Below are 72,089 nucleotides of genomic sequence, written 5' to 3' on the forward strand. Positions count from 1 at the left end.
CATTTCTGGGAGATGGGCTGCTTCCACTATAGAATCTCTTTTACAGTTAAGGCAACTCAAGACAAATGACCTGCCTAATAGATGAGGTCAAAACTAGAGCCCAAGGCAGTGGTTCTCAACCATAGTTACTCATTAAAATCAGCTGGAGAGTTAAGAACAAAACAAAAACAATGCCGTGGCTGCATCCTTAACAATTCTGATTTAATTGATCTGGGGAGAAGCCCCATCATTCGTATTTTTAGAAAGCTTCTCAGGGGATTCTAACCTGTAGCCTGGTTTGAGAATCTCTGACACATTACCAACTCCCAGACTAAAGCTTAACCAACCAAAATGCTTCACTTCATCCCATGTTCCAGCCAGTTCAGCTGGGACATGCCCGGAGGCAGGCAGTTAGGTTGCCCTACCATGCCCCATTGAGAGCTGAGAAAGTCTGCCCACCTGTAAAATAGGGAGAATGAGATCTCAAAGGACCACTGGTTACATATTGGGATGTACAATGCTTATCTTAACACAGAGTAAGTAAGTGCTCAGCAAATGGTAGTCATGGTGAAAACAGTTGTCATTGTTGTAGGGGCAGAAGTTTTCTGTACCTCATTCAGATCTCACAGCCCAAGGGCAGAACTTCATCAGCCATGGGCGCTTGGATCAACTGCCATTACTGTGATCAAACACCAAGTCATTCAAGTCAGTCCTGGATACACACAAACATGCACACACACTAGCATCTTCACACCTGTGTATGCATCCAGGAAGTAGCCCCTTCAGCAACATTCTGTGTGAAAAGCCATGATGACAAATGAATGAGGTATATCCTAGGGTTATCAGTGAAAATCATCATAGTTTGCACTGTCAGCCTGAGTGTGCAGAGGTCCACAGCAGGACTGCCCCACACAGGGAGAAGACACAGAGAGGAATCTCTTACTACTTGCTTGCCTAATCATTTCCACTTAACACACAGTGAAAGCAGAACTTCGTGACACGCTTGCCCTGTCTGGGCAAAGGTTCTGCTTTTTTAGGAAGATCTTGGAAAAAGAAAAAAAAAAACAAATAACAAAAAGTCCCCCAAAACTTGGCCATGAGTGGGGAAGAGCTTCTCAATCTTTCATTTATTCCACTAGCATCTGTAGTCAGTTTCTTCATCCTCGTGCCATGTATCCACGTGCCTGGCACTGTGCTGGGGACTGAGACCTGCGTACAAGTTATGTACTTGTGAGACTTATGTGACTTGTGAGAATTAAATGAGATAAATCAAATAACATATTCATACCTGATGCATGATATGTGTTCAGTGCATATTAGTATTATGTAATATATTATGATTATTCAAGAGTTCCTGAGTACTTTAGAGATGTCACTGCCCTGGAGCAAAAACAGAGGTCAATAACCTCGGGGATAAAATAGAGGTATACAGGCAACCCAGTACTAGCAGTTAAGACCCTTTTTCTGGGACACGTGAAAAAGTTCCCCATTCTGTCCGTCAGCACCCTTTTCCAGGAACCTCATGGTAATGTTGATATTCAGCCAGTATGCACCAGTATAGCCATAATGGTTATCAAGCTAACAAAATGCTTCTAAGTAGGTTGGTAAATTGCCATGCTCTGACCACGCCACATTACTACCCCAAAAATGCCATACCTAAAGGGTTAACCTGTGACGCACAGGGGGTCTCCAGGACAATGCTTTGATACCACTCCAGCTTTCTGATTGGTCAGTGCCTGTGCTAAGGGGGTTGCTAAGTATTCTGAACCTTACTCCTGCCTCTTGGTAAGGGGCAGCTCTAGAGTTCCTCTAGAGGTCTTGGGGCTGTAATTAATTTTCAAGGTAGAGACGGGAGACTGTATACGTACAGCCAGGTCGTGGGGTTACTTAGATTGTCTATTTGTTATAGCTTAGGGGAACTGATGGCTATTTTAGGGAGCTAAAATCATTACCTCCACAAACCACTTCTTGGCAATGCTTCCACTTTAAATAGGAAAATTTAAGATGCCTATATTTCCCAGAAGACCCCCTCGTGAAGAAAAAAATACCCCAGTATCTGGAAATACAAACAAATGCATTAAGGTAACACTTGCCATTCAGAGTTACATTGTGTGTGAACTTTTTTCCTCATTGGGAAACTTACCAGGAATGCATTCATTGACGAAATATGACACAGCCCCTATAGTTTGCACGTCAGAAAGTAGTTCTGATGATTGCCCCAAAAGGTAGGATGTTGAACCAGGAAGAACCCTGGACAGCTAGCATTGCCTATGGGGGTGCCCAAGGAATGACTATCTGGTGATGAGCGGGCTCTTCCCCTGCTCTGTCCTGCATCATCCACTCCAACTGTGTCTCCAGGCTTCCTGCTAGATTTGACCAATGGGAGGAACTGGGAGGTGATGGGAGGATGGAAGTAAAGGAGCAGCCAGGGTATTTCTCCTCCTTCCTCCCTGCCTCAGGCAGCAGGCCAGGCATGAGTCCATAACTTCTGTGGGACCAGCTCCCACAGGAGATACCAGTGGGCTTCCAGAATCCAGAGAGCGGCCCCTAAACTCCCACCATCCTGCTTCTCCTTTTCCCTTCCAGCCAGGAGTCCTGTGGCTTTCTGCTGTTGGTAATGTTGGGTTGCTTCCCTGGCCCCTGTTGGCTTTTCTGCATCCCCATGAGCTGTGCCTCCAGTTCCCTGCATTAAATCCCCTCTGTTTTAAACACTCAGCATGGTTTCCATTTTCCCAGTCAGACACTGACTATCCATTAGCTAACTCTGTGCTGTTTAGATGCTCCCCCCTCCCTAGGCCTCAATTTTTTGGTCTGTAAATGAGACTGGAGGAAGTACCTACCAGGCTCTATTTCAGTATCATGGTATCAGGGGTGTGGGGACCTGCCTATGCAGAGACATGGAAGTCAACCTCTGAGGAGAAAAATGACCTTCCCACTTCAGGATGCTCCTGTAGGCAAGGGCCTCCTTTTGTTTATCCCAAAGTCGTTTTCATTTTGAACTGCAGCCTCAAATCCTTTTTTGGCGGTGGGGGGGGAATAGGCAGGGTATAGGTAATAAAGAATAGTTTTTAATAATGCTATTTTAAAAGCAATAGATTCCTTGTTTCTTTCTTACCCATTTCATAATTTGGCATTTCCTTATCTTTTCCTTAGCTATGTGCTATAGGTTCAAATGGTTTTCTCTAAATAGTCTGGCATTTGGTGATGAAGAATACTTGCAGTTGTATTACCTAGTTATTTTTGCTATTTATTTATTTGTTTTTAGATTTTTGGCCATATAAACCACCATCTTTCGGGGTTGAAAGATTCTCATTGTCTAGTTTTTCTGCAAGCCCCACCTGTGCCCTGGATCATTTTAGCCAGCTTTCTCTGGATTCTCGGAAATCCCTAGACGTCTTCCACGGCTACTGCAGGTGAATACTCAAGTGATGTGCATGGTCATGCGGCTTAAGTAAAGAGCTGTTTTGTTGGTTTCCTATTTTTCTTCTCCAATCACTATTTTGTACACAGCCCCTTATCTCCCCACCTGATCTCATTTTCCAGGCAGAGGTTCCACAGGGCTATAATCTGGCATGGAAGAGTCCCTGCGGTCCTCGCTGGGCCCCTCTTGTACAATCCTGGTGGCAAGGCCCATGGGCTTCCTCAGCTGCCTCCTGAGCTTATGGGGAGACAAGATCTAAGCAACTAGAGAGCTAGAAGCACGTGTTGTTCATAGCTGGATCCCTATCAGGAGCGATTCAGCAGGCAGTGATGGATCGGCTTCCTAGAACTGGACTCTGAGAGAAAGAACAGAGATGGCAGTAAATGTGGCCTCATAGAAGCCCCACAGCAGTGGAACAGGGGCAGATTTTAGAGTTAGATGTTGTTCCAACTACTGGTTCCACTGTATGCTCACTGTGCAAGCTCCTGTCATAATACTGATCGACAATATTGATTAGGCTCCAACTATGTGATATGTACTATGCAAAGTTTTCCTGGATGCATTTTCATATTTAATTCATAAAGCCACATGGATTTACCAATGAGGAAACAGGCTGAGAGCAGTTAAGCAACTTGACCAATACTATATAACTAGAAAGTGGTCTGCTTTTACAGTCTATGCTACTTTGAGAGTTAACTAAATTTTCCAGTCGTCAGTGACCTTGTCTTTCATATCACAATATTTGTGCCTATCTTATAGTATTATTTCTCCCTTCCCCCCTCTCTCCTTTCCATTTAACATTTGCTGAGCGTCCATTTTATCTATGCACCCAGTTACATCTGGGTAACAATAGGATTCATTAGTCAATGTTATATATATATATAATGTTATAATGACTATATATATAGTCAATGTTATATATATATACACACACACACATATATATTTTCAAATAATTCAATAAGTATGCAAAATATACTTATGGAATGGAAGGTATTTTAGCAATCTGTCTTAGGTGGTACATGAGCCTGGATTCAAATGAGTCCTCAAAATGCACATAAAGAATTCATAACTGGCCAGGCATAGTGGCTCACGCCTATAATCCCAGCACTTTGGGTGGCCAAGCAGGAAAATCACTTGAGGTCAGGAGTTTGAGACCAGCCTGGTCAACATAGCAAAACTTTGTCTCTACAAAATAAATACAAATATTAGCCAGGTTGGTGACACATGCCTGTAGTCCCAACTACTAGAGAGGTTAAGGCAGGAAAATCACTTGAACCCAGGAGTTCGAGGCTGCAGTGAGCCATGATCACACCACTGCACTCCAGGCTGGTCAACACAGTAAGACAAGGCTCTCTAAAAAGAAACATAAAAATAAAATAAAATAAATAAAAAATAATTTATAACACTGTAAAACCATTGAGGCATATTGCCCCCATTTGCCCATGTGGAGCATGGAAGCAGCCAGCCACAGAAAAGGGTCCCAGCATGAGCCGAGAGCAACTCTCAGGGCACAAGAGGAACCACATCTCTTCTGTCTTTTTCTACCCAAAGCTCTGATGGAGAACTATCTCAGAGCAGGCCCCAAGGCAGTGGGCTGGCACCTGGAAGTTATTTGGAGGCTGGGGGAGCCAGGCAAGATAGCAAGACAGCAGCAGTCCCATTCCATTTGAGAATTTAATACTCAAGGTTCCAACAACTCAGGAGCATGCTGAAGGACGTTTGAGCAAGCGTGGGTTGGGAAGATGCAGAGTGCAGGTAGCCGTATTTGCAAAGCCGCATATTAGACTCACTTTCTCTTGAAGACAGGACTATCTCAGCATGAATGAGGTCTTCTCAGCTCCTGGTTGCCTATGAAGAGAAGCCCTGTAGAGATGTCAAGCCAAACTTAGCTTCTTTACGGGGAAAAAGCCATTGACGGTAAAAATGGGGGTACCTGAATGAGAGAACTTGAAACAGCAGTTTACATGGTGTGAATGGATGCCTGGGTACTGGAAATGAGTCCGATAGTGACAGGGATGAAAGCAAGGGACCAGTACAAACATTCCTGAACTCGGCGCCCTCGGTTTCGCTGCCTTTCCAGTGCTCTTCCCACTGCTCTGAGGGAGAATGAGGGAATACCCGGGGGCTTTCAGGATGGCTGTGTCCCTGCTGGAGATTGTACATCTGGATCTACGGTCACCTTCCTCCAGAGCCCCAGGTCAGAGGAAAGCTTATTAAATATTAAAAGTTCTTCTCCCCTGATCTCTGGAGGTACAGGGCCTCAAAGAAAAAGAACAATCACAGCTTTAGAAACACAACCAATTATATACTAATCTGTGGTCATTTTACATTCAATTTACAGTGTACGCTATTACCGTTGGCTTCCTTGCGCATTGTGTTGACATTATCTGTGACTTTGTTTGCTTTGCACACAGCTCACAGCAGACAGGAATTGGAGGGAGAAGGCTTTTTAAAAAAATAAAATAAAACTTTAATGGGCCTCCAGAGCCAGTGGAAGCCAGGGAAAGACAGCATTTCAGGCATGCCATAATAATGTTTAGACTACTATTTTCTACCAGTCTGCAAAGTAAAGCTATCTTTCCCCAAGAGAGAATGGGGAGCCACGGAGAGTGGAGAGGAGACAAACTGAGAGATAACAGAACAGAGAGAAAATGCAGAGAAGCGTTATTTAGGGAAACAGCCCTAGAAGAGCAAATGTGCTTGTGTTCAAACGAATGCCACCAAATGCCCCCTTCCCTAGGGAGACTTCCTGGATTCTCTGGGGTCACTGATCCCTTCTTTAAAGACCTATACCCCCCTCTATATGTCTGCAGTGTCTATTGCATTAAAATTTATCAGTTTCAACATCTGTTTTTGCCTTTATATTCTGAATTTCCTAAGAATAGAAAAATGTATCTTCCCTATGTTAGTATTCCCAGTGCCTACCACTATTCCTGATACAAAGTAGGGCTTGTGCATTGATTGATGAGTGTGCTATTATTGTATGTAGAACCCTCTGTGAGTGAATAACCCCGAGCCAGTTCTGTAACCTGTTCATGTGCAGCGAGATGGGACAGCTGTCCTAGGGAAGTGAACAATCTCACCCAGTTCGACTTTTATTTTCTCTGAAGTTCTTATCTTTGTGATTTTAACTCCTATATTAACATATGTTAAAACTGTCCTACATCAGATTTACATTTTAAGGATCAGCGAAAAGGTATTAGCAAGTGTGCTCAAAGCATGGGGATTGTTTGCATCCTAATACTGAGTGAAGCACAGAAGCAGACCACCACGTTGCATCTGGAGGAGCATCATGTGTGCACACTCACACCTGCTAAAAACTCCCAAAATGAAAATGGTTGATGAGTTAGGATGGTGAGATTGCAATTGTAGTTTCTTTTCGCAGAAAAATTGCCTTTTTATGCTGTGTTTATACAAAGATAAATGAATAAATATACAAACAAATATGAAATAGATACATTGGGAGGGAGGGGAAAAAAAAACCGTGCTTCCATGTCCAAATTTGTTACCAAAAGAGCAAGTGGTGCTTTTTTATAGTTGCACAGAAAAGAACGGATTCTTTAGAACAGCACAGCACCAGGATATGAGAATACTGAAGAGGAAAAGTATGAAATTTGTGCTATCCCTCCCTTTGGAGTTGTAAACTGGAGTTTGTTCTTGCCCTTTTAGCAAGTCGACTGTACCCTGGCCAACTCAGTATCAGGGAAAGGGCAAGAATTTTTTAAAATCCATTTCTGGTTGATGACATGCCCCTTAGTCACAGTCACCCCATCCCCCTCTCTCTCTTTCTCTCTCTCTCCCCCTCCCCCAACCCAGAAACAGCAAAATATGCTGTGTCCCACATGGCCCCTGGGAACCTAGGCAGGGCAACAGTTTCATATAGGTTAGCCTGGTTCAGGGTGTGAATCTCGTTGAAGATCAAATGAACTCCATGAAACTCCTGTGGTTGCTAAGAGACATGATATCTTTAAATGTCAATTACCATTCCCCTCAAAATAGCTCAAAAATCATCCAGTGTTTGAGCTTTAAAAGTCCCATGATATGCCAGATTTAAAAGACATGGACTAAAATCCTGTCTTCATGATATGCTGGTTTTAAAAAGACATGAATTAAAATCCTGACTTGATCATTTTCCAGATGGGTGACCTTCGCTAAATTACCTCTCTCTGAGCCTCATTCTTCCTTCTCTGTTAAAAGGGAGTGGTGATAGGGAGCAATTTTTAAACTGCAAAACACTCTAACTGTATGAGTTTGAACTACTTAATTCACATCTGATATGAGAACATATGTGAGAGAGATTGAAAAAAGACATCAAAATATGAATTATTATCATAGGGTTCCCACCTCCTTTGCATGTATATTAAATTTACTATGTGTGAGGCAGATACTGAAATCTATGGGAGGTGAACAAGAGGTGATCTGACATCTTAGGATAATACTTAGGTTTTAAAAAGAAATTTGGGTATTATTTCTCAGTAATTCTTCACTTTACAAAATAATTAACCATGGTTTATTATTATTGTGTATCATTACACTTAATATTATTAAAGGCCCAGCTATCCTAGTTTGTTTTAAATGGGATTTAATTCACAAAACGTTGTTTTGAGTCTAATTTGTAAAGGCACAGTTATTGTAGCAAACCAGGTAGTTAAGTTTTCCAGTGTACACTGGTGAACAAGACTTTGAAGTCCAGATGAGAGAAAATTGCAATGAATCTCTCTATGGCCTGTACATGGGTGGCTCTACAGTGTAAACGCTGACACTGACAGTGGGGCCCAATCGTGTGCATGTAACTCTATGCACTGGGCAAATGGATGAATCATTTCATTTGATCCTTTCCTCACTGAGCTTTCCCTGGATTGGTCCTCTAGGCTGTGTCTCTCACATATGCATTAAGGACCCTCTGAGGGCCTCCCGGCCTCTGCTCCTGGGGCCTCTGTCTTGGTTCCAGTGGGGTGCAGTAATGACACACTCTTTTGAATTCATACTTGAGTGAATCCTTGCAGTATTCCTCCTGCTCTTCCTGTCTGTGCTGTCCTTACTTCAAATAACTAAACAGCAGCTGCTTGGACTTTGGGATTAGACAACCACAGCTCAGATCCTGTCAGTGACTAATTATTCATCCAGGGATGCTGGACAAGGTTACTTCAACTCTCTGAGGCTTGATTGTCCTTATCATTAAGGGGGTATAATAGTATCTATTACATAATTTTTTATATTAAAAAGTTAGACCATTTAACATGGTGCCTAAGAGGTAGCAAGCTCTTGGTAAGTTATAAGCACTATTGCTTCTGCTGCTGCTGCTATTATTATTACTATGTACGGGATCAGCTTAAAAGAACCGTGGATTAAGTAAATACCAGTCTGGTCCTGGTGCATGACTGTACTATAGGGCTTCGTGGCTAGAGGTTTTACATATGTCCACATACACATATGTACAATGCTTTCAAGGGCACACGGAAATCATCTATACTTACATAGCAAACCTAAAGCTGGCCGGGCGCAGTGGCTTATGCCTGTAATACCAGCACTTTGGGAGGCCGAGGTGGGTGGATCACCTGCAGTCAGGAGTTCAAGACCAGCCTGACCAATACGGTGAAAACCCTTCTCTACTAAAATTACAAAAATTAGCCAGGCATGGTGGCGCACACCTGCAATCCCAGCTACTCAGGAGGCTGAGTCAGGAGAACCACTTGAACCCGGGAGGCAGAGGTTGCAGTGAGCCGAGATCGCGCCACTGCACTACTCCTGGGCAACAGAGCGAGACTCTGTTAAAAAAACAAAAAACATTCTAACTGGTGTGAGATGGTATCTCATTGTGGTTTTGATTTGCATTTCTCTGATGGCCAGTGATGGTGAGCATTTTTTCATGTGTTTTTTGGCTGCATAAATGTCTTCTTTTGAGAAGTGTCTGCTCATGTCCTTCGCCCACTTTTTGATGGGGTTGTTTGTTTTTTCCTTGTAAATTTGTTTGAGTTTATTGTAGATTCTGGATATTAGCCCTTTGTCAGATTAGTAGGTTGCGAAAATTTTCTCCCATTTTGTAGGTTGCCTGTTCACTCTGATGGTAGTTTCTTTTGCTGTGCAGAAGCTCTTTAGTTTAATTAGATCCCATTTGTCAATTTTGGCTTTTGTTGCCATTGCTTTTGGTGTTTTAGACATGAAGTCCTTGCCCATGCCTATGTCCTGAATGGTAATGCCTAGGTTTTCTTCTAGGGTTTTTATGGTTTTAGGTCTAACGTTTAAGTCTTTAATCCATCTTGAATTAATTTTTGTATAAGGTGTAAGGAAGGAATCCAGTTTCAGCTTTCTACATATGGCTAGCCAGTTTTCCCAGCATCATTTATTAAATAGGGAATCTTTTCCCCATTACTTGTTTTTCTCAGGTTTGTCAAAGATCAGATAGTTGTAGATATGCAGCATTATTTCTGAGGGCTCTGTTCTGTTCCATTGATCTATATCTCTGTTTTGGTACCAGTACCATGCTGTTTTGGTTACTGTAGCCTTGTAGTATACTTTGAAGTCAGGTAGCTTGATGCCTCCAGCTTTGTTCTTTTGGCTTAGGATTGACTTGGCGATGTGGGCTCTTTTCTGGTTCCATATGAACTTTAGAGTAGTTTTTTCCAATTCTGTGAAGAAAGTCATTGGTAGCTTGATGGGGATGGCATTGAATCTATAAATTACCTTGGGCAGTATGGCCATTTTCATGATATTGATTCTTCCTACCCATGAGTATGGAATGTTCTTCCATTTCTTTGTATCCTCTTTTATTTCACTGAGCAGTTGTTTGTAGTTCTCCTTGAAGAGGTCCTTCATATCCCTTGTAAGTTGGATTCCTAGGTATTTTATTCTCTTTGAAGCAATTGTGAATGGGAGTTCACTCATGATTTGGCTCTCTGTTTGTCTGTTATTGGTGTATAAGAATGCTTGTGATTTTTGTACATTGATTTTGTATCCTGAGAAAATGTGGCACATATACACCATGGAATATTATGCAGCCATAAAAAATGATGAGTTTATGTCCTTTGTAGTGACATGGATGAAATTGGAAATCATCATTCTCAGTAAACTATCGCAAGGACAAAAAACCAAACACCGCATGTTCTCACTCATAGGTGGGAATTGAACAATGAGAACACATGGACACAGGAAGGGGAACATCACACTCTTGGGACTGTTGTGAGGTTGGGGGAGGGGGGAGGGATAGCATTAGGAGATATACCTAATGCTAAATGACAAGTTAATGGGTGCAGCACACCAGCATGGCACATGTATACATATGTAACTAACCTGCACATTGTTCACAGGTACCCTAAAACTTAAAGGATTAAAAAAAAAATCTACCAAAACAAGAAAAAATAAAATAAAAAAATAAAAAAACAAAAAACAAACAAAAAACCCTAAAGCTGTGCAATTAAATATTAATTTTTTTGACTTTGGAATGTCCTTTGTAATTTTTTTGTTTGCGGTAAATTTACCTTCAAACTTCACTTGGATTAATATGAAAGCAAAATGAGATGTGTATTTCCTAAATATGTATCAACAAAGCAAGAGAAAGAAAGTGGCTCCCAAGTAATTGAGAGACAAAGTGAAAAATGAAGTTGCATGTAATTTACATGTTTAGACTCAGTCCATATATGGATAATCAAAGGCAGCGAGGAGGAGAAGGAATATTGAGGAACCGCTAGTAATGCTTAAAAAAATAAAACAAACAAAAAAGAATTTGAGTGAGAGATCAGGAGTTTTCCTGTGGTTATAGAGAGAACCAAGAATGTTTGCCTGGAGAAGAGAAGACTTGGAAAGCCATGGTTTCATTCTTCTAAAGTTTGAAGAGCCCTTGTGTAGAAGAAGAAGTTGACTCTCTTTTTTTCTCAAGGGATAAACAGGACCAATAAATGAAAGCAAGAGAGAGATCAAGTTGGGCTCAACAGGAGGAAGGTATTCTTAATTACTTGAGTGGCTCCCAAAATGGAATGGACTGACTGCTGGGTCCCTAGTTCTTGAAGGGTTCCAGCAGGAGCTGGGAGCCCATGTAAATACAACGGTATTGGGGGCAGGGAGAAATTGTTTGCAGTGCCTCTCTGATTCTCTTTAAGATTTAAACATTTTTTTACCAAGCTATAGAATTTCTATCCTTATTTTCCTGAACATTAAAATAGACATAATGTCATTTACCACTCCCATCACATGGACTACTCCTTATTAAAATATTAAAGAAATGAAATTTGCACCTATGCTACATAGATAGATGGATAGATAGATAGAACCTTTGAATATTGAAGTTAAAGAAATATGGAGCAAACCTATTTGTTCTCAACTTTCTGAAATAACTTTAACATCAACTATGTAGGAGAAAAATCTCTAAAAATATCTTTCAACTCTTTACCTTTTTTTAAAATAATATGGACCATCTCAAAGACATGATAGAAGTACTCAGTGTGAGTTATATGGGTCAAATCCTTCAGAAATCCTGATTTATAATAATGCATTATTAAAACTGATACTATCAAAACTTCTATTTTGAGGATCTGCATGTCATATATGACCCTAACAGCCTCCTAAGAGATAGATATTCTTAGTATTCCCATTTTACAGAAGAGAAAATTGAGGTTGAAAGGGGTCAGGAAACTTGTTCAAGGCCACCCAGCTAAATGTAGAGCTGTCTGACTCCCCAGCCCCTGCTCTTTCCACTGTGTCATACTCTTGGCCACTTCCTGTCTTGCTTGAACAAACATAGTTCAGGCAAAACGTACAAGCAACGATGACGTGCCACTGTCACACCTCCCAATTAAAACCTATAATTTCCGAGTCTGAACTGGAAATCCTTTGGCTCTGTGCTTTTGTCTGGCCTGCTCAGGAAAATGTTTATTTTGAGATGTGCACCTCTCAGAGCGGTTGGATATTTTCGGTGGCCCATTCACACATGGGCCACATTGAACTGAAGGTATAGAGCAGTGGCTTCACCCCACAACTGCAACAGCCCCGGCCCTGCCCTGCTCCCGACTTGGGGTCTGTTTCAGCGAGGGTGTTAAGGCTATTAGTAGGTCCATGGAGACTATAAATAGAGCCCTGGGCTTCAGCCAGCTCAGTGTGTTTATGTTTTTGGGTTGCGCTGCAACTGTTGTTGGTAATTATAGACGCGTGGGTGTGCATGGGTGCTGATGAACAGTTCCTCCTCCTGGTTTCCTCTTTGCACAAGACCAACACTGGGGGTGTCTGAACTCACAATCCCATCATAAGGTCCCGTGTGTCCAGTCACGGCTGTATTTCCTGGCCAAACTGAAATGACCAGGGGGGCTGAAATATGTCAAGGTATTCCATGTCATCATTAGGGTCACCACCTGTGTCGTCAACGCTTTCTTTAAAAGAAATAAAGTGACATCATGTTTCATAGTCTTTGCAGACAAATGAGAAAAGGATTTATGGGTCTAATTGAAATGATGATTCCTAAGGGAACCTAGTGGAATGAGGAGTACATCGAGTCCAGTAAATTGCCGTGATCTGTAATGTTAGCTCTGAAAGGGCTACATTTTCCTTTAGATGTCCCAAAGGTATGTGCAATCTTTCACCAGTGAAGAGGGTGGGGTCACCTCTTCCTGCTTTTCTTTTGAGTCTCTGGTGATCCAAGTGAAGGTGGTGGTCACAGCCTGAGGCTGCTCCCTGAGCTGACCATTGGCTACCAGAACAGTCAAGTATGTCCAATTCTAACCCATCTATTGAACTTGGGCTGTGCCAAAGAGACACCAATGGAGTAGAAGTAGCTGATGGAAATCAGGAAAAAAAATGCTGTCATCTTTTTTTTTTTGAGACGGAGTCTTGCTCTGTCACCCAGGCTGGAGTGCAGTGGTGCGATCTTCGCTCACTGCAAGCTCCACCTCCTGGGTTCACGCCATTCTCCTGCCTTAGCTTTCCGAGTAGCTGGGACTACAGGCATCCGCCACCACGTCTGGCTAATTTTTTTTTGTATTTTTAGTAGAGACGGGGTTTCACCGCGTTAGCCAGGATGGTCTCGATCTCCTGACCTTGTGATCCGCCTGCCTCGGCCTCCCAAAGTGCTGGGATTATAGACGTGAGCCACTGCACCCCGCCAAATGCTGTCATCTTAAAGGTACACACTTGGGAGGACTTTCTTCTCCACTACCTAACCTTACCCTATGCCTTTGGGTGATGGTGGCAGAAAGTCAGCTGGTGGGAAAGAGAAAGTGGGAAGATTTAGGGGGTTGGTCCAATTCTATTTTACATGCCCCATCTTGTCCTACTATTGTCTTCACTTATCTAGTTCATCTGCCCTGATGACAGGCTAAGTAGGTTCAGACTGTTTAGCGGGCTGGAATAACACAGTACCTGGAGTCAAGAGAAAAATACCCAAGTGGTGGCCACCTAGGAAGTTTGACCAAAAAAAATTTGGTGCCATTCCTCTTAACCCCAAATATCACCCCCTACAAAATGGCCCATTCAAAAGGATCAAGGAGTGGCAGATAATTCTTTATGTCCACAAGGCTGAGCACATGGTAGGTGTTCCTTAAATATTTGCTAAACTGATCTATTTGGAGTCCTTGATTTTCATGTGTTAACTCTCTTACAGCCCACACTTTCAATACTACAGATACTCCTGCCCCTAAATTATTTCACGCATACTGAGTTCAAGAGTTCATTCATTAGCTGACCGAAGAACACTGGGTGCTTTCCCATAAAGAGCTGCACGAAACTGTTCAGTTTAACAGCAGTGCCATATTGGTAATGGGAGATTCATGTAATTGTCTGAATATGTAATTGCATTTAACAAAAATGACTGGGAAACAGGAAAGGAAAGTGCTAATATTAGTGAAAATAAGCAGAGAGGTCTCATCAATTTAATAAAATTAAGACAAAAATAGAAATCATCAAGTGTGCTATAAGTGGCAAGTCTTTAGCCTCAATTGGATGCTCAATGGAGGATGGTTGATTGTGTGTTCAATTATGAAGACAAAGAACAAATTAAAGAGCATCGTGAAATTCTGGAACTGTATTGTCAAATATAGTATCCAAAAGGCAAGCCGTAGTCAGCATTTCTATAACTATTTTTTAAATCTCTGGGAATCCTCCTACCCCTTAACTGAATAGGATCTGAGTCTTATTGCTTGATCTCCATACATTTGATTGTCATATGTTTTTAAGAATACATTATATATCAGAACAATATTCAAGATTCTTAAAGTCCTCTCCGTTTCCAAAAAAAAAAAAAAAAAAAATGGGGGGAGGTAACACTTTAAGAGGAAGTAACAGCCAACTGAGAACAAAAGTCAAAGATTGTATCTTGGCTATAGCTTGTTACTTAACAATTAAAAGCACAGGTATAAAATTCAGACACAGCTAGATATGAATCCTGACTTTGCCATCACCTAGCAATGTATCTTGAACAAGTTACTTAATCCTTCAAACCTCAGTTTCTTCAGCTGTAAAATGGGGATAATAGTTGTCACCTACCCCATAGGGTGGCTGCAAAATGCAAGTAAGTGAATATATTCAGTATGCTTAGTGCTGTGCCTGGTACTTACTCTGGGCTTAAAATATAGAAGCCATTTTCTACGAAGGAAGAAGGATGCTGGAAGGAGAGATGGGAGGGACTGAACGTGGCCCCTGACAAGGGGCAAAGATAGATCCTGAACTCTATTAAAAACTCAATGAGGAAACACAAGTTCTATTACTACAGCTACTCCCTATCTACCCACTAGGTCATTCTGGCTTCTGCTGGTGTGAGTGGGAGTATGCTATTTATTCACCTAATGACTCCTTCCAAGTTAGAGAAGTTGGAAACCCTGACAACTGTTCCAACCATTAATTCTCTCATTTCACCACCTCTGCACACAGGAAGGTGTGTCTCCTGTATTACTGTCACATCTGCATTTTGACTTTTCAATCGTCTGAGGCTTCCAGCTCTTTGGAATCAGTGATTACAGCTTTGTGATTATACAATTAGAAGAGGCTGGGTTGAGGATACGCTGTTCAAAACAATACTGTGGCTGCCTCACATAGCGTGGTGGACACCTGGCACCACCACCTCCTAGGACACATGCTCACCACCCTGGGTCTCTGTGCTTGTTTCCCCTGACATGGACAAGACTCTACCCCCATTTCCATTTTGACAGCTTTCTTGTCTAAGTTCTTCTTTAAAGGTTTATTAGGGTATCATGACATTGTTGATTGCTGTTTAGCATTGATTATTAGTATTAGCCCTGCTTATTGAAAAACTTTGAGAGAGTCTTATATTTCTAAGATTTCATCTAGACCTCAAATGCCCTTACGGTGTAAGCCCAGCTACAGCAGAGGTAGAATCTGAGCAGGGAGGGGAGAGTGGCTGCAAAATCTTGGAGGAAAATGAAAGGACAGAATACAATAAAAGAATACTCAAGACTGTAATGCCGAAGCCCTCAGCCCAGGGCCTGCAACACAGTGAGAAGTTCTCAGTAGTCAAAATCCACCTTTCTTGTCCTATGACACTACCCTGGCTTGTTTGGTTGTGAAATAACTTTCAGACAAAATCAGTAGTTCTAAATATTTTGGTGAAGCTCTTTCCTCCTTCTCCTGGGCAAGCCTTCTGCGTGCATTGCCTCCACTCACTCACCTCCCATTTCCACCTATGCTAATTTCACCTCCACACCCAGGGCCACACTGTGGCTTCACTGCATCAAGATCACCAAATGCTCTATCCAGTGCATGCTTTTAGTCTTCATCTCACTGGCCTCCCTGAAGCGTGTGACACTGTGGACCAGTCTTATCCTCTTGAAACCACCTACTCACCAATGGCTCTCATGTTTTTCTCCTCATCCCTGACCTATCTTTTGTGCATCAAACCCACATAAGCAACTGCATATTGGGTCTCTCCACTTCGGTGTCCCACGAGCATCTCAAATTCAACATGCACAACACAGAATTAGTTATCTTACACCCCTTTCGTTCCATGTCTTCTATAGTCACTCAAACCAGAATCCTGGGTGGCATCTTACATGTCTCGTTTTCCTTTAACTCTCAACCCTCTCCCTCTACTACCCAATCACCAAATCTTGGTAATTCTCTCCTTCTCTAATCCTTCCACTCTTCCACTCCCTTATTTGCAAACTTCACATCTTTCTTGAATTATTTTAACAGCCTCCCAACTACTTTTCTTGCCTTCTGTCTCAACCAGGCTTATTCTCTCCACAGATACTCAAGCGACCTTTTTAAAATGAAAGTCTAATAAGCCTCTGCCTTACTTAAAGTCTAGCCAGTACCTTCCCATTGCCTATGTGGTAGAATAAAAACCCCATTGTAGGGCCTGCAGGGGGCTCTGTGATCTGCCTCCTATATTTCATCTCTGCTCTTCCCCCTTCCTTCTCTCCAACTTATACTCTGGCCACCAGAGTTCTAGAAGTTCCCCCAAAGCATCATGCTTTTCAATGTATTTGCAAAGGCAAAAAAAAAAAAAAAAAATACACTTGCATTTCATTCCCACCTAGACAGCACCTACTTCTTCATGAAGGCCTAGTCCAAGCATTCTCTCTTTAGTCTTCTATAACTTTCCCCATCCCCCCAACTCCTCTCCCCTCCTTAGAGAACTGCCCACTTTCTCCGATCTGCCACAGTGTATATATCTTCGGAAGGCATCTACCACACTTATTTACATGTCTGTCTCTCTGCTAGACTGAAAACTCCTTAAGGGTGGGGATGATCTCTTAATAGTCTTTAATCTCACCCCTGTGCACAGATCCTGCCATAAAACAGTAAGAGAACATAGCACCCCACTCTCCATCAAATCAACCAGAACTGAAAGCTCAGGAAGCCGCGTTTGACGGCTTCACTTTTAGTTTCAGTTGCTCAGTCTGGGCAGCTCAGAGCAGCTTCCTGAGCCTCCACCAGTTCAGAAAGCATCCAATCTGCAGTGAAGTGTGCACTGTCATTTGTTGAGCAGGAGCTCACAGTGATCCTGCTGATAGGGAGGCCTTTGCCGCCTTTCGCCCAAACCCCATGCCCTCTGGACTATGCATCTTAAAGGTCATGGTCATGGGCGGTCCTTATCAATCAAAGCATCAGGCGGAGAAAAAAACCCCATTCTGGGATATGGTGAGACATGTCGGTTTCAAAACATTGCAGATCGTTAAATGAGTAATGTTAATGTGATCTCAGAATAGTAAATACACCCCCACAAGGAAAAGATATTAGCTGCATTATCTGGAAAGAAAACAAGAAAGGAAAGCAACATTTGGCTGCAAAAACTATGAAAGAGATGTCTGTATGGTGATTCAAGTTCTACTAGGGCAGGTAAATTGCATTTTTCTGATTGTCTGCCCACTCTCTTCCCCCCACCCCATGTGGGCACATGCACTCCCCATTAAATCTCTTCTCTGGGGTAGGGTATAGGACTTGGGGGAAGTGAAGGGAAGCGGGGAGCATACACATAGAGGAAGAAAACAAAGGCCTTCATTTTCTAAAAATATCACTCACTATGATTGAGAAAGAGTTTCTCAAGAAATGCGAATGTCCTGCACAGGAAGTAACACTTCATCACACGGCTAATAATCAGCCACGTGCTTGTCAGGGTTAGGTTTTTCCCTTCTGTGGTGAAAAGGTGGCTCCAGGCAAGCCTGGATATCTTTCCCGCCAGCCTGATAGTTATTTAAACACATTCAGCTCTTATCTTCCAAAATGTGTGAGTGTGCTACTCCCATTACATCAAATTCATGTGGAAGACTCTCAGTGGCGGGGGATGGGGGAGTCTGCAATTTTAAAGGGTTTATGTGGGGCCAGACTACCGTTCCCCCACCCCAAATTGTCTTTTCCACACTGAAGCAGCTTGCAGGGGCCTGAATATTTATCCAGTTAAACAAAATGTACTTTCCTTCCACCCTCTAGCTCAGCAGCTTTTGCCCCTTCTCTCTCTGAGGCCTGGTTCTTCCCCAGAATCCAGCATCATTAAGGCCCCTTATCCTTAAAGAAAAGAGTTAGGTCAGCGAATTCACTCCAAGATATTGGCAACTCACTATGTCCGCTAATTACATTTAAAGGAGAGAGAAGTACTTTACCCAAAGGAATGACTCTCTGATGGTGAAGTTTCTGGTCTTACCACGGGAGCCGGTGAGACTTTCCAGTGCCTCTCAAGTCTTACTACATTGGTGACCATCGATGATGTCTGACCCTCATGCCAGGGTCATAGCTCATTCCCTGATAAGGGTCTGGTTGCTTTCACCAGGATTATCAAGTTGCTTTTATGCAGTGCATTTTTTGTACAGCTTTTTTTCAGAAGCACTTGGTAGATAAATTAAATCCCAAGGGTCCTTGCCCCTTGCCCAAAGATCCTTAGCATACGCCTCTCCATCCAGAACTCCTTTGACAGAGAGGATCCAGGTTGAGGAGGGGTGAGGAGGTTGCCACCATGTGAGCTCTTAGGTGTGCCAGTCTTGAAGACTTAAATCATATGGTAATCCTACAACAGATACATGAAGCTCCTCATTCATTAATTTATTCGAGTATCACTTATTAAGCTTCCACTCTGTGCCAGCCATTGCTCCAGAGAGTCACCAAAGAACCAGACTGACAAAGTTTCTGCTCTGATGGAGCTGAAAGCTGGAAATTGGTTTAAACTATTTCTGTCTGTCTCCAGAAAGCAGAACTGGGACAAATGGGTAAGAGCCCCAGGGAAGCAGATTTCTGCTCTATACAATATATTATTACAACCAAATATGGAATGGTAATGAGCTCCCTGTCACTGGAGGGATCTGAGAAGAAGCTGCATGATGACTTCATGCATGGAGCTGGGCTGGATCTATTGTCTTTAACCATTTCTTCTAGCAGCAGGAATCTTTTCTTAAACAAAACCTTACCGGAAGTCCCAATACATAAAACAGAGTGCTGAAGTGATATGTACAGATCTGGCGTCGCCCCCAACCTACTCACAGCCCCCCATCACCCCCTGCAACATATCCCTCTGTTCACCAAACCTTGGATATCCACAAACAACTGGATGCGATGATCATGAAGCTCCCAGCCTCCCCTACTGTCATGGGCATCTGTGAGTCTAAGTAGGATGGTGGATGATTTCTCACCACCATCTTCCCCTCTCTCTCTCTCTCTCTCCATTTCCACCTTTTCCTAGGAGAGAGTCTGATGAAGCCAGAAAAAAGAGTCAAAGGCTCTGGGAGCATAGTGGGACAATGAATGCTGTCTGAGAATGTCAATATGACCAAAGACATTGTTCCACTTGGGTGGACCTGAAAATCATAATGGGGCTCCAAAAAGAGCCCATTGCCTGGGATCCTGAACCGTAAGTTAAAGTTAAAGGTCGGGTCTGGCACGGTGGCTCACGCCTGTAATCCTAGCACTTTGGGAGGCCGAGGCAGGTGGATCTTGAGGTCAGGAGTTTGAGATCAGCCTGGCCAATATGGTGAAACCCCATCTCTACTAAAAAATACAAAAATTAGCTGGGCGTGGTGGCGTGCATCTGTAGTCCCAGCTACTTGGGAGGCTGAGGCAGGAGAATCGTTTGAACCCGGGAGGTGGAGGTTGCAGTGAGAGCCGAGATCAGGCCACTGACTCCAGCCTTGGTGACAGAGCAAGACTCCATCTCAAAAAAAGAAAAAAAAAAAAGGTCAAAAAGGCCAAAAGGACCTTGGAAGGAGAGGACAAAAAACCAGAGACAGAAGACACTTAAAGGCAGCTCATTGAAACAAACAAACAAAGACTTCATTCGCATTATCCTCAGGAAAAGTTCCTGTGTATTCAGTACCTTCTAACATAAAGCTTACTTTCTAGTAATAGACCCTACTCAAACCCTTCCAGATGTAAGAGCTGATAGTAAGGGATTGCACATCATTCTCCAATCTGGAGCAGGAAGTTGGAGAAGCTGTCTGCCTTCAGACTGTGTGCCTGGAAAGTCCCATCCCCATTTTGCACAGTGTGGGTGGAAAGGGAAGCCTTCAGCAGCTCAGAGGACCCTGGCTGGCAGCCACTCACTGACTTGGGACTGGTGATGGAGTGTGGGAGAGGGGAATCTGACAACTTGAAAAAGAGCCTGAAGTCTTCCTAAGCATAGAACTACCACACAGAGCCTCAAGCCTGCCCAATCACAACCTTGCCATCATCTCAGCTAGCATTTTCCTGACAGTTTCTGAAAAAATAATCAAAACTGGACTCACATCTTCTAGCCTCATAGCTAGAAGTGAGTAAGTCAGCTGAGCTTTGCTTAAACTCATGGTTTTCCAAGGTGTGTAACATACACAAAACAATTTGGCAGAAGACATTAGTAGGTGCTACTCAATACATTTCTGAAGAGTAGCACTTAGGGAAACTCTGGTCTAAACAAAACTAAGCATGTTACTGTAGGGCTTTTCAGAGCCTTGAAAATGCTAATGTGAATTGTGACTCTCCAAGAAAGGAATACAGTCATATTTGTGAATTCTGCCTCTTGGATTCAACTAACCTTGGAAAAGAAAACCTCACAAAGTCACAAAAGCAAAACTTGAATTTGCTGTGAACCAAGTACTGCATAGAATCCTTGCAAATAAATTGGTGTGTAGGCATTGTATTAGGTATTATAAGCAATCTAGAGATGATTTAAAGTATATGAGAGAGGATGTGCATAGATTGAATGCAAATACTATGCCATTTTATATAAGGGACTTGAGCATTCTCAGGTTTCGGTATCTGCAGGGGACAGAGGGGTCCTGGAACCAGTCCTCCGTGGCTACCAAGAGATGACTGCATAGTATTCAGTATTTCCTAAGTTTATTTGAACTCTGAATGCTTTTTTTCACAGGGCAACTTAAAGTACTTCTTTTTCCTGAAACACAATTTGGAAAATACTGTCACAAAGCAAACATTAACCACATTATATAATTTTAGAGATTTATTTTTCATTAAGGTAAGCCAGTATTTCCAAAATACTGCAATGTCTTATCCACCATCTCGAGAGGTAAGACTTCATGTGGATGAACAGTCTGCATCACTGAGGCTTCGAACACCAAAACAATTAAACCATTTAACCTAAAAATCTTTCTAAAGTGTATTATACACATCTCTATTTTTAATTGTTAAAAATAAAATTAAATATTTTTGAGTATAAAAGTAAATACATGCTTGTTTTTCAAAGCTTAAAAAAATTGCAGAAGATTTTTAATATGTAAATCTTAACTTCTATTTATACACAAATATGGCTTTTTTCTTTATTTCTTCTTTTGCTTTTGTGCTTAGAAAATTATTTCCCTTTCAGAAGTCAGATGAATATTCACTAAATTTCCTCGATGTTTTATGGTTTTATTTTTAAAATCCTTTTTTAAAAAATATGGTGTAGTGCTTACTTTTTAAACTGAATAAAACGTTATCTTAATGACTCAGGATCACAATTTCGAACAGTGTTTAAAGTTTTGTAGCATTAAATAGAATGCTCCCAGGAGCCACTGAAGTGGATAGGGATACTTTTCCCCTTTCTCTGTGATGTCAGACTTCTGTGATTCGTTAACTGGGTGGCTCGTTTTTGGTTTTGATCACTGTTTTTGACGTTAGGCTCCCAGCTCTCATTTCCCATTGCAGACAATTGTCTGCCACTCACAGGGCTTCCTACTTTCAACAGCTCAAACACCAACTAGCCAAATTTGTGCTACTGTGCACAAGGTATATGTATAGTTGAGCCTGGGTGGGGAAGGCAGAAGAATAGCCCCCCCACCCCCCACCAAACATGTTCATGTCCCAATCCCCAGACTCTCTGAATGCGTTTTGTTACATTTCAAGGGGAAATTAAGGTCACAGATGGAATTGAGGTCACAGGTGTAATTAAAGTTGTTAATCAACTGCCCTAGATGTGGAGATTATTCCAGATTTCTAGGCAGGCCCAATATAATCACAAGGGTCCTTACAAGTGAAAGAGAAAAACAAGAGAGTCAATGTCAGAGCGATTTGACATGAGAAAGACTCGGGCAGCCATTGCTGTCTTTGAAGATGGAAGCCATCCATCTCTGGGAGGGGCTGCAGCCCAGGAATGGGGATAGCTGTTAGAAGCTGGAAAAGGTAAAACATTAGATTCTCCACACTAACACCTCCAGAAAGAAATGTAGCCTTGCTGATGCCTTGGAGACTCATTTTAAACTTCTATTCTCCAAAACAGTGAGATAATAAATGTGTGTTGTTTTAAACTACTGAGTTCATGGTGATTTGTTACAGCAGCAAAAGGAAACTGACACACTGGGCCTAGAAGTCTGTTCAATAGAGAAAACTGCATGGCTTTTGTGCATGGCCTTGGTGACTGCTATTTTGTCTGCTCTGAGGTTTTGTTTCCTCCACCCCCCAGTTATTTCCATGGTTGCTGGAAATCTAACTTACATCTAGAGCAGAGCCTAAGCAGGACATTATTTTACAGGAATTGGCCCCTACAAGTCAAGTTGCAAACCCTGGGTCAAAGGGTGAAGTAGAAGGAAGCTGGAAAGACATAGTATTTTAGAAGTTTTTCAGAGAAATCACAAGGCAGGAACTTCTGCTCAGTTTGGAAGAAAGAGCATTCCATCATGACCCTTGGACTGGGTGAGAGCATCATCCTTTAATTAATGTCTGCGCTGGGTCAGATAACCATCACTGTCTCCAGGTAAATTCCCTTCTGTCTCTAAATGACTGGGTAGTTCAAGGGCATGAGTCGCAAAGGATCCTCTCAGTGGAAAGAGTCTTCTGAGAGTAGGGTTGAGGGGGTTCAATGCTGATATGGATTTTGTGACACCAAAAGCCTTGGAGCCAGACCAAGCAGTAGAGCATGAGCTATTCCCATAAAAACTGGAGTAGTTCTTAAGAATAGTATGCAAATAATAAGAAAAGATCAGGAAGGGAGGTGCTAGCACTGGGCAGAGGGAACCTGCCTCCAAAATGCATCTGGACACTTGCCCAGTGGCTTGAGAGGAACCTGCACTTAGATAACTTTTGGTAGATGTTGGAGGGGAGTCTGAAGAGTGTGAGTTACTTATCTCTTTCTCTAATGCCTAACATGGTGCCTGGCATACAGTAAGTACTCAATCGATTCTTGTTATGAAAATGAACAAATGAATAAATTTAGTAACCCTTTGTCATCTTTAAAGCCCACTATGAGCTTAGTAACACAAATCACGCCTTAGTAAAAGTTTCCAACCCTAGCAGATAAGATTAACTTATACAGCCCTGGTTCAAGTTAACTTAGAAAACAAAAGGAGCAATGAGGAAGTATTTTATTAATGTATTAGAATTCTTTTGTTCCAAGGGAGGAAGAAACTGGCTATCTCTGAGTTTTAAGATTTGGGGTGATGTTTGAGGAAGAAAAGCAAAGTAGTTAAAGATAAACAGAGAATAATAATTATAATCTTAATGCCATAATTTAATATATAGTTTTAATAATTGAGTGTATGTATGGCATTTACAGAGCAGTGCCTGGCATAAACACACTCAATACATGGTGACTATCATTGTTATTCTTCAACATTTTTAATTGCTCTTCAATGATCAAAAAATAAAACTTGGCCAGGGGTGGTGGCTCATGCCTGTAGTCTCAGCACTTTGGGAGGCCAAGGTGGGCAGATCACCTGAGGTCAGGTGTTTGAGACAAGCCTGGCCAACATGGCAAAACCACATCTCTACTAAAAATATAAAAATTAGCCAGCATGGTGGCGGACACCTGTAATCCTCATTACTTGGGAGACTGAGGCTGGAAAATCGCTTGAACCCAGGACACGGAGGTTGCAGTGAGCCGAGATCATGCCATTGCGCTCCAGCCTGGGTGACAAGAGTGAAACTCCATCTCAAAAGTAAATAAACAAATAAATAAAATAAACAAAACTCAGAAAAATAATAACATAAAGTCATCATTTATGACAAGACCAAAGAATACATGGGTTTGTTAATTTATGAGAAAGGAAAGTAACTAATGGATGATGACAAGACTGACTCTTTATAGGTTTACAGTAGCATATACAAGACACACCGTTATGAAAATAAGAGCATAGATTTAAATATGTTTTCTTGGTGATGTTCATTACTTAAAGGATTACATAGTGAATCCTCTACTAAAGCAAAGAATAATCCTTCAAGGTGATATTAATGCTATAATTTTTGAATATGCTGATTTTTATACATAAAGCCTCATGCAAATAGGATATCTTAAGATAAACGAGCCAAGTGAGGGGTTTCATTCAGGGTCTAGAAACATAAGAACAAATATAACAAGGTCACATAGAGATCAGATATATTGAGTAGTGTTGATTAAGCCATCTCCTTAAGAGAATAAAATTTACTCTCAAAGTACTGGCTGGAGCATTTAGAGATTCATGGGGAACTGACAATCATTTTAGACCCATTTGCAGAGGACGACCCATTTGCAGTCATCAGGGAAGTGATGGGATGGATGGGTGTGGTTCTAAGGTTTCCAGTGTAGACTGGCTAAACCTCTACATGGAATATGAGTGACTGTGTAGTCTTTTCCTTTCTTGTTTATTAAAGAAACTTGGTAAATGTACAACTTTAAGACCAGCGCCTTCTTCCCTACAACCCGCCCTCCAAGGTGCCTAGTATGCTGACAATCTGAACCCTTGTTCTTGACAGAAATGAAATGTCAAGACCCAAGTGATGCCATATGAGGCCCAAATTGGTTTTACGATTGACTGATGTGATCCATTTTTCAGCTCACATTTGTAGAAACCTACCAAGAAGACAGTAGATTCTTTTGTTTCTCAAGAAAGAAAAAAGAAAAGAAAAGAAAAGAAAAGAATAAAAGACTTTTGAGCCCTTAGAAAAGAACATATGGGCACAGGGAGGGGAACATCACACACCAGAGCCTGTCATGGGGTTGGGGGCTAGGGGAGGGATAGCATTAGGAGAAATACCTAATGTAGATGACAGGTTGATGGGTGCAGCAAACCACCATGGCACGTGTATACCTATGTAACAAACCTGCACGCTCTGCACATGTATCCCAGAACTTAAAGTATAATAAAAAAAATTTTTTAAACTGAATAAGATTTGAAACTCAAAACAATTGCTTATATAGAAAAAAAGAAAAGAAGTTGCTAATCCCTGGCATCTAGTATAGATTGGGTTCACTGACAAAGAATTATTCCACTCATACACACTTTGTTTTTGATGGGGCTTCTAGAATGTTTAGAGAAAAGAAAAGCACAGACACTGTGCACCTTGATTTTGGCAAAGCATTTGACAAGGTTTATCACAGCGTCCTCATAGAAACTGTGGACTGGAGCATAGTACAGCTGATAGACTGTTCTTTGAATGGCCAAAGAACATGAGTCTGTGGGCTGACCAGCACGAAGCCTCTCATATGAATGCTTCAAGGCAACTTGACCTTGTCCTGCTGCAATCATTTTATCAAACATTCAGATGAAGCCTGGATTAGATTACCCAGCAAACTCACCACCACTGGGAAGAGTGATAATTTATAATCTCAGTTGCAATAAGGAGACAAGAACAAAAGATCCCCAGGGTGCATTAGTAGTTTAGACCCTACAGAGCCTACAAGTCCAAACCTGGCTGTACATCAGAAACACCTGAGAATGTGTTAGAAAACACAGATACTCAGGCCTTACCCCAGACTTACTCAACTAGAATTTCAGGAGGTAAAGCCCTGGCATTTGTATTTTTTAAATAAACTACTCAGGTGATCCACAGGTAATCAGCTCCATACTCTACTTGCAGAACCATTGTCCTAGTGGGATTTAGCAAAGAAGCTTTTCCAAGGTAATAATGATATGTTACCCAGTAGTATCATAGGTTTTCAAATTATGAAAAAATCCCTCCCTATACTCTGGCTCCATCCAACCTTGACTCTTCCTGATGGGGGTGGGCAAGGCAGGGTAGAGAAGGAGCACAGGGCTTTGATCAAGCATGCATAGGCTTTGATGTTAATCAAACTAGGACTTGAGCCTGGGTTCTGCAGCCTACCACCTGTGCAAGGGGGCTCCGTGCTTGCATTTCCTAAACTTAAAATGTGGGGATTTAATGAGATCACACAGGTAAAGGGTTTGCCTCGCACATAGGTGGCCAGTTGACACCAGCTATTACTATTAATAGGCTGTTCATTCAACTCCCCATTTTGTGGATCTCAGGTCCATAGTATTAGCAGAACACACCTACCCAGAGAAGGAAAGAAACTATTATCTATAGGATATGAGCTATGTCCTGGCCACTAGGCCCCCCACAGATCTAATCTTATTTCCTTTAATTGTCACCCAAACCCTCAATTTTACAAATGAGGAAGCTGAGGCTCAGAGAGGTCAAGTGACTTCCCCCGAGTCACCCAGCTATAAAGGGACAGATATACACCAAGAATTTGGCTAATAAACTTATGCTAAGGATTCCCCATGGCACTTTTTAAGTGGTTAATCTATGGAGTGGAGAAAGCTTTGCCCTTTAAAAAAATCTAAAAAGAGACATTTTGAAACTGCGAGGGAGGGGAGAAGTCACACCACCTACACTCCCTGTTACCTGAACACTCAGCAGTTAGCCGAGGAAAAGCCCAAAGGGCAGCCATTGCATGCTGGTGCCCTCTCTTGCTATCTCATCTCACACACACACACACACACACACACACACTTCCCTGACCACCTTATTTAAAAGTATAACTCCCCATGACACGCTTATTTCTTGGCCCTGCTTTCATTTTCTTCTTACAATCTCATCGCTGTCTCGCATTCTATCATTGTGGTTATTTATCTTGTTTACTGTGACTCCTCCCCCACTAGAATGTCAGCTCCTTGAGGGAAAGAACAGAAAAGATGTTTGTTTATCTTATTTTCTCCTACATGCATACATCTGGAATAGCCTGGCACCCCTTGGCATTCAATAAATATTTACGGCAGCAATGAATGGATGAACGAATAGAAAACATCTCAAAGGGTGTCAATCATAAATGTTGAAAGTCATTAAATTTATTTAAATAGCTGCATGCTCTGGTTTTTTTTATTATAAATATGTATTCTTTGCATCACAATAGTTTTTAAAATGGAACCTCAATTGTCCATGTTATTACTGACTTGAAGCCAAATCAAATCAAAGGGCAAACAGCAACGGGCAATGACAGGACTAAGCTGATCTTCCAGAAGGCAAGTGTGCCGGGTACATTGCATAGGCCCCTCCAGATTCCCTCTCTGCCCTTTCTTACTATGCTTTGTGCCATAGGACACCCATCTCTTTGAGCTGCATCAACAAGCTCCCTTGGCCTTTGGCTTCCAGTTGGGAAAAGAATGAGGTTGGGCTGTTTATTCCCCAGCTCTCACCTTTACTACTGGGTCCTGCAGATTGGCTGTGTCCCTATGGAAGGCCCCAGTGCCTGTCTGTCTGCCACCTTCTCTGCACTCCTGCTCTTTCAGGTTCTATAACAGCCCCCGTGCTTGCCTGTCTGGGCCTCAGGCAGTAACAGCTTTCCATTTTTGCACAACCTGGCGTACTTCACTCCCTTTGCTGGTCTTCCAAACTCTGCCCACACCTTTTAAAGTGTCCCTTTATTAAATTTCCCTCAGTGACCCAGTTGAGGATGTCACTAGTTTCTTTTTAGGTCTCTGGCTGTGCCAGTGTGGAAAGGAGAAATGTGTTTAAAGTTGGAAGACCTGCATTCTAATACCAGTTTCATGACTGACATTCTCAAGGCCAACCAGCTCTCTGGACTCAGTTTCTTCATCTGGAAACTAGGAAAATTGGGCAAGGCAACCTCTAATATCTTGTGATTTTTAAGAAGCCCTTTGCTCAGAGAACAAAGTAGTTACTTCCCCATTGGCCAGAAAGTATTAACTTGATCTAGATCCTGAAAAGGGCCCAGTCTTCCAGGAACTTACCACAGGGGCTGCTGCTGTAGCACACACAATAAAGCGGAGCTTGCCTATATTAAAGCTGGCAAAACCCAGCTCGATCTTTGCCCTCACTTCAGCTGCAAATCAGTAAGTTCCTGGAAAATTGAAGTTATATTTTTAAAACTATTATAAAACAAATACATATTTATGATTGAAAAATCAGAACATGCAGCTATTTAAAGAGAGAATAATTACTTTCAACATTTATGTTTGATACCTTTCTAGACTTTTTCTATTCATTCATTCATTCCACAAGTATTTATTGAATGCTGATGCTTTATGTAATAGCATTTAGGTTTAGAATCAGTGTACTTCTGGTTGTATGAAGGATAGTTGTATTACGTTAGGTGTAATTATGACATTATTATTGTCTTTATTTGGAGATTAGTATGATTTCAGGAGATGTGTATGGGTGCCAAGTTGACAAGGTGTGAACTTGTGATGGTTGATATTAGGTGTCAACTTGATTGACTGAAGGATGCCTAGATGACTGGTAAAGTGTTGTTTCTGGGTGTGTCTGTGAGGGTGTTGCCAGAGGAGACTAACATTTGAGTTGGTGGACTGGAAAAAGAAGACCCACCCTCATTGTGGGCGGGCACCATCCAATTGGCTGCCAGCGCGGCTAGAACAAAGCAGGTGGAAGAAGGTGGGATCACCTTGCTTGCCAAACCTTCTAGCTTCCTTCTTTTTCCAGTGCTGGATGCTCCCTTCTGCTCCTCCTACCCTTGGACACCAGACTCCATTTAGCCTTTGAACTCTGGGACTTGCACTAGTGGTTTGCCAGGAGGGGCTCTGGCCTTCAGCCACAGACTGAAGGCTGCACTGTCAGCTACCCTGGTTCAGGCTCTTGGACTCGGACTGAGCCGCTACCGGCTTTTCTCATCTCCAGCTTGCAGACGGCCCATCATGGGGCTTTGCCTTGTAATTATGTGAGCCAGTTCTTCCTAATAAACTCCCTTTTATATAAACACGCATCCTATTGGTTCTGTCCCTCTGGAGAACCCTGACTAATGGTAAGTATTTGTTGTTGCCAAACCAGAACCCTGGATGCCATCTCAATTCTCCACTTTGGTCAAGTATATTAAAAATATCTGAAGAATTATGTAATCTTTGCTCCTGCGTGTGCAGTTTGGACACAGGATACCTAAGTTCCTGGAAGGGTAAATTTTTTTTTCAGTCTGTTAGGAACAAATCTAACCTTTCTGCCATTGACTTAGTTTCTCTGCCTTAGACATGGGCTCCAGCTTCTGGTGAGGAGGCTTTCCCTATTGCCAAACCAAAATGTCAACAATCAAAGCAGATGGGAAATAAGGAGACCTTCCTGGGAAGTGGCTATTGTTTAGCCAAGAAATATTGAAGCTTTTAGAGTAGTGTCTTTGAAAGTCAGAGCAGATTCAAGGCAGTGAATGCCTTCATCTGGCAAGACTGGAAGAATGGATCTGCCCAGGCAGACACAGTGACTGTTGTAGTGGTTACTCACACAGTTGTGGCAGGTCACGGCTGTCTGACTCCTCCTCCCCCTTCATCTCTTCCCATTCTCAAACCTGTGATGGAGGATTTTTTTTTATTTTGAAAAAATACTACATCAGTGTTAATGCTCTCAGAGCACTAAATATCAGCAAGAAATGGATTTCTCCATTTTACAGACACTCTATTTTGAAAAATATTGAAGACCTAGTCTTACCTTCAAGAGACCAGTAAAGAGCCAGAATGGCCCCCTAAGATGAAATTACAATGATCACCTTGACTACCCAAGGCCTCCTTAGAAGGCCAAGGAACAGAAAGAGAGGGAGAGAGGAAGACCCCAAGAGAAGTGCAGTCCAAGGAGTCCTGCAAAGCAGACTGTGTGGACTGAAAGGCAACCTGCCCTATTTTGCACCGGACTCATCTGCAAAACGGGATGATGGTATCTTCCCCATAGGGCTTCTGTGAGTATTAAATGAGTTAATACATACAAAATGCTTATGACAAGGCCTGGCACATAACAAACTGTCAATAAATGCCAGCTATTATCCTCCTCTCCTACTCCTCTTCCTCCTCTTCTACATCTTCCTCCTTCTCTTTGTCTTCACTCAAAGAACTTTCCTGGTCTGTCCTTAGGAATTCCATCTTTGTTCTGGTAATCAATGGAGCCTGTATACCCTTTCACATATTACAAGATATATTGATGGTGTTTTCACAGTAACTATATTAGAGATATTTGCAAAGTTATACTTGACCCTGAAAATAGCTTTGATTGGCAATGATGCCATCTCAGACATTCCCCTGTGCCAAATACTGCCACTGAGCAGAGAGCACAACATGGATCACGGTCAATTTGGTGACTCAAACGACAATTTAGGTTCTTACTATCATTCATCCAACAAATATTTATTGAATGCCTGGCATGTTCCAAGCCATAGCAGGAACACCAGGATGAATCAGACAATGATTTTGTCTTAAAAGAAATTTTCATCCAAGGGCAAAGAAAAATCAGGTAGATATTTTAAAAATATAGACAGAAAGTGATATGGGGCACAAGAAAAACACACCTAGAAAGCTGTGCACCTCAGGTGACAAGAGAGAATGGTTTCTGCTCAGAACTCAAAAATAGAGACTGCAGTTCATACAAATGCAGATCACCGACGCCACCATCAGTAGTGAATTTTCTTAAGAAAATTACCTCGAACCCAGGTATTTGGTCTTTGTCTAGGGGTTTTCATTCACCAGAACTGTCATGTAGGCCAAGTTTGCCATGCTTTCTGCCTTTATATCAGCAGCTCCTCTCCCCCGCCCCCACCACAACCTCCACACACATTGCAGCAAGGCATCCAGTCCTGGATCACAACTCATGCTCCTTAACATTCCTACCTCAGTCAAAATGTCCCATCATAGAGCCATTGTTCTACAGGGACCCCAGGTGGAAGTGGGCCAGTCTTCAAAGGAGAGATCACCAACAACATGTGCATAATATATTTGACATATGGGACCTCTGAAGTTATGTGGGTATTCATTCAGCCTATGTTTAAAGCTGTAGCCCAAAGCATTATAGACACTGAGTCAATGGTGATAACAAATCCAATAGGTTTTCACTAGCTCGATCACAACAAAACCTCAATAACTGGCTGGCAACTGCAAAGGTTAATGTGGCTACAGTTTAGTCATCCCATTGTAATCTCTGTGAATGGCACAGGCTGAAATTGTGCTGAATGCAGTTTGCTCACCAAAACTAGGAGGCCCTGCCTGAGAAAGCCATAGAGTTTGACAGCTGAACTTGGGCAAAAGAATAAATATTTTTAGATAAAACATATCACAAAGGAATAATGGTATTTGTTTCATGTTTTAAGCATGCCAATTGCAAAGATACATGCATGTGGCTTTGTAGATGTCTTTCTGAGTTGCATTTGTATCTTTGTCAATACAATATCATCTTACCTTGATACACCACTACATGTCTTGGCTATATGACATCAGTGTCTTGCACAATGGTATTGTGGAAAGGTCAATACTGTGCCAACCCACCTACAGCCTCTTCTGAGGGTACCCATCCTGCCCACACTTTCTGCTGAAGGGACAGGCCCAGGAAGCCATACTCAGTACCCAGTGCCCCACTTCCTCTATCCATAGATGATTGGCCCTGGCAGGGCACCTGAGCCAATGGCAGACAACCCATATGCTGAAGAGGGAGGTGCAGACTACTTTGAAAGATGGACTGGACCAATCAGATTCTCCCCTAGGGCCCTGAACTTGAAACAAACAAATAACCATCAGTTAGTACTGGGAGCAGAAGAAGACATGGCATTTGTTGCTTAAACATAGAAATCAAACATCCATGAACTCCTACTGTGGAAGACCTGGGAGCTTCCTTGAATCTAGAAGCATCTTCGAGTTCTGGATTCCTTAAGGCCAGGGTCTGATATGGCTCCTGCTCTTGGATTTACCATATAAAAATAATGTAATGTAATGCAATATGTGAAATCCCTTTGTCTTGAGTTGGCTCGAATAGATTTCTGTTTCTTGCAACAAAAAATAAAAGCCAGATTAAAATCAGTGGGATATTAACACCTGGTCCCAACTGATCTCCTGGGCCATAAGGCCATCTGGAGAAATCACAAGAAGCAAGACAAACTGGCAATGTCTTAGCCATTACTGGGAAGGCAATAGAAACCAAAAAAAGAAAAAAGGGAACTGAAAACCTTTAAAGACGATTTGGAAAGTTTGTGTGCATGCACCTCCCTGTTGAGTGTGCAGTGACTTGTAGAGCCAGCACCGTGAACAGAGAAGATGGCCTGAGTTGTCACTCATGAACGAAACCTAGCATTTGAATGCTCACACTTAAAATAGGCTATGAATGACTGCCGGTTATGAGACATGCTAGATGCACAGGAATCACAAGTGATCGAAGCCAATTCACAAGAAAAATCAGGATGATATTATTTGAAGCAGCCTCAAAAGCAGGTGCTAGGTTTAGGGTGTGTCTACATGGCCCTGGTTTTTATTTCCACTCAGCTTTGGAAACTAAATGACACTGCTGTCTATTTAAAACTGTGTCTTATATATGTTCATACAGAGTGTGTCTAAATAAAACATAATTTACAAACATCTCCACAATGGTAGCATTTCATGGCCAAAGATATTGCATGGCTTGGAGTTAAATACAATTTGGCCTCCATCTGTTCCAGTTGATTTAGAAATTGAATTATCATCACATTTGATCCCAGAAGACATCTTACAAGTTTAAAAACTCAAATTTGTAAATAGGAGGTTTCATGACTTAAATGGAATTTCCTGTGCCTCTGTTATGTAAATTACATCTTCTTGCTATAGGGAAGCAGTATGTTGAAGTGGGTAAGATATGGATGTTGGAGATAGATGGGCTTGAGTTCAAATCCAGGCTCTGTGATTTATTAGTCATGTGGCCTTGAGAAAGTTACCCCTGCAGTTTCTTCATTTTTAAAGCTAGGATGATGATGATAATAGCACATACATTTCAGGATGTTGTAAAGATTAAATGGGTTAATAAACATACATGCTTAGAACAGTGCCTGGCTCATAGAAATACTCTACAAACGCTTGCCACTGTTATTGGTAATTCTTTCATTGAACGCACAGTCATTAAGCCAATTCTTACTGAGTCCGTATGAGTACTGTGCTGGGTGTGCCCTTTTGTAATCCTGTTGAAAAAGCACAGCTCATAAGGAGAACAGGAATTCTCATTCTAAATTTACGGTTGCAGAAATGAAGCTTAGAAAGGAAGTTAACTAACTCTTTTTTTTTTTCTTTTTTTTTTTTTTTAATTATACTTTAAGTTTTAGGGTACATGTGCACATTGTGCAGGTTAGTTACATATGTATACATGTGCCATGCTGGTGCGCTGCACCCACTAACTCGTCATCTAGCATTAGGTATATCTCCCAATGCTATCCCTCCCACCTCCCCCCTCCCCACCACAGTCCCCAGAGTATGATATTCCCCTTCCTGTGTCCATGTGATCTCATTGTTCAATTCCCACCTATGAGTGAGAATATGCGGTGTTTGGTTTTTTGTTCTTGCGATAGTTTACTGAGAATGACGATTTCCAATTTCATCCATGTCCCTACAAAGGATATGAACTCATCATTTTTTATGGCTGCATAGTATTCCATGGTGTATATGTGCCACATTTTCTTAATCCAGTCTATCATTGTTGGACATTTGGGTTGGTTCCAAGTCTTTGCTATTGTGAATAATGCCGCAATAAACATACGTGTGCATGTGTCTTTATAGCAGCATGATTTATAGTCATTTGGGTATATACCCAGTAATGGGATGGCTGGGTCAAATGGTGGGACTGTAAACTAGTTCAACCATTGTGGAAGTCAGTGTGGCGATTCCTCAGGGATCTAGAACTAGTTAACTAACTCTTTACAGCCTGCCTGGTTACTAAATCTCAGGGCTAGGATTAATAAATTCATTCATTTGCGCGTTCAACAATTTTTTTTTTTTCAAGACAGAGTCTCACTCTTGTCACCCAGACTGGAGTGCAGTGGCATGATCTTGGCTCACTGCAACCTCCACCTCCCAGGTTCAAGGAATTCTCCTGCCTCAGCCTCCCGAGTAGCTGGGATTACAGGCATGTGCCCGGCTAATTTTTGTATTTTTAGTAGAGACGTGGTTTCACCATGTTTGCCAGGCTGGTCTCAAATGCCTGACCTCAGGTGATCCGCCCACCTCGGCCTCCCAAAGTGCCGAGATTACAGGCGTGAGCCACTGCGCATGGATCAACATGTTGTTATTGAGCACTAGCTACTTATTATTCTAGGTGCTGGAATACAGAGAGGAACCAAACAGATAAAAATCCTTGCCTGCACAGAGCTTACCTTCAGCTAAGGGAGACAGTCAAAAACAAGGTAAGTCAGTATTATGCATAGGAGATTGTAAGGTGGAGTGTGCTAACAAGAAAACTAAGCTGGAAGGGGAGTGGGAATGTGTATGTGTGCGTGTTGAGGGAGGTGGAGTTGACAATGCAATTGTTGCTAGAACAGGTAACTAGGGAAGGTCTCACTCAGAAGAGGACATTTGAGGAAAGGCATGAGAGGAGTGGAAGCAAGCCATGGGAGTATCTGGGGGAAAGGTTTCAGGCAGCAGAAAGAGCACATGCAAAGGCCCTGAGGCAGGAGTGTGCCTTGCATATTCCAGGGACAGTAAAAAGCCAGTGTGCTGAGACAGAGAAAGCAGAGAAAACAATGGGAGATGAGATTAAAGAGGTAAGGGATTGGCTGACATTGGTACTTACTGAAGAAAACCCCTCCCTATGTTCCTGTTAACTGGGGTTCTTCCACAAAGTCAACACATCTAAAGAAGCCACTGATGAAACAGGCTCCCCCTTGGAAAGACCATCTCGCCTTCCAACCTCTCCATCCTGCAGAGAGGAAAACCCAAGTTTGGCGTTGGCAGTCAGGTAATTCATCAGATCTGGAAACCACCTCATCAGCATCCCCCTGGCCAACTGGAAGCAACCGTGACGTTGTGCTGAACGCACTTGCAGAGTCGTGCTGTGGTCTCTCCGAGCTCATCACAGCACCTCCCTATGCAGGAGTTTCAATTCAAGGTCATTTTTGGTTCCTTTCAGTAGCAGACTCAGAACCAGACCTATTCAAGTGTCGGAACAGGGCAGACATATTAATAGCTAGACCCCAGTGGGAGTTCTATTTTCCATTTCCTCCTCCCCCATATTTATTTGTTTCTTCCTCTCCTCTGTGTGGTAAAGGTGATCTTGCATGGTATTTTCAGATGAGGCTTAAAAAGGTGGAGTGGAGGATGGGAAGATGACACCCTGAATTGGAGCTCACTCTTTCTCAGTCCCTCAGGCTGGAGTTGGGCTCCCTGGGTTCAAATCCCCATTCTATCACTTAGAAGCTGTGTGACCTCAGTCAGGATACTCAGCCTCTCTGAGCCTCAGTTTAAAATTTTGAATTGGGGCCAGGTACATTGGCTCATGCCTGTAATCCCAGCACTTTGGGAGGCCAAAGTGGGCAGATCACTTGAGGTCAGGAGTTCAGGATCAGCCTGGCCAACATGGTGAAACCCCTTCTCTACTAAAAATACAAAAATTAGCCGGGTGTGGTGGCGCATGCCTGTAGTCTCAGCTACTTGAGAGGCTGAGGTAGGAGAATCACTTGAACACAGTAGGCCGAGGTTGCAGTGAGCTGAGATTGCACCACTGCACTCCAGCCTGGGTGACAGAGCAGGATTCCATCTCAAAAATAAAATAAAATAAAATAAAATAAAATAAAGTAAAAATATAAAAATTTTAATTGGGGATGATGATGACATCTTCCTCAAAGACTTATCATGAGAATTCAATGTGGTCATTTAATTCTGTTTCAGGATTTAGCCAAATTTGGGTGCTATTTCCCTTTTGTGGGGGGACTTTTCATCACAATGAGAAGGATGTCTTAGGACTCCAGGACATTGAGAGGTGGGTGTCCAAAACATGTGGTTGTCTCTGCATTTCCACTCAAAGCAGAATCTAGGTATTTTCCAGGTGCTTCCCTCTTTCTGCTGAAAGTTCACTTCATCTCCATCTGGGTGGTCCCAGCCTCCCAGGCTGGTAAGCCTCTTGAATTCTTAAGAGCAGACAGAGAGGTGGGCCCTCTGTGGTCTAGGGGAGAAGTGGCCCACTGCCTCAAATGGGAAACATGTTCTAACTGTATTTATTCCCTTGCCTGGGGCAAAAGCTGAAATTTTCTGGTCTCATGCAGGGAATTAAGGAAAATGTTTGTAAATTCTTTGGAAGGAGAAACATGAAAACAACAAGCAAATATCCTTTCTAGAGAAGGAGATTTTTAGCATGTGAATTTGCAGATTATACCCTTCTTCCTTCACTGTAACTTATCTTTTGGGAAAAGGGCACCCAGAATTTGGTGAATGTTGTCTAATGGCCACAACTTATTAACCCTATGTGTTCCTGTAGACAGGGAAAAAAATTACTACACAGTTATGTCAGAAAGCCTCCCACGACAGGGATAGAGCAAACAGTCAATATTACTTCTGGCAATAAACCAATGAATAAATAATACATCAGGAATAGCTACAGCATTCCATAGAAACAGCCAAAGAAATTATCTTAAGATCATTGTAATTAGAAAAACATTCCCATGAAATGTGTCTGTAACTCAGTGATTTAAATGAATAGAATAATGTTTTCCTACTGGCTCAGATTACTACTTTAGACACAATTTATCATGGTGTCTGATGAAGCTCCAATGGCAGGAGCCCTTCAGATTATGATTTTAAATTGTTCTGGCCTATTGATGGTGGCAGCAGCCCATCTGGAGCAGCCGCTTGGGGGATGCCAGCTGCAGCAGGGGAGGCACAACCAGGGCTGCGTGCTCTGCGGAGCCACCCGGGGCCGGGAACACGTGGGAGTCCAGGTCCCCACCAAGTTGGTGGGGAGGGAGCCCTGCGCTCTCAGGTGCCCCTGCAGTGACCAGCTGCAGCTCTGGACCCAGGCATCCCTCTGCTCTTGGGGCCAGGAAGCCCCCCTTGCCCCTGCAGGCTAGGAAATGTCTGCTCCTGCTCCCTGGCCTCTCCCCACTCCCGGCGCCGGCTCTGATTTTGGAGCAAAGTTGTGTCCAAGCCCGTGCACTGTCGCAACCTGGCCAAGGGTGCGGGTGCTCAGGGCAGCACTGATATGCCAGACCCGCAGCCCACCCCCTACCTCGGCCTCCTCCGGACTTTGGGCACCAACAGTGCCAGAGGGAGGCTGGGGGCGCTGAAGATGGCTCAGCGCAGGCCTGCACCCCTTGGCACAAACAGCCAAGGCACCATGGATGGCATGTTGATGGTGAGAGGCAGGCAGGTTCCTGGCCAGAAAGGGGCAGGTCTCTAGTGAAACTCCACCTTCAAGCCAAGGACAGCCTGAATCCTGGGGACCAGGCTGCCAGTTCCGGGTGGAGTCCAAAGCCCAGAGTGAGAACTTATGGTGCTTTTTCCAGGCTTGCCCATGGCTGAGCATGAACCAATCAGCACACACTTCCCTGCTTCTGAGCCCATTAAAACGCTGGACTCAGCCAGACTCAGACAGAAGTCAGGACTAACAGCTGTGGGAAGGAGCTACCCACTTCCGGTCTCCTTGACTCTTCAGGATTACCTGCCTGCAGGTACGAGCTACCCACAATGGGTCTCCTCTCCACTGAGAGCTGGACACTTGCCAGGACGACCTGTCTGTGGAAAGGAGTTACCCACTTTGTGCCTCCTGAGAGCTGGACACTTGCCAGGACGACCTGTCTGTGGAAAGGAGTTACCCACTTTGTGTCTCCTGAGAGCTGTTCTGTCACTCAGTGAAGCTCCTCTCCACCTTGCTCGCCCTCCAGTTGTCCAGGCACTCCATTCTTCCTGAACGCAAGACAAAAACTTGGGACCTGCCAAATGGTGGGACTGAAGGAGCTATAATACAAACAGGGGTAAAACACAACCCCCGCTCTCCATAATGAGAGAAGAGCTGTGGCCCTTCAAGGAGTTCAGACCTGGGGGCTCCCCAGGCCAGCGTTGTGACACCTTCTTTAGGGCTCTGTGGTTCCTGGTGTCTCCAAGCTTCTGGGCACCACTGCGTTTCTCAGTGCCCACAATGGAAGCCGCTTGTAGTACACCTGGTCCACCATCAGCCACGCACAGAGCCAGCACCTGGAGCTGGCCTCCCCACTGCAGCCAGCATGCCTGGCTGTGTGCAGTGGCCGGAACCCCTTCACACTCACACATCCCTCGCCACTCTGCACATGGCTCACCCTTGACAGGCATGGAGTCTGGCCAGTAGCTAGAGCTGAGTGCAGCCTGCCGGGCCAAGTGGGTGGAATGAGCCCAGCGGTCCCGAGGAAAACTTGGGCAAAGGTTCCACTGGCCACAGAGGTTTCCAGCTGGCAGAGTGACACCCTAAAGATCCTGTGACATTTTCCGGGACATTATCATGACCACAGACTCAGCATCAAACAGTTAAATGACCTTCACAGAAACCCATGGGATGAACTTAAAGAGAAGCCATATGAGGGATTCCTGCAGGTAAAAAGCCTGCCACAATGTAGATAACCACCTCTGCCTTATCACATTGGAAAATTATGGCTGAGCTATGCCAGGATTTTGTGAAGGCTGAGGCAGAAGACAAAAGAGCCTGGCTTAAAGATGTATAGACCCACCAATTCCACTCCTATTTCTAAACCCAAAGACATGTCCACCAAAAGACATACGCAAGTATGTCCATAATTGCCCAAACTTGAATCAACTGAATGTCCAGCAATAGTCAAATGGGGAAATTAAACATTCAATGAAAGACTACTCATCAACTCAATAATTTTTTTAAAAAACCAATTGCTACACACAGCAACTTGAATTAATCTCAAAACATGTTGAGCCAAAGAAGCCAGCCACCAAAATACATGCACTGTGTGATTCCACTGACATAAGATTTTGAAGCAGACAAAACTAATCCACAGAGAAGGAGATCAGAGTAGTGGTTACCTTATCTAGTGTGCAGGTAGGGGTTATGGAATTAGAAAGACACGAAATAGCCTACTGGATGCTGGACTGTTCTATATCTTGATTGGAATAATGATTCCATGGGTGTGTATGTATCAAAAACTCACCATCTGCACACTTAATATTTGTACGGTTTACTCTGTGCAAATTATGTCTCAATTTAAAAATGAAAAAGTAGGAAACAAAAAATTAATATAGAGGTAAACAGGATGTATGGTTTTCTGGGTGGCTTTTGTAAGACTCAAACTAAAGAACTGTGGCTCCTTTTTAAGGAGAAAATCTGAATCCCATACAGATAGACTTGTCCCAGGGTGACACCGTGTTTGTTCATCATAAACCGGTACTACTGAGACTTTTGCCGGGCAGTGGGCTGGCTGGTGGCAACACAATGGGAAAATGGGACTGTCGTGGACTCACTCTATAGGGGAAGCAACACTTCAGAAAGAAACAACACACACAATTCTATCACTTTGAAATGTGATAGAGACTATAAGAAGAAAAATATACAAGACATACACGAGATCTTTTACAAGAAAGAACAAAAGGGAAGCCTACTTTTGTTTGGGAAGTCAGGAAAGTCTCTGAAGAAATCACATTTGAGTAAAGATGTGAAGGTTGGGTAGGAGTCAGCCAGCAGAATTAAGTGTAATGGGAAAACATGGAAGTGGAAGCGTGTGTGTGTGTGCATGTGTGTGTGTGTGTGGGGGGGGGGAGCATGAGTAAAGGTCTTGAGCTGACTGCCCCAAGGAGCTGGGAGAATTCTAGTGTAAATAAAAGTTACTGAGTGGGAGGGGAGGAGGGAGAGAAGGCTAAGGGAGGAAGGTAGACAGGGGCCAAGCTATAGAGCATTTTCTGGGCCATGATTAGAGTTTAGATGAATGCCAAGTATAATGGAAAGGGTCAGAGGGTTAAGTAAGATCTGATTTACATTTAAAAGAGATCACTGGCTTCCAAGAAGAGAATAAAGTAAAAAGAGATCAGAACGGTTAGAAGAACCAGATAAGACTATTGAAGTAATCCAGGAAGGAGAAGGCAACTTGAACTAAGATGGTGGCAATGGAAATGGAGAAAGGTGGATGGAAATAAGCTAGCTTTTCGAAACAAACTTACCTCCTCTTCTGATAACCTAATCACTCTTCTAAAACTAGTTATTAACTCTAACCTGTGCTCTCTCTCTCCCCCCCACATCCTACTGAAACACATATACACACACACAGCAGACCCTCACCCTCTCAGCCACTAGATCCCAACTGTGATGAGAAAGCAACAGCAATGATGCCCATACAGGGCCTTGCTAGCAATTCCAGGGCATTATTTAGTTCAAGGAAAGGAAATCAGGAGTAAATGCTAACATTCATTCAGGGTCACCTATGTGCCAAGCATTGGGTTAGATATTTTCACATTTGTTGTCTCGGATATCAAATTGGATATTATTATCCTCACTTTAATAGGTGAGGAAATTGCAGCGTGAAGAGGTTAAATAATTATTTTATTGCAGCCTCATAGCTATTTTAAATGGCAGAAGTAGATTGATTTCAGAGCTATCTGATTCCAGACACCACATTCTTTCTACTACACTCTGCAAATGATTCTTTTATCAAAGGTGTATGGCTTTTTAATAACAAGACACCAAGAAGAGTAATCCACAGGGATGGCTTATTAATGGTGACATTTTAGATTTTCAAACACCTGGTCAAAGGCAGATACCTTTGAAGAGCAGTCTTCAGAGGCTCTGGGACACAGCCCCTTAGGCAACCTCGTACTCTAGTCCACCTGTGATTAACTACAAGTCCACCTCCATGCACAGGTGCCCTGGATGCCAGTGATATCTGAGAGCAACCACTAAAGGTCAAAGGTGGCTACACAACCTCAAAAAGTGGTGACATCAGAGCTGAGTTCAGCCCAGGTTTGCTGGGGCAGGTGGAGACTTGAATAATACTGAAGTGTCTTAAGTTGGGTTTCACCATAAGACAAATGGATCTAGCTCCTGCCTTGGAAAACAGCATAGCCTTGTGGGGAGGGAAAGGGTAAGAGTGAGAAGCTCGCCAATTCTAGGTTTTCCGCCTGCTTTAACAGTGACTTTGCCCAATTACCATAAACACATTTCTTTGAGGTGGCCACGTGACCAGAGACACCATATCCTGGGGACTCAGGGAAGAGGGATGAATCCACAAGGGTTCAATCAGAGAAGCAGGGCCACTCTGAGTGATATAGAACTAGGGATTTGTTATTAAGATGAGCACGATTGTGGGAGCTGGTGAAGGGGGTGATGGCAAACTGCTTCTGCACCTGGTGGGGGCCTAAAGCTGCTGTAGCTGGGCAGCTCTAGTAATCAGGAAAGAAGGCTAGATCTAATGTAAGGAGAGCAACATTAACTGGAAGCGTGAGAAAAACTAGAACTGTCACCAGTGGAGGGTGTCCAGGTTCTTGGCATCTTGAATGAAGAAAATGGACAAAATGCACAAACAAAGCAAGGAAAGAACGAAGCAACAAAAGCAATTTATTGAAAATGAAAGCACACTCACAAGGCGGGAGCCAGCCTGAGCAAGCAGCTCAAGAGCCTGGTTACAGATTTTTCTGGCCTTCAAATACCCTCTAGAGTTTTCTCATTGATTACCAGGTGTACACCCTATGTAAATGAAGTAGTGGCCTGCAACCAGTCTGATTTGTTGTAGAAAGTGACCAATCAGAGGCTGAAGTGAAGTTACAAAGTTACGCCCTATACAAATGAAGACTTGCCCATGACCAGTCTGACTGGTTGCAGGAGGGGACTGATCAGAGCTATTTTCAATTTTTCATCTGCCACGCAGAAGGGCAGTGGGGGGCAGTGCAAAGGGAGTAGCCTCTGGTCCTTTTGTTACTTGGGCATGGAAAGCTGGGGTTTTCCTTTTGATTTGGTTCTAGGAAGTCGGCATGAATTGGCCTTCCATTCCCTGCCTTCAGACCCTATTCTCCTGCCTCAGAACAATGAGGGCAGAGTGGACCCCACGTATGCCTCTTATTGCCCCCAATTTTGACAATGTGGGGAACCTGCAGAAGCCAATACCTTCTCCATGAGACTGCACACACAGTAAGTTTGCAACTCAAGAATCTGAAGGAGGAGATTGGGTAGGAGCTGTAGGAGCTGAAGGAGCTGCAGGCCCAGGCACTGCTCCATGGCAAGAGGATGAACCATTAGGTCAGCATGAGCTATGGGGCCTGCCTGACACCTACACCAATCCACAAAGAGTGGCTACCGCTTCCTTCCCTTCTGCCTTCCCAGTCTCATGCAAATTTCTTTTGTGGTCAGTCCTAGTCTACAACCACACAGGGAAGACAGTTCTGGGAAATATTTCCAACTTCGCTAAGTTGACACAGTACCAAGCCCCTTCAAGGGGAGACCTCTAGAGAAAAATAATTATGTTAACTAAATATTTTATGGTATTGGTGGAGTGGAAAGAGAATTTCTATTCAAACCTATAGTGCGATCCTGGCCAGATCCTTTGACAAAAACAAACAAACAAACAAACAAACAAAAACACTTGAGCCGGCCATGGTGGCACATGCTTGTAGTCCCAGCTACTCAGAAGGCTCAAGTGAGAAAATCACTTGAGCCTGGGAGTTCGAGGCTCTAATGAGCCATGATTGCACCACTGCACTCCAGCCTGGGTGACAGAGCAAGACCCTGTCTCAAAAACAAACAAAACACTTGAAATTCAAGTATGAAGTGGAGGAGAGCCAAAAATCAACTAATAAATTATTAGTGAGTGCTGATTATATGCAAAGCCAAGTCGTAGGCATCACTGTGAAGATACAGACAGCAGCAGGATAGGATTCCTGCCCTCACTGGAAGGAAGATAAGGTAGAAAAGCGCCACATATGCATTACACACTTAATACTCAACACTCCCGGGGGCTCCTGCAGGATACTTCCAAAGGCTGCCTGCTGATTGGTTGACAAAACAGACTTGAGCATTCTCAGACTCAGGTTCAAATTCAGCCTTGCCCCCCACTAGATTTATTTGCTTAGTCACTCTGAACTTCCATTTCCTGGTTCATAAAGTATAGTTAGTAATAATACTAATATAAGTTGGTTATAAAGGTGAAAAGAGATTTTGCATGTGAAGCACTGGCACACAGCAGGTATTCAATAAGTTGTAGATATTTTAATGTTGGTGATCATCATCCCTGTTCCTTTTTAGACCCAAAGCCTACCTGAGTAGATGCATGACTTTAGTGCCAGGGACCTATGAGCTTGCAAAATACATATATGTGTCCAATCTCTTAACGATCCGCAGTTTGGATAAGCTGATGTGTTTCCCATATTCATATATTCATTCAGTAAATAGTAAGGGCCTAATACTATGCAAGACACATGTGTTCAAACCATGTTCTAACAGCACAGCAATATAAGTCAGGGGGCTAAAAGCCTCAAATGGCTAACGCAAACAACATTCTTAGGAGCCGAAGATCAGTTCAGCAAATATGTCCTGGAACTTGAAAGAAAAGGAAGAGGGGTTGAAAGAAAAGATGCCTCACTGTCACTTATAGTGGTCAAGGAAGATTTCAGAGAGCAAGTGGCATTGGGGTTCAGCTTGGAAGAATAGGCAAGATTCACACCAGGAAGGAGGAGGGCAGCATTTCTGGGGCAGTGGAGGCTGGAAAGCCCATGATGTAGTCACAGGGGAGCGGGGAGAGCAGAGTGGGCTTGTCAGGTAGTAAGTAGGTTAAGAAGCAGACTGTGCGGGGCTTTGAATGCCAGGGTCATGAGTTCAGACTTTGTATGGTGGACAGCAGAGTCACTGAAGGTTTTCATAGAGAGAAGGGGCACAATGGAAGCCAAGTTTTAGGAAAACGAAGGTGGCAGAAGTCTATTGTCTGTATAGGATTGAGGAGAGACTGTAGGCAGGAAGGCTGACTGGACATCCTGTCACAGAAACTCAGAACTAGAAAGAGGTCCAGTAATGAGACACTGAGAGTGCAGGGAGGACTGCAGGGACTCATGGGAAGGGAGAAAGCAATGTTCTTGATGCCTGCTTGCACATAAGGAGTGACTAGAGGTATGAGAGATGAGCCGGAATTCCAAGACTGGGCAGCATGAACAGAAATAGGGAAGCCAGGGCTGGGGTGTGGAAAGAGAAAAGAGGCTGTGTTCCACATGGAGAGTCACTGAGGAGCCCTGAAGGCACAGGCAAGAGATGAGGGCAGAGGAAAGATGGGGGGTAACCTCCAGAGAAGGGCAGACTGAACTCGGAAAATGCCTGAATATAGGGAGGGACAGGAGGTACCGGAGAAAGAACAGAGGCCTGGCCTCCCGGGAAACCTAACGAAAACTTCCAGTTGCTGATGGAAGACAGTGAAGACCTCCAGTCCTTATAGTTCTTCCTGATCCACTGGTGCTTGTTTCTACAAGGGAAACATCACATTGCAGACCTGCTCAATGGCTAAAGAAAAGAGAAAACTCAGACCATTCCCAAAGAGAGAGAGTATTCCCTCAGAAAGAGTTGAGCTATTGCCCACATCGTGGTCATGATGCTGCATGTGTCAGAGTCCCTCCAGAACCAGACAGTGCATTCAAAGTGTTGAAGAGTGATGATGCAGAGGCCGTTTGCAGAGTCAGGCACCAAGGACCAGCCACATTCATACACTGTCATCCTCCTCATCCTGAAGGGGAGCAGAGGGAATGGAGTTACTTGAAGCCTAGAGAGGGCCAAAGGGGTAGAACCAGATGCCCAATTGGAGTGGTGGCTATAGGAGAACATAACTACTGCCCAGAAGAGCAAGACGAATAAATACCCCAATGTTTCTCTCCTCCCACCTCCCTATTTCCTATAAGCACTTCTCATTAGCCAAACGACCCAGAAGCCACAAGACAAGGAAGTCTAGCCAATGCAATCTGCAGTGCTCAGTCTCCCGAGGCACAGAGCAGGTCAGAAAGGTGTGGAGAATGGATCTTGGAGAGAAAATGGAGAATAATGAGAACATTGGCCCGTTTTCTTCCTTAGTTCAAAGTTCTACTTTGAGCAGAAGTAGACATGATTAATTTTTATTATAAATGATACACATTTGCATGGTGTTTTATGATTTCTAAAGTATTTCATATAGATTCTCCTTTTTGAGCTACACAGTATCCCTATGAGGTAGAAAACACCATGTTATTTATGTCCATTAAACTCTGAAGTCCAGAGACATTAAATGACTTATTCAAAGTCACACAGTGAGTGAATTGTGAAGTCCGTGTTAGAAATAATGCCCTTTAATCCTTAACCCACTGCTCTTTCCCAGGTGTGAAATTAATCTACCTGGGAAGGTGCCCCTGCTGTAAAAGACAATAGAACACAGCTGTCCAGAATGTGGCATGTCTTGTGGCCCTGGCTCAGTTGGGTACATAGAGCTGTCCTGAGTTGTTTTCAATAAGCAAATATTCCTGACACTTCAATTATCCCAACCCAAACAATGAATACATTGTGCAAGAGGCTTCATAAATTTCATTCAGTTGGATGCAATGAGAATAATACAAGTCAAAGCTTTGTGTGTATTCCCTCGAAAAAAAAAAGAAAGAAAGAAAGAAAAAAGAAACCACCCAACAAAACAGAAATTGTTGTAAGGAAAACGTCTAGGCTACAAAAAAGAGGCAACACAGGCTCTGTGTTCATCTCTATCCCTGTATCTCTGCAGAGAAAGTGTCTTCAGTCAGGAACCCCAGTCTCTACAAGTCAAAGCAGGAATATCAGCCTTCTTACACTTGGACAACTCCAAAATTGTGTGATTGGTAAGATTTTTTTTTAACTTTCCTATATTTGATGTCTTGTCCTCCTCATGTACACCCTCCTTGTCCACTTCCTCTACCCTACTATCATGGGCTGAATTGCACGCCCCTCCCCACCGGCAAAAGGTATTACTGAAATTCTAACTCCCAGTACCTCAGAATGTGGCCATCTTTGGAAATAGGGATGTTAAAAAAGTAATCAAGTTAATCTGAGGGTGTTACAATAGGCCCTAAGCCAATATGACTCGTGTACTGTGAAAAGAGGAAATTTGGACACAGAGACGGACACATAGAGGGAAGACATGCATGGAGACATGGAGAACACACCCATCAACCAACCAATGAATGCCTGAGGCTACCAGGAGCTCAGGGAGCCCTGGAACAGATCTTTCCCTGGAGCTTTCAGAGGGAGCATACTCCTGTGAACGCCTTGATCTTGGACTTCTGCTCTCCAAAACAGTGAGACAATAAACTTCTGTTGTTCTAAGCCACCCAATTTGTGGTACTTTGTTTACAGCAGCCCCTAGGAAATTAATACACCCACTAGATGTATGCACATTTATATCAAAGATATAGCCAGGAAAATTGTAGTTATTTTATTGGCAAAACTCAAGGTTTCATACAAAAATGTCGAGAGAAAGTGCTGGAAAAGGTTTATATAGATTACACATTGATCCTCTTTTCTAACTCTGTAGAACAGGAGTGGATTAAGTTTTGTGACAATATCTGACGCATGGTACCAGAATTAATAATGACGCATTTGGTTCCAAGTAATAGTATATCCATATTAAGATGGTTTAAACAATGAAAGCAACATCTTGGCTCCCACACCTGAAAGTGTAGATCTACTCTGGGCTTTAAGCATGATTTTATTAAGGCTCTGGATTCATTTCTCTGTAATTCTCTTCGCCTTGCCTCTTTTGTGTGTTGATTCCATCCTCAGGCTGGCTTCCCCCATGGTATCAAAATCATTGCAGTGGTTCCAGCATGCGTGTCTGAATCCAACACTTCCTGGAGAAAGAATGCTTTTATGCCCTAGATTCTTCAGCAGCAGTCCCAGATGTGGTGCTGATTATTCCATTCCTAACCAATCCTAGGGGAAAGCCAAGTACTGATTGGCTATGCTTCACTTGTGTGGTCCAATCACTGTGGCAAGATGCTTGAATTTCCCTAATGGCTTGGACCATTCAGGACCGCCTGCTGGAGGTAGGGATGAGTGACCAGATATGCAGGATACCCCTGAATGGAAGATGATCACAATGAACATTGAGGAAGCACCACAATGTCCAGTTCAGAACTAAACCCTCTGCATATTGCAAAGTCTAATCTTGTCAAGATCTGATTGTTAGAACATTAGCTTGAGCTAGACCCACCTGCTTAAATGTGGAATCTAGAATATGAAGATTTCATTTACTATCTGAGGAGGGCCTATAAGTTGAGGAGGTGAGATTATATTTATTTTATTTATCAAGCACTGTTCCAGTTACTATGGCTACATAAGAAGTTATCTCAAAATGTGGCATCTTAAAATAACAGTCATTATTTATTATCTCTCGAGGTTTCTGTGGATCAGGAATTCAGGTTGAGAGTAGTTGGGCAGATGTAGCTCAGGTTCTCTCTGGTGGTTGCAGTCATTAGGTGGCTAGTCATTAGTCATTAGTGGCTAGGGTCATATCAAAGGCATCATCACTAAATGTATACACATTTATACCCAAGGTGGCACTTCGCTGGGGAATTCAACAGCTGAGGCTTCTTGGACTTCTCTATTCCTACGTTGTCTCTTCATGTGATCTCTGCAGCATGGTGGCTTCAGGATAGGGCTCTCAAGGGTGTGTGTGTGTGTGTGTGTGTGTGTTTTGTATCTATCTCTATCTCTCTCTCTACACACACACAAACACACACACAGAGAGAGAGAGAGAGAGAGAGACAAAAGCAGGCGGGTCCTTATCACCTTCCATGACCTAGCTGTAGAAACCAGCAGCTTCACTTCTGCAACAAAGTGTGCATCAGGGAAGTCACAAAATCCCTCTGGGTCCAAGGGGAGAGGAAACAGACTCCACCCAGAATACAGAGTGGCAAGGTTCTAGCAGAGCATGTGGGACCAGAAAATTACTGTGTCCCCATATGAAAAATACAATCTGCCACACACGCTTATAACATTTATATACCATAGACTGTTCCAAGTGTGTTACAACAACAAACTCATTTAATGGAATAGGGTACTAGACTTCCTTTTATAGATGGCAGATGCTGTGTGTGCCCCACCCACATCTTTTTGGCCCTCATCATTTCAGCACCTACCAGCTCATCTTCCAAATGCAGGATCTTGGCCCGAGAGCTTCCACTGGCCTCTGGAGCCTGGTGTGTTCTTGCACGCAGCAGGCCAGATGTATTGGGGAATAGATTTCCTCTAGGAGCAGCTATCAACAAATAATTGGCAGGAGTTGATATATAAATGCCCTGGCTCCCTCGCCCTGTGGTGGCAGGATGGGATTTGATTCTGAGGCATGTGCTCTATGCTGGCTTCCACAGTCCCCCATGCAGTAAGCTTCAATGGCCCACGGTGGCAGCTTTCTTGACAATGCAACTCCATTGTCTGCCTCTTTCCCTGTCTTCTTCCTACCACCACACTAGTGTTTCCTGTCCCTCCCAAATAACCTACTCAGATTTGAACTTTTCTGGAGGAGCCCAAACCAAGACTTTTAACTTGCCCAAGATCACTCAGTTAGGAATTTGAACCCAGATTATAATTGTAGGTAGCTTTAAGAGGCACTTTCTTAGCACCTATTAAGTGACATTAGAGAAAAGGCAGTGCCGAAGAGCCCAGGAAAAGGAGGTAAAATACCTCCAGTCTAGACTTGGGATGTTCCAAAGTTACAACCACCAAACACTTATTGAGCTTATACTATGAGCCAGGCATTGGGCTACATGCTAGGCGACCTTGGCTCACTGATTCTGGGATGGATATAAAAATTCTTGGCCAAATTCTTCCTCTTAGCTGTGATGAAGAACATCATAAAACTTTTAGATGAGAAAGCCCTGCTCTAGTATAAGATTCATTTTGCTAACACTACTTCTGGGACTTCAGCTTGGGCCGCTGGGATGGGGCTAGAATGAGCATATTAGTTGGGGCTGCCATAACCAAATACCATCGACTGAGTGGCTTAAACAACCGAGATTTATTCTCTCATGGTTCTGGAGCCTGGGAAGTTCAAGGTCAAGGTGCTGGCCAGTTCAGTTTCTGCTGAGAGCTCTCTTCCTAGCTTTCAGGAATCTGTATCCTTTCTGTGTCCTCACTTGATGGGGAGAGGTCTCCTTTCCTCTTTTTATAAGGACATGAATCATGTTGTATAAGGGCCCCACCTTATGACCTCAGTTAACCTTAATTAGCTCTGTATAGGCCCTTGCTCCAAATACAGTCATACTGGGGGTTACAGCTTCAATATATGAATTTTGGGGGACACAATTCAATCCATAGCAGTCAAGTTCTAGCATAGTTTTCTGCAGGGGTTCACACCTTTTAAAGCATTTTAGTTTTATTTTATTTAGTTAGCAATCATTACCCACAGCAAATCGAGGGTGGAAGCACTTTTGACCACAAAACATAGTTTTAAAGTCTAAAGAGCATAAATATTGTGTGACTGGATGGGCCAGTGCCCTGTCTTAAGGAAGCCCTGCCAAAGGCCTCCCAGGGCAATTCATGCTGCTCCATTCATGGGAGACTGCAGTCCCCCATGTAAGTGCCTTCATTAAATCCTCTCCCACTTGTGCTCAAACTCAGGGGGTTTTTTGTTTTTTGTTTTTTTTATTTTTTTCCTGAGAACATGCTGTCTCTCTCTGAACTTCTAGGTAATATCTGCATGATTAAAATAATCTAGATTAGAAGTGTGCTGCTTTAGCCAGATAGCTGGGTTTCACAGCAGCCTGCTGGGCCAGCCCAGCCTTGGGCTTTAAACAAGGAACTCCAGTTATTGAATCTAATCTTTCTCCCTTTTCTCTGTCTTCATAGGCAAATCGACAATCATCGATTTGTTGACTGAATACCTGTTAGGTGTAAGGCACGGTGTCATATGCTTTCCTTGGGGCTTGCCTTCAAGCGGCTAACAGAAATAAGAAGAAAACAGGTGAAAAAGACAGTGTGATAAGGCCATGGTGGTGAATTGTGGATGCCCTGCCCTGTATCCACTTGGGAGAGAGCCTCTACAACATGCTGGCAACTTCCCCCTCACTGATTCAAATGTTAATCTCCTTTGGCAACACCCTCACAGACACACCCAGGATCAATACGTTGTATCCTTCGATCCAATCAAGTTGCCACTCAGTATTAACCATGACACCTTCTAAGCCATCATCTCCTCCTAATCCTCCCATAACAATGGGTATAAGTTATGAAGGTGGGTTAGAAACTAGTGCCTATCCCTCACTAAGTTGCCAGATGGATTTAACAGCACCTCAAAGTCAACATGCCCCAAGTCATAGTCTTCTTTACCCATGGAATAAGCTGGCTTGCTACTTCCCTACATCTCTGAAGGGCTCCACCATTCCTCTAGCAACCATGCTCTCAAAGCTCAGAGGGAGGAAAAGGAAATGGATCTAAATGGAATTCCAGGTCCCACGCTGGATATTTTCACACCTTACCTCATTTAATACAACAAGCAAGGAGGTAGACAATATTGTCTACCTTTGCAAATGAGGAAACAGAGGCTTAGAGAAGTTAAATAATTTGCCTGAGAATAAAGCTAAAAGTAGCTTTAAAATACTAGAGCTGGGATTGCAAGTTTGATGCAAAGTTTGTGCTCTCTTCATCCTTCACCAAGACCTTTCATTTTCCCTTTAAATATCTCTTATGTCTGCATTTCCCTTCCATTCCCATCACTAGCACTGTCCTCTAATGCCCCACCCAGTGGGGAAGTCTCCAATAGGTCCCCCTGCTTATAACAGCCAAGAGGGTAGCTATAAACTAGGTCCAATAACATGCTTCATGTGAGGGAACTGATGGACAGCTGTCTAATTCATAACCTCTGGCCTCAAAGGAATTTACAGTTCAGAGTCCAAAATAGCAAGGAAGTGGTGGGAAGAAGGTGAGAGAAAAGGGTGGGAGGGTGAGAGAGGGGAGGGAGGGGAATAAGGTGTGGGCAGTAGAGGGAATCTGTCAGTCTCATGGTTTGCCCTAGGAACCCTTCTGCTCAGCCGCAGCCTGCTTCTGGGCACTCGTCCTCACCCCTCCTTGCTGTCCATATGGGCTCAATGTGAGTAACCACAATTGTAGAGTGTGGCCATCTTCTTCTGACATGGTCCTAAATAAACCTAACTGAGTAGCCAGAAGAATCACTTATAAGGTAAACATCTGTAAACATTGGTTATATTTATTTTCAATATTACTGGTTAACATTGTGGAGCTATTACTGACGGGCCAGACTCTGTGCTAGACACAGACTTTCTAGGGATTATTTCATTTAATTCTCACGGCAACCACCATGCATTTGCAGATAGGCAAGTCAGGCTCACAAAAATGTATGCAGAGCTTCAGGGTTGTGATGGGTAGAGCCAAACCCATCTGCCCAACCCAAGGGCCCGTGCGCTCCAACCCTGCATCAAACTGCCAACATAGTACACCTTTTAGAAAAAGATTCTTGTTGCAAAAGTACCATAGGCAGTGTGTGTGTAAGGTCATTGTAAAAGTGTAGATAAGCAAGAAAGTGTTATACCACCACTCAGAAGTAACCACCGTTAACATGTTGGCTTATCTGCTCTCAGGTGTTTCTCTGCCTGTACATACTATTCTTCTTGAATAAAAACAGGATTACACAGTGTATACAGTTTTGTAACTTTTGTTCATGAAGCAATATACAGTATAATGCATTTCTTTCTTTATCATGAGATAGTCTTCTATGATACAGGAGGTTTTGGAGGATTTCTTTATTCTTTTGAATGGATGCACCATAATTTATTTAACCAATTCTTTATTTTTAGACATTTTGGAATCTGGTTTTGTTTCATCCTTTTAGTTTTTCTCTTTTTTTTTATTATTATTATACTTTAAGTTTTAGGGTACATGTGCACAATGTGCAGGTTAGTTACATATGTATACATGTGCCATGCTGGTGTGCTGCACCTATTAACTCATCAGTTAGCATTAGGTATATCTCCTAATGCTATCCCTCCCCCCTCCCCCCACCCCACAACAGTCCCCAGAGTGTGATGTTCACCTTCCTGTGTCCATGTGTTCTCATTGTTCAATTCCCACCTATGAGTGAGAATATGCAGTGTTTGGCTTTTTGTTCTTGTGATAGTTTACTGAGAATGATGATTTCCAATTTCATCCATGTCCCTGCAAAGGACATGAACTCATCATTTTTTATGGCTGCATAGTATGCCATAGTGTATATGTGCCACATTTTCTTAATCCAGCCTATCATTGTTCGACATTTGGGTTGGTTCCAAGTCTTTGCTATTGTGAATAGTGCCGCAATAAACATACGTGTGCATGGGTCTTTATAGCAGCATGATTTATAGTCCTTTGGGTATATACCCAGTAATGGGATGGCTGGGTCAAATGGTATTTCTAGTTCTAGATCCCTGAGGAATCGCCACACTCACTTCCACAATGGTTAAACTAGTTTACAGTCCCACCAACAGTGTAAAAGTGTTCCTATTTCTCCACATCCTCTCCAGCATCTGTTGTTTCCTGACTTTTTAATGATTGCCATTCTAACTGGTGTGAGATGGTATCTCATTGTGGTTTTGATTTGCATTTCTCTGATGGCCAGTGATGGTGAGCATTTTTTCATGTGTTTTTTGGCTGCATAAATGTCTTCTTTTGAGAAGTGTCTGTTCATGTCCTTCGCCCACTTTTTGATGGGGTTGTTTGTTTTTTTCCTGTAAATTTGTTTGAGTTCATTGTAGATTCTGGATATTAGCCCTTTGTCAGATGAGTAGGTTGTGAAAATTTTCTCCCATTTTTTAGGTTGCCTGTTCACTCTGATGGTAGTTTCTTTTGCTGTGCAGAAGCTCTTTAGTTTAATTAGATCCCATTTGTCAATTTTGGCTTTTGTTGCCATTGCTTTTGGTGTTTTAGACATGAAGTCCTTGCCCATGCCTATGTCCTGAATGGTAATGCCTAGGTTTTCTTCTAGGGTTTTTATGGTTTTAGGTCTAACGTTTAAGTCTTTAATCCATCTTGAATTAATTTTTGTATAAGGTGTAAGGAAGGGATCCAGTTTCAGCTTTCTACATATGGCTAGCCAGTTTTCCCAGCATCATTTATTAAATAGGGTATCTTTTCCCCATTGCTTGTTTTTCTCAGGTTTGTCAAAGATCAGATAGTTGTAGATATGTGGCGTTATTTCTGAGGGTTCTGTTTTGTTCCATTGATCTATATCTCTGTTTTGGTACCAGTACCATGCTGTTTTGGTTACTGTAGCCTTGTAGTATAGTTTGAAGTCAGGTAGCGTGATGCCTCCAGCTTTGTTCTTTTGGCTTAGGATTGACTTGGCGATGTGGGCTCTTTTCTGGTTCCGTATGAACTTTAAAGTAGTTTTTTCCAATTCTGTGAAGAAAGTCATTGGTAGCTTGATGGGGATGGCATTGAATCTATAAATTACCTTGGGCAGTATGGCCATTTTCACGATATTGATTCTTCCTACCCATGAGCATGGAATGTTCTTCCATTTGTTTGTATCCTCTTTTATTTCATTGAGCAGTGGTGTGTAGTTCTCCTTGAGGAGGTCCTTCACGTCCCTTGTAAGTTGGATTCCTAGGTATTTTATTCTCTTTGAAGCAATTGTGAATGGGAGTTCACTCATGATTTGGCTCTCTGTTTGTCTGTTATTGGTGTATAAGAATGCTTGTGATTTTTGTACATTGATTTTGTATCCTGAGAGTTTGCTGAAGTTGCTTATCAGCTTAAGGAGATTTTGGGCTGAGACAATGGGGTTTTCTAGATATACAATCATGTCATCTGCAAACAAGGACAATTTGACTTCCTCTTTTCCTAATTGAATACCCTTTATTTCCTTCTCCTGCCTAATTGCCCTGGCCAGAACTTCCAACACTATATTGAATAGGAGTGGTGAGAGAGGGCATCCCTGTCTTGTGCCAGTTTTCAAAGGGAATGCTTCCAGTTGTTGCCCATTCAGTATGATATTGGCTGTGGGTTTGTCATAGATAGCTCTTATTATTTTGAGATACGTCCCATCAATACCTAATTTCTTGAGCGTTTTTAGCATGAAGGGTTGTTGAATTCTGTCAAAGGCCTTTTCTGCATCTATTGAGATAATCATGTGGTTTTTGTCTGTGGTTCTGTTTATATGCTGGATTACATTTATTGATTTACGTATATTGAACCAGTCTTGCATCCCAGGGACGAAGCCCACTTGATCATGGTGGATAAGCTTTTTGATGTGCTGCTGGATTCGGTTTGCCAGTATTTTATTGAGGATTTTTGCATCAATATTCATCAAGGATATTGGTCGAAAATTCTCTTTTTTGGTTGTGTCTCTGCCGGGCTTTGGTATCAGGATGATGCTGGCCTCATAAAATGAGTTAGGGAGGATTCCCTCTTTTTCTATTGATTGGAATAGTTTCAGAAGGAATGGTAGCAATTCCTCCTGGTACCTCTGGTAGAATTCGGCTGTGAATCCATCTGGTCCTGGACTCTTTTTGGTTGGTAAGCTATTGATTATTGACACAATTTCAGAGCCTGTTATTGGTCTATTCAGAGATTCAACTTCTTCCTGGTTTAGTCTTGGGAGGGTGTATGTGTCGAGGAATTTATCCATTTCTTCTAGATTTTCTAGTTTATTTGCGTACAGGTGTTTGTAGTATTCTCTGATGGTAGTTTGTATTTCTGTGGGATCGGTGGTGATATCCCCTTGATCATTTTTTATTGCGTCTATTTGATTCTTCTCTCATTTCTTCTTTATTAGTCTTGCTAGTGGTCTATCAATTTTGTTGATCCTTTCAAAAAACCAGCTCCTGGATTCATTAATTTTTTGAAGGTTTTTTTGTGTCTCTATTTCCTTCAATTCTGCTCTGATTCTAGTTATTTCTTGCCTTCTGCTAGCTTTTGAATGTGTTTGCTCTTGCTTTTCTAGTTCTTTTAATTGTGATGTTAGGGTGTCAGTTTTGGATCTTTCCTGCTTTCTCTTGTGGGCATTTAGTGCTATAAATTTCCATCTACACACTGCTTTGAATGTGTCCCAGAGATTCTGGTATGTTGTGTCTTTGTTCTCGTTGGTTTCAAAGAACATCTTTATTTCTGCCTTCATTTTGTTATGTACCCAGTAGTCATTCAGGAGCAGGTTGTTCAGTTTCCATGTAGTTGAGTGGTTTTGAGTGAGTTTCTTAATCCTGAGTTCTAGTTTGATGGCACTGTGGTCTGAGAGACAGTTTGTTATAATTTCTGTTCTTTTACATTTGCTGAGGAGAGCTTTACTTCCAACTATGTGGTCAATTTTGGAATAGGTGTGGTGCAGTGCTGAAAAAAATGTATATTCTGTTGATTTGGGGTGGAGAGTTCTGTAGATGTCTATTAGGTCTGCTTGGTGCAGAGCTGAGTTCAATTCCTGGGTATCCTTTTTAACTTTCTGTCTCGTTGATCTGTCTAATGTTGACAGTGGGGTGTTACAGTCTCCCATTATTATTGTGTGGGAGTCTAAGTCTCTTTGTAGGTCACTCAGGACTTGCTTTATGAAACTGGGTGCTCCTGTATTGGGTGCATATATATTTAGGATAGTTAGCTCTTCTTGTTGAATTGATCCCTTTACCATTATGTAATGGCCTTCTTTGTCTCTTTTGATCTTTGTTGGTTTAAAGTCTGTTTTATCGAGACTAGGATTGCAACCCCTGCCTTTTTTGTTTTCCATTTGCTTGGTAGATCTTCCTCCATCCTTTTATTTTGAGCCTATGTGTGTCTCTGCACATGAGATGGGTTTCCTGAATACAGCACACTGATGGGTCTTGACTCTTTATCCAATTTGCCAGTCTGTGTCTTTTAATTAGAGCATTTAGTCCATTTACATTTAAAGTTAATATTGTTATGTGTGAATTTGATCTGTCATTTTGATGTTAGCTGGTTATTTTGCTCGTTAGTTGATGCAGTTTCTTCCTAGCCTTGATGGTCTTTACAATTTGGCATGATTTTGCAGTGGCTGGTATGGGTTGTTCCTTTCCATGTTTAGTGCTTCCTTCAGGAGCTCTTTTAAGGCAGGCCTGGTGGTGACAAAATCTCTCAGCATTTGCTTGTCTGTAAAGGATTTTATTTCTCCTTCACTTATGAAGCTTAGTTTGGCTGGACATGAAATTCTGGGTTGAAAATTCTTTTCTTTAAGAGTGTTGAATATTGGCCCTCACTCTCTTCTGGCTTGTAGAGTTTCTGCCGAGAGATCCGCTGTTAGTCTGATGGGCTTCCCTTTGTGGGTAACCCGACCTTTCTCTCTGGCTGCCCTTAACATTTTTTCCTTCATTTCAACTTTGGTGAATCTGACAATTATGTGTCTTGGAGTTGCTCTTCTCGAGGAGTATCTCTGTGGCATTCTCTGTATTTCCTGAATCTGAATGTTGGCCTGCCTTGCTAGATTGGGGAAGTTCTCTTGGATAATATCCTGCAGAGTGTTTTCCAACTTGGTTCCATTCTCCCCATCACTTTCAGGTACACCAATCAGACATAGATTTGGTCTTTTCACATAGTCCCATATTTCTTGGAGGCTTTGCTCATTTCTTTTTATTCTTTTTTCTCTAAACTTCCCTTCTCGCTTCATTTCAATCATTTCATCTTCCATCACTGATACCCTTTCTTCCAGTTGATCGCATCAGCTCCTGAGGCTTCTGCATTCTTCATGTAGTTCTCGAACCTTGGCTTTCAGCTCCATCAGCTCCTTTAAGCACTTCTCTGTATTGGTTATTCTAGTTATAAATTCGTCTAAATTTTTTTCAAAGTTTTCAACTTCTTTGCCTTTGGTTTGAATTTCCTCCTGTAGCTCGGAGTAGTTTGATCATCTGAAGCCTTCTTCTCTCAACTCGTCAAAGTCATTCTCCGTCCAGCTTTGTTCCGTTGCTGGTGAGGAACTGCATTCCTTTGGAGGAGGAGAGGCGTTCGGCTTTTTAGAGTTTCCAGTTTTTCTGCTCTGTTTTTTCCCCATCTTTGTGGTTTTATCTACTTTTGGTCTTTGATGTTGGTGACATACAGATTGGTTTTTGGTGTGGATGTCCTTTCTGTTTGTTAGTTTTCCTTCTAACAGACAGGACCCTCAGCTGCAGGTCTGTTGGAGTTTGCTAGAGGTCCACTCCAGACCCTGTTTGCCTGGGTAACAGCAGCGGTGGCTGCAGAACAGCGGATTTTCATGAACCATGAATGCTGCTGTCTGATCGTTCCTCTGGAAGTTTTGTCTCAGAGGAGTACCCGGTTGTGTGAAGTGTCAATCTGCCCCTACTGGGGGGTGCCTCCCAGTTAGGCTGCTCGGGGGTCAGGGGTCAGGGACCCACTTGAGGAGGCAGTCTGCCCGTTCTCAGATCTCCAGCTGCATGCTGGGAGAACCAATGCTCTCTTCAAAGCTGTCAGACAGGGACATTTAAGTCTGCAGAGGTTACTGCTGTCTTTTTGTTTGTCTGTGCCCTGCCCCAAGAGGTGGAGCCTACAGAGGCAGGCAGGCCTCCTTGAGCTGTGGTGGGCTCCACCCAGTTCGAGCTTCCCGGCTGCTTTGTTTACCTAAGCAAGCCTGGGCAATGGTGGGCGCCCCTCCCCCAGCCTCGCTGCCGCCTTGCAGTTTGATCTCAGACTGCTGTGCTAGCAATCAGCGAGACTCCATGGGCGTAGGACCCTCTGAGCCAGGTGCGGGATATAATCTCCTGGTGCACCATTTTTTAAGCCCATCAGAAAAGCGCAGTATTAGGGCGGAAGTGACCCGATTTTCCAGGTGCCGTCTGTCATCCCTTTCTTTGACTAGGAAAGGGAACTCCCTGACCCCTTGCACCTCCTGAGTGAGGCAATGCCTCGTCCTGCTTCGGCTCACACATGGTGCGCTGCACCCACTGTCCTGCGCCCACTGTCTGGCACTCCCTAGTGAGATGAACCCGGTACCTCAGATGGAAACACAGAAATCACCCATCTTCTGTGTCGCTCATGCTGGGAGCTGTAGACTGGAGCTGTTCCTATTTGGCCATCTTGGCTAAATCTCCAAGTATGAATTTTTATATGTTCCTTTGACTTTCCATATGTTGTGTGCTATGCAAAAATAAAGTATCTCAGATGGAAATGCAGAAATCACCCATCTTCTGCGTCGCTCACGCTGGGAGCTGTAGACCAGAGCTGTTCCTATTCGGCCATCTTGGCTCCTCCCTCAGTTTTTCACTCTTGTAAATAATTCTATGGTGGATGTCTACGTGGCTGAAGCTGTCCAGCCAAGCTCCTCACACCCTCTCAGGCCCTCCTCCAAATCCTTTGCCATGCTGCAACTGGCAGGCCCACGGCCTTGGAACATGGGGTTCCTTTGTCTGAGTCCCCTCCTCTTGCTCCAGTCACCAGCTAACTCATGCTGTCTCTCAGGTCTCAGATGAAAGGCAGCTTCCTCTAGGGAGTCCAGGCCTTTCCACTGTTTGTGCTTCTAGACCCTACTTTGTTCCTTCATTGCATTTAACATAATTATGATGAATTAATTGGCCATGTAATTACTTATCTAATGATGATGTTCCCTACTAGACTATTAGCTTCATGAGGGCAGTGTCTTTGACTCCATTTTTCACTATGCTATCCCCAGAACCTAGCCAGAGCACTTCGTAAGAGTTCCTAAAATCTTTTCCATAAGGTTTTCAATTTACTTTGCCTCGATCCATCAGAGAAATCACTATATATGGCAGCTATAGCCTTATGAAATAGATTTCTTAACTAATAAGGCTTGAGAGTCAAAATTTTTCCTTGATCCATGGGCTGCAGAATGGATGCTGTATTATCACAGATGAAAACAACATTCATCTCCTTGGACTTTTCCATCAGAGCTGTTGGGTGACCAGGTGCATTGTCAATGAGCAGTAATATTTTGAAAGGAATCTTTATTTCTGAGCAGTAGGACTCAATAGTGGGCTTCAAATAGTCAGTAAACCATGCTGTAAACAGATGTGTCGTCATCCAGGTTTTGTTGTTCCATTTATAGAGCACAGGCAGAGTAGATTTAGTATAATTCTTAACAGTCCTAAAATTTTCGGAATGGTAAATAAGCTTTGCTTCAACTTAAAGTCACCAGCTACATTAGCCCCTAACAGGAGAGTCAACTTGTCCTTTGAAGCTTTGAAGCTAGGCATTGACTTCTCCTCTGTAGCCATAACAGTCCTACTTGTCATCCTCTTCCAATCTAAGGCTATTTTGTGTACATTGAAAAGATGTTGGTAAGTGAAGCCACTTTTATTAATGATCTCAGCTAGCTCTTCTGGATAACTTCCTGCAGCTTCTATATCAGCACTTGTTGCTTCACCTTGCACATTTATGTTATGGAGGTGGCTTCTTTCCTTAAAACCTCATGAACCAACCTCTGCTGGCTTCCAACTCTTCTTCTGCAGCTTTCTTACCTCTCTCAGCCTTTGCAGAATTAAAGAGAGTTAGGACATTGCTCTGGATTAGGCTTTGGTTTAAGGAAATGTTGGGGCTGGTCTGATCTTCTATCCAGAGCATTAAAACTTTGTCCATATCAGCGATAAGGATGTCTTGCTTTCTTATCACTGGAATGTTCACTAGAGAAGAACTTTTAATTTCCTCCAAGAACTTTTCATTTGCATTGGTGACCTGGCTAACTGGCACAAGAGGCCTAGCTTTTTGTTTATCTTGGTTTTCAACATGCCTTCCTCACTAAGCTTAATCATTTCTAGCTTTTGATTTCAAGTGAGAGACACACATTTCCTTTCACTTCAACACTCAGAGGCTATTATATGGCTAGTAATTAGCCAAATTTCAATATTTTTGTGTTTCAGGAAATAGGGAGGCCCAAAGAGAGAAAGATAGGTAGGAAAACTGCCAGTCAGTGGAGCAGTCAGAACACGCACCATATTTATCGATTAAGTTCACCATTTTATATGGGCATGATTTGCAGTGATCCAAAGCACTTATAATAGTAACATAGTGACATAAAAGATCACTGATCACAGATCACCATAACATATAATAATAATAATGAAAAGTTTGAAGTGTTGTGAGAATTACCAAAATGTGACACAGAGACATGAAGTGAGCTCATGTAGTTGGAAAAAAATGATGCCAGTAGGCTTGCTTGTTGCAGGGTTGCCACAAATCTCCAATTTGTTAAAAAACACAATATCTATAAAGCACAGTAAGGCAAAGTGCAATAAAACAGGGTATGCCTGCATGTGAATCAGAGATAGAAGATACTTGGCCGGTTGCAGTAGCTCACGCCTGTAATCCCAGCACTTTGGGAGGCCAAGGTGGGCAGATCACTTGAGGACAGGAGTTCCAGACCAGCCTGGAAAATGTGGTGAAACTTTGTCTCTACTAAAAATACAAAACTTAGCCAGGCATGGGTGGCACACACCTGTAATCCAAGCTACTCGGGAGACTGAGGTAGAATCACTCGAACCCAGAAGGTGGAGGTTGCAATAAGCCGAGATCGCACCAGTGCACTCCAGCCTGGGCAACACAACGATACTGTCTCAAAAAACCCTAAAAAGCAAAACCAAAAACAAACAAAAAATAAGAGATGAAGATTCTATTTCCAAGGTTGCCGCAAACTTTGTGATCTTGGGTACAGAGAAGCTGTGAATTCTAAAATCCCTTTGAATTCTAAATTCTGCAACTCTGTGCATTGGGCAGTGGACAGAATGTGAACTTTGACATCAGAAAAACCTACTTTCAAAAATGTGCCTCACTGCTTTCTAGCTGATGGGTCTTATAGTTAAACTTTCTGATTTTAATTTCCTCATCAATAAAATTGGGCTAATAATATCTTCCTTGCTGTATTAGTATGAGAATTAATGCTAACACGTTGGACAATTGTTGGCATCAATTAAGGACAGCACTGGTGGTTCCCATGCTGGCCCTGCTGGTGGCCCAGCAGCAACTTCCTTCCGTTGCCCATGTAAGCCAGTCTCACTATAGGAAATCTACACACACATTCACCACCAAGTAATGCCTCAGACACCCTCACACTCTTGAACTTTCCTATGACTATGATACATGCTTTTCAATCTATCTTAAGGTGACCTTCACTTGCACGGAAAGTCTGAAAATGTACAGTCAGAGTTGCGTAACTGTGAGGTTGGCCTATAAAGGAAGGAGCTTTTCTCTTCTTCCTTTAATTTTTTTTTTTCATTCACTTGAGGCATTCCCCTTGTGGGCGTGTGATCTCCCCAATGGCAGCAATAGCTCAGGCAGCCACAACCACAGCCCTCAGCCCGCTGCAAGTGAGAGCGCAGAGCACCTGGCCTCCTACAGCCCGGAGCTCCAGCAGTTCCATCTGCTGGCCGCCAGAGCAAAGGCTCAAGGACCTCTAGGCTTGCCCTGAACAATGCACAGGGGGCAGCTGTCACTCCCTGGAGCAAACTTACTCTGGGGGAACCTCTGGTCAAATTCCAACAGTTCAGAATTCCAGAGATGCCAGGAGAGCCGAAGCAGTCAAATGACCCTCCACTCATCAGCACACACACTTATCTGTGGTCCAGGTAGGAAAGTGAAATGTTATCATCTGAGTGCACATCATGACACAGGAACCAGAAGACCATTTCAGAAATAGATTGATTCAGTCTTGTTACTCTGTGCATATACATATAAAACAAGAGCCACAGAAACAGGCTGCTTTCTGCCTGGTAGTCTTTAACTCTGGTCACACTTTAACATCACCAAGAAAGAAAAATAGGCAAAAAGACATGGTCAAATCTTACAATAGCCAACCCTTACATCAAGTTTACCCTGTGTCAGGCACTGTGTAAGTACTTAGACTGCAAAACCCCAAAGAGTAGCTAATGACACTATCCTCATGTTACACATGAGGAATGGGAGTACTGAAGGGTTAAATAACTTGCTCAAGATCACATAGCTCATGAGGGGCAAAGACAGAGTTTGAATCCACCTAACAGTCTGATTTCAGACATCAAGCTCTAAACCACTGTGTTTCACAAAAGAAAAATTACAAAGAATTGAAAAACATATGAAAAGATGCTTAACCTCACCAGGGACCAAGAGAAGGCGTGGCAAAAAAAGACATGCTCAAATACTTGTAGAGTGTACATCAGCCCTTTTAGAAAGGTGATTTGTGAGTGTCTACCAAATGTAAACTATGAATTCGCCCTGGTCCAGGATTCCACTTCCAGTAATCTATGCTGCTGGAATACTCAAAAGCTTTGTGTACAAGGATGCCCACAGATGGCAATATCTTTGCAAAACCCTCTAGCCATCTCTGTATGTGACTCATGGTAAAGTACCTGGCACTTCTTAGGTGCTCCAGAACTGCTTGCAAGAATATGCAACCAATAAATATTTATTTATCTAAATAATGATGTGTTGTCCAAGTACTTCAGTAATGCTACTAACAATTCAATAGTGAAAGTGTGATCACACCAAGCTTGGCAAAACTAAAAGGAACCACAAAAAGGCTCTTCTCTTCCAGGCTCTGTGGGGGAGGAAGATGGCCCCACTTGCTGCATTATCTGGGTCCCCCACTGGGGGGTCTGATGGAGTGCAGCCAATGGATGACACCAGCAGATGAGAAGGTAGGAGTGACAGATGGAGTGTTCAGTCTCTGACTGAAGCCCTTGAGTGTGCCATCTTTATTTGCCAAGACCCTAAGTCATTTGGTCTCAGACTTTCATCCAGTGTACATCTGTGGAGGACCTATGGGGGTTACAAGCATGAGGAAGTCAGTCCCTTCCACCTGTCAGCTCAGGGGAGCAGCTATTCCATGGGCCCATGCAGGACCTTTTCTTTCAAATTCAGTGGGGGCTTTGCTCTTTTCTAAGTGACAATGAATTCAGATGGCAACACTTGGTTAACTTAGTTTTTGTTCAGGTGTCTGTCTCAGATAAATCTAAACCCAGTTAAAACCTCTCTATCTCTAGAAATCTCTTAAGAACTTCATCTCACAGGGCAAGTGCAGTGAGTTCAAAGAGGCTAAGGGGGAGTGAAGTGGAAGCAAACCTGCTTCTCCTTGAGTGTCCCCACCTCAGGGAAGGATACTGCCAACCATCTGGTCCCAAACCTGGAGCCCCAGAATCTCTCACTCTACCTCTCTAAACCTCTCTCTGGTCTATCCCATCCCATGCATCTTCATTTCTACCACCTTGGTCCAGGCTCTTACCTTTTGTTGTTTGCAGTGGTCATAAGGAGTGGACTGTGACCTCATCTCTGCATTCCAGTCTGGCACAGTGTCTGGCATAAAGTGGGCCCTCAGAAAAGGTTGGTTGCATGAATCAAAGCCTGTCACTGTAGCCTCCCACCTTCCTTCCTTCCCCAGTCTATCGCCCACCGGACATGGTGAGATCTTTCTAAATCAGAGATATAGTTACATCATTACTTAAAGTCCTTCAATGTTTCCACCATGGCTTTTAGCCAGGGCTTGCCAACCTTTGTCTATAAAGAAACAAATAGTAGATATTTCAGGCTTTGTGGGCCCTACAGTTAGTTTCTATTGCAACTACTCAACTCTGTTGTTATTGTGTGAAAGCAGCCATAGATGGTATATAATCAATGAGCTTAGTTTCTATTGCAACTACTCAACTCTGTTGTTATTGTGTGAAAGCAGCCATAGATGGTATATAATCAATGAGCTCAGCTGTGTTCCAATAAAACTTGATTCACAAAAACAGACAGCAGGCTGAATTGGCCCAAGGGCCACAGTTTGCCACTCCTGCTCTAACAAGTATGTCCAAGCCTGTTGATGTGGCATCACAACGTGGATTCAGCCAGCCTGAGTCCTGACACTCCTATTTCACACTTTGCTCACCATCAATGCCACTTTTCTTCCAACCCTTCCCATGTGCTGTGTATTTTCAGGTATCTGTGACTTTACCTTTGCTGTTCTCTTTCTAGAATCCCTTCCGTCATCTATATGCCTATGAAACATTTATCTTACAAAGCCCCTTGCTTTGAAGGCTTCCCAACTACTCCCCCACCCCTGCCCCCAGAGACTAACCTCACCCTCTTTTTGTTGCCTTTGCACCTGCTTCCATTATTAGAGTTCCACCTAACTCAATCTTGTCATTACTTGTTGACATGTCTGTATCCAATTATGGAAGGGACAGGCCTGTTACAGAGCTGCTTAGGAAATGTCTGCTGATTGAGTTGAGATCAAGGTGCCCAGTTCTTGCCTGTTGCCCAAACATAACTATTTAGTGCCCCTTTTCACTCTCAGAAGCGACCCTATGGAAATGATAAATTATGTAGTTGCCCTACCTTTCTGCACTTTTGTATGGGTGGCTACCTGCTTAGCCTATGTGTGGGATCACAAGAGAAGGGTTCAGAATCTCCCTTCCCAGTGTTTACTCCCTTTCCTGTGTCAGCCAGCAGATAGGTGTCCCTGGTCTCCCCAGGCCCAGCACAGAACAGCTGCAGGCCAGGGCAGAGAGGTTGCCAATGCAGGTCCAGTTTTCTGTCTCCACTCAGCCCAATGAGATAGAGTCAATCAAGGCACTGAGCACAGTAAGACTTGCAAGGAGGGTACAATCCCATGGTGACCAGTTAACTCTGCCCTATTCTATGACCACAGGATAACTCTAACTAAAGCCAGGGCAGGGGGGAGAAAGCAACGGGACGCCATGATCAGCGCGGGAAATCCTCCAAGCCCAGGCCCCAGGAGGGTCGGGCCACTTGTGGGGCGTTTATGCACAGAGAGAAAGTATCTCGTTAGAGTGACCATCCCTCTTCAACAGTAATAGGAGTAGCTCCTGGAAAAGGTGCTCAGGAGAAAGAAAGAGAAACACCAAATGACTTTTTCCCCCTACGCCTCCTCCACTTGTTTGACAAGCAGCCTGGTTGCCCTAGCCTCTTTCCTGAACTTCCTCTCTCCACCCCCGCATTTCAGACATGTCCATCTCTGTTCTCTGGGCCCCTCACAGGAATACGAAATTGTCACCCAGAAGTGGGGCTGTATAAGAAGCCCTTGCTTCTTTGAAAGCAGTCCCAAATCCGGGAGTGGTTCCCATAACTCTTGCAGCTCAGAAGTCAGAGCAAAAGGCAACTGAATGCATTTGCCAAAAAAAGTCTCTTTCTGCATGTGAATCCCGAGTGCTATCTATATGGCAATCTTCACAAAACCGCCCTCCTGAAAGGTCAGCCTTATTATTTTCAAGAGAATTGAGCTCATTCTGACCCCAGGGTTCTAACTCGTGACCTTGAATCTATGCTCCTGTCTTTTTGTTTAATAAGTCTTTTGAGTAGCTTTTGAATAATTCCCACCCCGACTCCAGCTGCATTTAATTCTCCCAAATAGACATGCATCCAGAATTGTGTATAAGGCAATGCCCTGCTTTAAAAAAAAAAAATGCCAATAAACAAAAATTCAAGCTTAGGAAACAAAGGAATCACTAGCAGACATTCAGAAGGATTCTTCGCATGATGAGGACTCAACCACAATTTCTTTACAAACTGAAAGTGCTCCTTCACAAATGAACACTTAAATTCAGGAGCACTTTCAGTTAAAGCAAAGGAGTTAAAGCAAAGACTTTGGGAGTCAGTATCAAATAAAGATCATCTCTCAAACCATAACAGAAGGAAAACAGGAATTAATTTATTTCAGACTTTTTAGAAACACCCTCCTCTTTGACTTACATTACATAGAACACAGGTATATGCTTGATATAAAACCAAAAAATAAAATAAAGCTCAACACCAAACCATTTGCTGGCAAAAAGCTGTGCATTCTGAAACTTTAGCAAATTGGTGACTTATTGTCCACCACGCACAAAATACTCCATAAATTTAGAAGAGAGGACCTTACCTGAACAAGGCATGCTTCCCGCTTTCAGAGAGCTATCCATCTGGAGGAGAGACAAGAGAAATATATGAATAATTTACATAAAACCAAAAATGAGCTATGCGATCTTGGGCAATTTATGTAACCTCATTAAATCAGCTTTCTCATCTTTAAAATAAAAAGTACTATCACAGGATCTCCATGAGGATGAACTGAGATGATGCAAGTGAAGGGCATAGTACAGTGGAGGGAAGAGCTAGGACATCATTCCATATTAGCTGTACTGCTCTTAGTGGCTCTTATCATCATCTGTATTTCCCTTACATAGTCATTAGAGAAAGCGGAAAGAAGAGATTATTCTACTCAGTAGAATCAAGAAACAATGGATGGAGGAGGTAGAATCTGAGCTAGATCTTAGAGGATAGGTGGGATTTTGGGAGAGGAGATGGGGTTCAGGAGGGGTAGCCCGTGATAAGGATGTGAGTCAGGTTCAGCATGAGGAACAGTGGAGCCTAGGTCCTAGAGGCTGTGGACAGATTTGGCTGGCATGAAGGATATCTTTTTTTTTTTTTTTTTTTGAGACAGGGTCTTGCTCTGTTGCCCAGGCAGGAGTGCAGGGGCACAATCTTGGCTCACTGCAGCCTCGACCTCCCAGGCTCAAGCAATTCTCCCACCTCAGCTTCCCTAGTAGCTGGGACTACAGGCGGCCACCACCACACCTGGCTAATTTTTGTGTTTTTTATAGAGACAGGGTTTCACCATGTTGCCCTGGCTGGTTTTGAACTCCTGAGCACAAGCAATCTGCCTGTCTTGACCTCCCAAAGTGCTGGGATTACAGGTGTGAGCCACCACGCCTGGCTGGCATGAAGGATATCTAACAGGGAGAAAAAAAGAGGCAAGGCTGGAAACAGAGACTGAGATAAAATTCTGAAAGAAGTTTAACCTTCCCAAATGAGATATTTGAATGTTACCCTATTGGCAATAGGGAGCAGCCAAAGGTGTTTGAGGAGAGGAGTAATATGCTGTAAGTTATATTTCGGATACATTCTTCTGGTAGCAGCGTACCAAATGGACAGCAATAGAGAACCCAGTCAGGCTACTTGGCTATTTTAATGGCCTGGGTAAGAGACAGTGAGGGCCTAAACAAGCTAAAAAGTCTATAGAAAACAAATGAACAGGATAGATGGCCAAAACACTTTGAAGGAAGATCAGCTGGCCTAATTCAAAGGAGAAGGAGAGAACTGAGTCCTCTTTTGGTGATTTAAAGACCTTTGAACTTGGGTACAGATACCATTTTAAAAGTTAGAAAATGCAGGAAAAGGAACCAGTTCAGGTACAGGAGAAAAACCATCTGTTGCTATAGTGTGTGAGGTTAAGGCTTCCACTGGCAAAAGGCCTTGGATGGAAATGAATCCTTCTGTTTCCTCCTCTGTGAAATGGAGATATCTGGGTGTACTCCATAACTTCTACAGTTAGCCTTACTGATTTCTAAGTATGAGCTTCTCAGGGGCTAAAGTCTCTTTACTCATGATTCATGGTGATTTGGGGAGTGGATGTATGACTCACCCCTGTGTACTTATTTAGATCCATTACTACTTACCCAGGCAGCCTTGAATAGACTTGCAAAGTCAAATATGGGCCCAATATTCTAATACCTGAAAAGAGAGATGGGTTTTGTCTGTTTTCTAAACATCAGTTCCTTTGGCATACAAAATTCCAGTAGTAGTTATTGAAACCCTATAGTTTCTTGTCAACTTGGATGAAAATTACAGTACTGTATCATTCAGGATACAGTCAGGAAAATAAACAATACTGGGTATTCTAACAGAGAAAATATAATATAGGGATTTGGTGAAATAGACAATGGAGGACTGAAAAAGCAAAATAAACACACTGAGCTAACACCAAGGTAATAAGTTCAGGAAGTATCCACCACCACCCAGGAGAAGCAACAAGAAATTGGAGTTATCAGAACCTACAAGCTCAGTGGGGGGCCCCATGGAGCTGAGATGCCAGCCTCCATGGAAGCACTGCCCAGCTCATGCTGCTCTCTGAGGGCCCGCATTAAAGTTGGCTCTGCAAGTGCCAGAAGAAGGTGAACTGAACCTACTGCCACTGCTGGGGTGAAGGACCATTGCTTGCAGAGGAAGAGCAAGTCCCCTGTCCCCTCTCCCTGTCCCCTCTTGTAATAACCTAACCTGAAGCCACTAACAAAGAAGAAATATAGTTTGCAGGCCAGGCACGGTGGCTCACACCTGTAATCCCAACACTTTGGGAGGCTGAGGGGACAAATCACAAGGTCAGGAGTTCAAGATCAGACTGGCCAACATAGTGAAACCCTGTCTCTACTAAAAATACAAAAAATTAGCCAGGCATGATGGCAGGTGCCTGTAGTCCCAGCTACTTGGGAGGCTGAGGTAGGAGAATCTCTTGAACCCAGGAAGCAGAGTTTGCAGTGAGCCACGATTGCACCATTGCACTCCAGCCCAGGTGACAGTGTGAGACTCCGTCTCAAAAATATATATATATATAGTTTGCAGAGTCCCAGGATCACACAACAAAGAAAGCAGAGAAGGGTGGATTTGGAGCTGGAAACCAATAACTTAGTAACTGACATGAGGACTTTTACATAGCACATGACTTGAGAAATATCAGATTGCTAGGTTATTTTCTGAACAAGACACCACAAAATATAAAAACTCTTTCAGATAATGGAGTACAGACTAGAAATATTAAACTACTCTCCCATAAGCCTCAAAAGAAAAAAAGCAAATGGATACTTTGTGGTGTGAAAGTGCTTATGGTAATGTATAGAGATCAAGGTGGACATACCCTGACATGACCTGCCCCCTCAGAGATTTATACCCTCATCTAATCCCACCCCCTTGAGTGTAGCCAAGACCTGAGAATTGCTTTTAACCAATAGAATATGGCAAAGATAATGGGATATTGTTCCCTTGATTATGTTATAAAATTCAGTCTTAGCCAGCTGGAGTGAGAAAGAGTCTCCCGCCAGGCTTGAAGAAGCAAATATCCATGCTGGACTGGCCAGTGGCCTCTAGGACCTGAGAGTGGTTTCCAGCCAACTGCCAGTAAGACGCAGGGGACCTTGGTCATACAGCCTCAGGGAAATGAATTCTTCCAACAGTTTGAATGAGCTCAGAAGCAGATCCTCCCCAGAGCCTCCAGATAAGATCACAGCCCAGGCCAACACCTGATGGCAGCCTCCTGAGCAAACTCTCAGCAAAAGGCCCAGCTAGCCTGTGCATAGACTCCTGACCCAGTGAAACTGTGGGATGGTAAACCAACATAGGAATAATGCTTATTTCTCTATTTTCCATCTATAGTCAACATTGACTTCTTATTGAGCATCTACCATGGGCTAGATACTTCTAGTCTTCAAGAAGCCAGTTTAGTAGGAAAAACAAACAAGTAACCAGAGCACTCCAGCCTAGTGTGATGTGTTCAGGATGTAGGTGAGCCCGGGGGACTGCAGGAGCCTGGAGGGCAGCCTGGCCAGAGCAGGGGCCTGGGGGAGCCTTCAAAGGAGGAGGTCTTAGTTAAAGGAAGATTAACTAGTTAACTAGGGAAGGGGGCTTTAGGCAGAGGTCCAGATAATTAGATTGTTCTTGATTGCTGATCATTTTTCTCCAACTTCAGTATATGTAACAGAAATCAGAAAGAAAGAATTCAATACAAGTTCTTCCTTAAATTGTTTTTCTTCCATCAGATTTACACTCATATTACAGTATTCAATTGAAAATCCAAAATCCAGAAGAGCCTAAAAAAATGTGTGCTTGAGCTTAGATGTGTCTCCTGATAGAGATTAGATTAGTGATTGTTTGTCTTAATAAAAGGCACTTCCTCTTGAAACTGTGCCCAAAACAACCTTAAAAAGTTCCGATTTCATGAAACGTGTCACTTCCTCTCCACTCACAGCCCCCATTTTCCTTCCTTCCCCTGGGTCTCACTTTTTTTTTTTTTAATGTAATGCTTTCGTGTTTGTAATAATACCCCTCCTTGGCAGGCTGATATGATATAACTCCCATTTTTCTGGGGAGAGTTTTGTGATGCAGCGAGTTTTGATCTCAGCCAAGGTCACAGAGAGGGTCAGAAACAACAGAGCCGAGATTCGATCCCTCACCCTAGGAGCCTCAGGAGGGGCCCCACAGCCGTTTTCTTGTCATCATCCGAACTTGGAACAGCCTCCCACCCACATCTAGCCTTCCCTGGCACCTCCTTCCCTTCCCATCGCTTCACAGAGCAGTTATTCAGGGTCTGCATGTATGAGCAGCTCAGCCATGTTGCATGACCTACTTTGGCATTTTCACACTACTCGGAGAAACTTTAGGGCAAAACCATGATAGTGGAGAGAAGCCTCCCTCCCAGCCACACCTGGCTCAGTTTGGACCTGCTTGCCCTGAACAAAGGAACAGAGGACAGAGTGGATGAAAAGACAAAGGGGAGGAGCGAGGTGATCACAGCTAGCCTTCAGCAATGCCAAAGTGACCGGTGCAGGAACTCCTTGAATGTTTGGGCAGGGACATAAGGCACCTGTCCATTTCACATCTGCTAATCAATTCCTTATCAAGTCATGATGGAGCCTGTTTGGGGAAGAACCCTGTCTTCTGTGAGTTTTCTAAAGCACCCTGTCCTCTTCCCACAAGGGCAATATAATTAGTAACATCAAACACTGCAGGCTACCATCTCCTGTAAGGTGGGCTATGAACTTTTCAGAGGGCGTGAAGAGCTACCGCTCCTATTTCAAATAAAGCTAATGCCAAAGAACCCACATTTAAAGTTCTAAAACAGCAGCTACGCACCCACCACCACCCACAGATCTAGTGATAGAGATTTTTTTTCTGGTTTGGCCTATTATTTATTTAGAATCAGAACTGATTTCTATCTGGATGATGTAGTCATTTAGGTTGACATCTGAAAGCATCCGACAATAGAGTCCCCTCCCTCTTAAGAAGAACCAGTGAGGTACTACAACAGTGACCTCTGTGGCTGAGGGTGGGATTGTGCCAAATCCAGGAAGGCTCATGCATTGACCATTATCACCTACCTCCCCCAACCTTGCTGAGATCTTGCTCAGACCAGGAATCCCTAAATTGGAGGTTCCAAAACAGGGGCAGAAACAAAAGTGCTGGTTCCTTCCCAGGCAGCGAGGGCTCATTTCTGTTGGAGCCCTGGGCCTGGACACTCCTCCAGCCATTGGTATTGTCTTTGAAGCCAACTTTATGATTTCACACTTGGTCTGGTTTACCTTTTAATGTCCTAAGTGGAAATCTTGGGAAGAGTGATTGGAGGAGTACATGGGTAGAGGAAGAAGAAAATTGAAACTCTCTTTAAAAAAATACAACTGAATTAAGAATTTAGAATTACATTTTAACATAACAAGCACTAAGAGAAAAGTTTCCTTAAAGAATAGACTTTTGCTGTATGTCAATTAGTACGCCTGTTCTTGTGGTAGGTTTCCTCTGCTGCCTCAGAGCCAAATCTTCAGCCTCCCACACAGATCTGTGAAATCAATTGTCTTCCCCAAACATGTGGTAACCACAGAGAAGTAAAATTAATAAAACTGCTCCAAAAGATGATTTCTAAAGATGACATTCCTACTTTCGCTTTAAGCTTTGTTTCCTGAGGCCAAGTAGGGGCCTGAAGTGGGAACAGGAGGGGTTTGGTGAGAATTTGGGACCCGTTTTTTTAATATTTAAGTTTTAGAGTTTCAGTTTCACTTAGTTGTTTCGGGAGGGAAGGAGAGCAGGGAGAAGTTAAAGGTGTAAGGAGGAGGCCAAAAAAAAAAAAAAAAAAGGTAAAGAAAAGCCAATCAAGTTAGGACTGTCACACCTGACAAACATGCACGTCATCCCAAGGCGGTCTGGGATCCACTCAACACCCCCACACACGCCTTCATTTGGTTGCCCGCCTCCCCCACCTGGGTTGAAGGCTACCACTGACGGTGGCGTGTCTGACATACCGAACCTGCCACCCAGTGATGTTCCTCAGGAGCAGGCCCCACTCAGCCCAGCCCTGACAATGGTAGCTTAAGACAGGCAGAGGCCATCAGTCTCCATTATGAAGACAAGGTTTTCCTCCCATATTATCCTGTCTGTCATGTCCTCCTTAGACTCCAAAGGTACGGCTGTCTCATACATCATCATCATTTTCTCTCCACAAAGATGGAGAGCCCCAGGGAGGGGTCCTTTTTCTCAGCGTCCTGCCATG

The 72,089-nt window shown here is 43.1% G+C and overlaps 1 protein-coding gene across 1 annotated transcript; it reads left to right on the top strand.

Moving 5' to 3' along the window:
- Nucleotides 1-19,638: 19,638 nt before the first annotated feature.
- LOC745796 (talanin) lies at nt 19,639-50,058 on the top strand. The gene is made up of 8 exons (XM_054660077.1): nt 19,639-19,679; nt 21,944-22,024; nt 34,496-34,583; nt 35,020-35,284; nt 36,064-36,154; nt 40,022-40,029; nt 45,892-45,957; nt 49,964-50,058. The coding sequence occupies exons 1-8, from the start codon at nt 19,639-19,641 to the stop codon at nt 50,056-50,058; spliced, it is 735 nt and encodes a 244-aa protein (XP_054516052.1).
- Nucleotides 50,059-72,089: the final 22,031 nt, after the last annotated feature.

The sequence above is a fragment of the Pan troglodytes genome, chromosome 8 (assembly GCF_028858775.2).
Source record: "Pan troglodytes isolate AG18354 chromosome 8, NHGRI_mPanTro3-v2.0_pri, whole genome shotgun sequence".
NCBI lineage: Eukaryota > Metazoa > Chordata > Mammalia > Primates > Hominidae > Pan > Pan troglodytes.

Excerpts from the sequence above, each read along its gene's own strand:
- LOC745796 (XM_054660077.1), top strand. The coding sequence starts at position 19,639 with ATGGGGCTCCAAAAAGAGCCCATTGCCTGGGATCCTGAACC. Across the intron at positions 35,285-36,063 it reads TGCAGGAGTTTCAATTCAAG|GATTTAGCCAAATTTGGGTG; the intron begins GTCATTTTTGGT and ends ATTCTGTTTCAG. Across the intron at positions 45,958-49,963 it reads ACTCCAAAATTGTGTGATTG|GCAAATCGACAATCATCGAT; the intron begins GTAAGATTTTTT and ends CTGTCTTCATAG.